The sequence below is a fragment of the Martes martes genome, assembly GCF_963455335.1.
Source record: "Martes martes genome assembly, chromosome: 15".
Classification (NCBI taxonomy): Eukaryota; Metazoa; Chordata; class Mammalia; order Carnivora; family Mustelidae; genus Martes; species Martes martes.
In genome coordinates this window covers 5,884,824-5,956,258 of record NC_137903.1, presented here as the reverse complement: position 1 = coordinate 5,956,258, position 71,435 = coordinate 5,884,824, and the positions used below count along the sequence as shown (strand labels likewise).

General features: G+C 43.4%; 2 protein-coding genes across 4 annotated transcripts; both read right to left on the bottom strand.

The window, feature by feature from the left end:
• Positions 1-1,671: 1,671 nt before the first annotated feature.
• Positions 1,672-8,534, bottom strand: FCRLA (Fc receptor like A). Of its 2 annotated transcripts, XM_080825192.1 has the most exons (6): positions 8,403-8,524; positions 5,270-5,322; positions 4,863-5,018; positions 3,819-4,085; positions 3,064-3,348; positions 1,675-2,024 (listed from the first exon to the last, which is right to left on the bottom strand). In XM_080825192.1, exons 1-6 carry the CDS (start codon positions 8,483-8,485, stop codon positions 1,726-1,728), a joined length of 1,143 nt encoding a protein of 380 aa, XP_080681318.1. In that variant the 5' UTR covers positions 8,486-8,524; the 3' UTR covers positions 1,675-1,725. The 2 variants fall into 2 exon arrangements, with proteins under 2 accessions (XP_080681317.1, XP_080681318.1); XM_080825191.1 differs by lacking the exon at positions 5,270-5,322 and having other exon boundaries at positions 1,672-2,024; positions 8,384-8,534.
• Positions 8,535-36,381: 27,847 nt separating this feature from the next.
• Positions 36,382-49,827, bottom strand: FCGR2B (Fc gamma receptor IIb). Of its 2 annotated transcripts, none has more exons than XM_080825044.1 (7): positions 49,618-49,827; positions 46,041-46,061; positions 44,414-44,671; positions 41,518-41,772; positions 40,843-40,965; positions 36,867-36,904; positions 36,382-36,782 (listed from the first exon to the last, which is right to left on the bottom strand). In XM_080825044.1, exons 1-7 carry the CDS (start codon positions 49,727-49,729, stop codon positions 36,705-36,707), a joined length of 885 nt encoding a protein of 294 aa, XP_080681170.1. In that variant the 5' UTR covers positions 49,730-49,827; the 3' UTR covers positions 36,382-36,704. The 2 variants fall into 2 exon arrangements, with proteins under 2 accessions (XP_080681170.1, XP_080681171.1); XM_080825045.1 differs by having other exon boundaries at positions 36,383-36,782; positions 44,414-44,668; positions 49,618-49,804.
• Positions 49,828-71,435: the final 21,608 nt, after the last annotated feature.

Sequence of the window (71,435 nt, the reverse complement as noted above, 5' to 3'; positions counted from 1 at the left end):
CTGCCTTCGGCTCGGGTCATGATCCCAGGGTCCTGGGATTGAGCCCCGCATCGGGCTCTCTGCTCAGCAGGAGCCTGCTTCCCCCTCTCTCTGTCTGCCTCTCTGATTTCTCTGTCAAATAAATAAAATCTTTAAATCCACCAAAGTCATGAAATACCTCTGGTCATCATTTCTTGCAATTCCCATTCACACAACTGTGAGTTGATCCTCTCAGGCTGCAAAGACGTTTATCAGCCTTTACCAGTTCCCAACTGCCTCCTGATCCTTCTCCCTGAAGGTGTTAGGAACCACCATAAAACTCACATTTTGGAGAGTGCTAGGAACCACCATAAAACTCGTATTTTTTTTTTAAGATTTTATTTATTTATTTGTCAGAGAGAGAGAGAGAGCGAGCGAGCACAGGCAGACAGAGTGGCAGAGAGAGAAGCAGGCTCCTTGCGGAGCAAGGAGCCCGATGTGGGACTCGATCCCAGGACGCTGGGATCATGACCTGAGCAGAAGGCAGCCGCTTAACCAACTGAGCCACCCAGGCGTCCCTCGTATTTTAATATCCAGCATGATTCTATCCCTTTGTTTCCTTGTGGCCTGTCTGGAGTGATCACACGCACATTTTTGTAAATCACAGAATAAATGGCACAAAGAAAGAATAAGGTGGATAACATCGTACCACATGATTTAGGATAACATGGTAGAATGCTCATTGACTGAAGTCATTATAAAATGGTGTGCAAACCCATTGGCCAAAGGTTACTGTAGAGTCTGTCAATCTATCTTTCATTGGCCGTGACTGTACAATAGAGTCCAAATGTAGAAAAAAGCATCATTATGGTACCAAAATAGACTCAAATATGTCTTTAAAAAATATTTCAGAGACAAGTATATTAAAACCAATAATTGCTGTTTTGGCAATGTTATGCTTGATCATGTATTTTTGAGTTTAGTAGGATCCTGTGGGAAATTTTCACACACCCTCCTTTTATTGCTTTATGGAAAAGCGTATTACTGCTCCCCTATCCCAAAGTCTAAACCCTCTGTAGACAGAAACACTATCTAATCAGTATACTTAACATAGCACAAAATTTGATAGGTAGTAGAGGACAACAAAATACCAGCATGTAATTAATATTTGCTGAATGATGCTGGAGCAGGCGGCAAGTAGAAGAAGCAAAGGACCACCCCAGAGTCTAACACCTAGCTTCCACAAGGCTGAAGTTTCTTAATCTCAGCACTACTGACCACTTTGGGCCAGATAATCTTCTGCTGTGGGGGCTGTCCAGTGTGTTATCTGACGGTTAGCAGCACCTTTGGCTTCTACTCACTGGATGCCGATTGCACTACCCCGACAACATGAAGACCAAACATGTCTCTAGGCATTGCCAAATGTCCCCTTTGGTGGGGGTGGGGGATTGCCTCCAATTGAAACTGTTGCATTAAATCCATCTCACTGATTTTCTTTCAGTCACCAGATTCTGGTCTGGGCAAAGGAAGGTAACTCCTGGTCTACAGAGATCAGGACCTATATCATGTTATGAGCGAATATACAATTATGGCTAAATTCTGAGGATCACTCTGTGCACATTTATTTATACTCACCTATCTCTGTTACTCTAACAAAATACTGGGCAATTTGTAAGACTATTTATGTGTGTGTAAAGGACAGAAAGAGGAAAAGTAGAAAAAGTCAAATTTATTGGGAGTAGTTGAGAAACACTGCAAGTGAATTATTTACTCATATTTGGCAGAACCCTTTGTGGTCTCAAGCTTCAGGAGGGCAGATAAGTTCCTCAGTTCTGTGACCAGGTGACCAAGGAGGGCTCTCATATCCTGCATTTGTTTGAGAAGAATGCCCATCTGGTGATACAGATGGGGATCTGGCACCTGTGCAGGAGTGGAGAAGCCTGGATCCTTCAAAGGGGTGGACAGTGAAGGCTGAGGTCCAGGGGAGGCCGCTGGAGTAGGTTCTGGAACAGCTGATTTCTGAGGAGCTGGATTCAAGGTGGGGGGTGCAGCCAAGCTGGAGGGACCTGCATTTTGGGGTAAGAGGCACATATTATCAGAGTGAAGTCTGACTCTGGTCCTAACCTCATATTCGTGGTCAATCTTTCTTGTTTTCTGAAAGTGGCTGCAGCAGAGAGCTGAAGACTCCCTCGTGGTCAAAATTTGAATCTGAAGCTTGGCTACCTCAGTTTGAAAATCTTTAGTGATGAGGCTTCGTCATTACAGGGCTATAGATCTCAGCCAATTCTTACTCTATCAAGGTGGAACCTAATTCTGGACAGTGTGGATGTGGTAATTGGTTCTAGGTCAACATCTTCACTGTATATGACATTACTGTAATTCCTCATCTTTGTGCCAGCCTTCAGGGTTTTGAGGACACCTCCACTGGCCCCTTGGGTCACCTCCTCTTCAAGATGAGTATCTTCTGCTCCCTCCATTATTTTTCTTATGACATGGCTTCAAGCCCCCTCATTGCCCTGGTTACCACCTCCTCTGGATATATTATTTCAGGTCAAGTGCAGCCTTTTTTTTTTTTTAAATTTTATTTATTTATTTGAGAGACAGAGATCACGAGTAAGCAGAGAGGCAGGCAGAGAGAGAGGAGGAAGCAGGCTCCCCACTGAGCAGAGAGCCCGATGCGGGGCTCGATCCCAGGACCCCGGGATCATGACCTGAGCTGAAGGCAGAGGCTTAACCCGCTGAGCCACCTAGGTGCCCCAAGTGCAGCCTTTTTAATTGGGGGTCCCTGAACTGAACATAAACTCCCGACTACCTCATCTTCATTCTAGATACTATATTCCTGTGGATTCCCAGAGTTCATGTAGGGAACAGGAGGTCTATGGAGCAGCAGCTGTGGAGCTGGCTCAGGTCTTGGTTTGGTAAGTTGTGCACCGTGGTCTGAGAAAGAAGTTCCCTATCTACGTCCTCTTCCATCCCCAGGGACTCTGGCTTATTGTTCCTGACTCCTCTGTGTCCTTCTTAACCTACTTTTACCAAACCCAAGCTCATGGGTTCAATCTTTTCCCTCACTTTTCATACACATCTGACAAACACGCACTAACTTACCCTGCACCCGGATCTCCAGCTTGGAGCTCTGTTTCCAAACTTGGTTGTCCTCAGTGGCTGCCTCACACCAGTAGGACCCAGAGTGTGCCTCTGAAGCTATGGGGATCTGTAGTTCTGGGGAGAGGCCTCTGTCACGCACTATCCTGCTGTCCTTATAGAAGGAGTAGAAGAGGCGGGCGGTTGACCTCTGCAGGGGCAGTTTTGTCTGACAGCTCAGGGTCACCGGGTCTCCCTCTTGAGGCTCAGCTGAGGGGGTGGCTCTGAGAAGTGGGACTGGAAATAGTTCTGAGGGAGAGAGAGGTGAGAAAGAAGAGCTCAGCCATCATACATTCTGGTGGACCCATGCCAGGCAAAGAACCCAGCCACAGTTTCTTCCCACTATTTCCATCAGTAATAAACACTCTTAGCAAAGCAGGATCTGAGCCTTTCAAATCTTCTCTCTCTTCAACTAAACAAGATTAGGAAAGACCCAGAGATGGACAAATCTGACAATAGTCCAGATGCCCAATCAGTGAACACTGGGAAGCATGGATCTGTAGGACAGAGCTGTGGGAAGCATACTGGACTTGGAGAGGGCTGAATGACTTGAGAACGTAATACTGAGATGCTGTCCCTCCTGAAACCCAGCTTGGGCATTTGCCAGCAACCTTTTCCTTAGCCTTCAGTGATCTTGCCACCTCCAGTGACAGACAGTCTTGGTCCCTCTGTGTCTCTCCACCTGCTCTTGCCATAATGACATTCCCTTCAACTCTCACCTTGGACCTTGATGGCCACAGGAGATGCTGTTTCTGGGCTCCCAGGACCAGGGCTTCTGAAGATGCCACTGCAGTGATAGTGCCCGCTGTCAGCCTCTCGTACCACGGCAATGGAGAGTTCCCTCTTGGGTCCAGGAGGACCCATTGCTGAGCCATCTCGGTAGAAGGTCACTTGGGTCAATGGCCAGTCTTGCCAGGCCTGGCAGCGTAGAATCAGTGGGTCTCCTTCAAATATAGGGCTGACTGGACCTTGGAGGATCAGCCAGTCTGTGGCCCAAAGCAAGAGTTGAGTGTGACCCATTGCCTTCCTTGGGAGTTCCCCGTGCTACCCACATAGACTCCCCCCTAAGCTTTCTCTGAGAGTCCGGGTAATTCTTGCCCTTAGTTGGGAAAGAAGAACAACTTCTTTAAGGACTAAGACTGAGGCAACCCTGGCTTTCGTGGGCTGAATATGGCGAGGAAGGCACAGTAGTCCCCTTCATCCACAGTTTTGTTTTCCATGGTCAACTGCAGTCCAGAAGCAAATGATCCTCCTTCTGATATATCATCAGAAGATCAATAGTAGCCTAACACAGCATCACAAGGCCTAGTCATTCCCCTCCCTTGCCTTATCAAGTAGGCATTTTATCATCTCACATCATCACAAGATAGGTAGGTATTAGTACAATAAGGTATTTTGAGAGAGGGAGAGACCATTCTTATAACTTTCACCATCGTACATTATTATAACTATTCTATTATTAGGCATTGTTTCTAATCTCTTACTGATCTCTTACTGTGCCTAATTTATATTTTATCATAGGTATGTATGTATAGAAAGAACAGTATATTTAGGCTTTGGTACTCTCTGCAGTTTCAGGCGTCCACCGGGGGTTTCGGAACATATCCTCCATTGATAAGTGGGCGGGGGGGGGGCGGGGGTAGGTACTGTATCTCATCCCATGGCCAGTTTCCTAGGGGCAACTTCCTGAGTGGGTTGGTGGGCTAAACAGGCAGGTTTGGGAAATGGGAGAAAGAGAAGGCCTGTATTTCCCGAGACCTCACCGTAAGACACAATCAGATGGAAGGGTTTACTGAAAGTGTAGCCCTTGACCTGGAAGTCAACTTCCCTTGGGGCTGTGAAGTCCTCCTGGGAATCGCAACTGCTGTCCTCCTGGGTCCTGACCGGTCCTTCACATTGCAGCATCTCAAAGCCGGCAGCTGAGGAGGGCATGGTTTGAGAACCAGAAAACAATGTTTTGACTTGGAGGAAGAAGACAGAAGACTACCCTCCACAAGGGAATCTCCAGGGGAATCATCCTTTTTAGAATGAAAAGGGGAAGATGCCAAAACCCATACGGGTCTCTTGACCCAGTACTTTTAACTTGATTCACTGGCTTTCCAGGGTTTTCGGTGAATGGACTGTGGTATGAGGAAGAGGGCAGGGAGAGAATGGCAGAACGTGAACTCACCAGCATGACATCCAGCTGCTGGCACAGGAAAACAGAGGCCAAAGGCAATGATGACCCCAGAGCAGGCAGGCACAGTACACAAGGGAAAGGCAGATGATCAGATTTTAACACTTACTGGGAGGTGTTTAATGTACACCACACACCATGAGACACTTGTACACATGATTTTACTTAGTCTTGACAAGCTTTCTAGGTATGTGATTTCATGCCCCATTTTATAAAGTTAAGAGAAACAGGCTTAGAATAGTTCAATAACTTACCCCAAATTTCAAAAGGAGTAGGGAATGGAGCAAGAAAGAAAGGTTGTCTGAGTCCAAAATCAGTGTTTTCTTCACTTCACTGTTTAGACTTGATCAGCTGTAGGTCTCAGACCTTCCTTGGGGGTTTCCTTCCAGATTTTCATTCTCTCAAAATGCCCTTGGCTCTTCATCCATGAATATATTATCTACCAATGAGTTTTCAGGACCTAGTGGTGTCTCCTCCTCCCTTGCTCCCTCCTTTCAGGTCTTCATTTTTCAGCTATCTCTACCTTGATGCCCACTGTCCCTTAAACTTTCCATGGCAGCTGTAGAGCCCTTCCAATGTCCTTCTCTCTGCTCCAAACCTCTGTTCCCAGTCGTACTGGTAACTGTGGAACAATTCTTTCTTTCCTTCCAGGTTGAAACTTCTCACTGCTTCTCCTCCATCTATCTCTTTGCTCCATGGTTGACTCAAGCAAGGTAATTTCCATTCTTCCCATTTTCATTCCTGCTTCTTGTCCCTTAATCCCTCTCCCCTTCTTCTGGCCCCATAACCATTCCCATACACTCAATCCTTCACTCCATTCTTTCCTGACCGACTTGCCTTTATTCCACTCCTGAAAGCCCAAAACTCTTCTTCGACCCTGTAACTTCCCCTAGCAAGGTCCTTTTCCACTTCCTAATTCTCACTGCATCAGTACCAGGTGTTTTCTTTAGATCCTGCTTCAGCTCCCCTCGCCACCCCGCTGCTACCTTTTTCAGTTCCTCTGCTATCATTCAACTAGACTCAGCCTCCACTCCGTTTTGAAAATGAACTTGTGGGTTGCCAGGCACTTTCACTCAGTAAATTATGTGGTAGGTATTAGGCTCATTTTATGAATAAGAAAATGGAATTAGAGGGGCACCTGGGTGGCTCAGTTGGTGAAGCATCTGCCTTCAGCTCAGGTCATGATCCCAGGGCTCTGGGACTGAGACCTGCATCAGGCTCTCTGCTCAGTGGGGAGTCTGCTTCTCCCTCTCCTGCTATACCTCCCCGACCCCAGCTTGCGCTCACTCACTCTCTCTCTCAAATAGATAAAATCTTTTTCAAAAAAGAAAATGGAATTAGAGATATAAAAAGTGAATTTTCCAAGGTGACATAGAGCTAGTTAATAGAAGAAGAACAGCATGAAACCAGAGCGTCTGGAGTTCTTGCCACAATAGCAGTGCTGTGTCTTCATACAGTCACCCAGTCCTTTTTCTACTTCAATAAAAGGATTCACCAATTTTTTTTGGTCAGGGACAAAGCAGATGCTAAAAATTCAAACATAAATTTGATAAGGTTAAAAAACAAAAGCAAAAACAAAAAGCACTGTCCCTGTCTACAAATAACTCAGTTTAGTGGACAGCAAGGTCATACGAGGAGATGATTTCATGAGGAGGAAGGTAATAACAAAGACATGCAACAGGCAGCCACTGGGGCAGAAAGAAGGGTTCAAGGAGCTTCCCTGGAAGATGGCACCGATGCAGAATCTTCAGGGGATGCCTTCAAGTTTGTGAGTGAGAGGGAATGGGGCCATGGAAAGAGTTCATTTCAAGTTGAGGTAGGAGTTTGAGTGCAGCTTGGAGGTAGGGAAGAACGTGGTGTGTGAGTGGATAAATACGAGCCGGTTGGGGTTTATTACAGCGTAATATACAGGCCTCCAGGATAACATCAGAGGCTGAAGGGTTAAATAGGAACCAGGCGATGGTGGGCCTTGTGTGCATTGGCTGCAGAGCGCAGAATCCATTTCAAGGGCACAAGGCTGAGACATGGATGGAGGTTAGTCAGGAAGTTACTGGACTATCCAAAGTCCGCAATGATGAGGGCTTTTCCTAGCATCCTATTAGTTCTGTCTCTGAGAACAGTTTAGAAGATACACTTTGCCAAACTTGCTGATTGATCATATGCAGAGGATGAAGAGGGAGGAGTCTAGGTGTTCTCCCAAGTTTTTAGCCTCCATGCCTGGGTGGGTGTTATGAACTGAGACAGACACAGTGAAAGATGAAATTAGGGAGAGGTAGGGGCCAAGAGGACAGCTCTAGTAATATTGGACTGAGAAACCTGTGAAACATGCAGCTACATATGTCTTGTGCAAAGTTGGATCTTTGTGAAACTCAAAAGCATGATTAGGATTGGTGATATGACTTTGGACTCTCAAGTAGATAGCTGAAGCGGTAAAAATGATACAGGTAAATGAACTCACTAAGGAGATTGTGTAAAGAGTGTAGGGTAAGGAGGCAGAAATGCAACAGTAGAAAACACCAGCCTATAAGGGGAAGAGAATAGAAGCCACCAAAGAGACAAAGACAGGTACACGGAGGGCAAGGAGAAAATGGCATGTGGACAAAGACTCATACATGGAATGCAAAGAGAAAATGGCATGTGGAAGTCAGGCAAGCAGAGAATGCCGAGAAAGAATAAATGACCAACACTGCCCAATGCAGCAGAGAAGTCCAGCAGCAGAAGAACTAAAGGGTGGGCAATGGCGCAGTCACTATGGAAGTCATTGCACCCTAGGCAAAACTGTGTCCAGTGGAAGCCAGACTGGGAGCACTGAGGTATGAGTGAGAAGTGAGGAAGTGCAGAAAGCAAGTGCAAACTACTCTTTCAAGAAATTTGAGAAAAGGAAGGAAAAGGGTTGAGATGGTAGCTCAATAGGGTATCACAGTCAAGGACACTTTAAGAATGGAAAAGGCTTGAAGATTTTTATATTCAAAAAGAACCATTCAATCCAGCACACCAGTCTTTCTAATACCTATCCTTCATTTCCCACCTGCACATTGCTTCTTTGGGCCAAAGTCAGTCCACATATCTTTCCACTGATCAAAGTCAGGCATATCTCCAGTCCCACACCAACGTTCAAACATATCACTTACCCAGTAGCATCTGTACTGCCCAGAGCATGGTAGGAGAAAAGTTGAGGACCCCAGCTGTGAGGACACAGCCCAGCTTCATGGTGACTCTGTTTAGGTCTTCTGCAGCCTCTAACACACTGATTTTCATCAACACGAAACCTCTCAAATTAGAAAAGAGGAAGTAATCTAACTGTCTCATCTCCTTGCATCTGGGGCCTATTTTCAACTTTGTGATTGGCTTTCACCAGTCAGATTTGGCTAGGTTGGCCCCAGCATCATCTACACCCTTAGGGCTGTGGATGAAGTATCAGCACTCTCAGTTGTTCAAGAACTCCCCCACAGAGCTCAGAGAACTTCCCAAGCACACAACTGTCTGATATCCTTCTGGACTTCATGACACCCTGGGAAGAGCCAGTGCAACAGCCCTTCATTTCACTTGTGAACCAGCTGGGGACAAGAGGGAGGAAACTGCTTGAAGGCAACACGGAAATTCACTGGGAGAGCAACGATGAGAATTCACGTCCCGCCCTATCTTGCTCCAAGGCTTCCGTGTTTCTAGTGACCAGACTGTCAGAGGGGGAAGTAGGTTGGTAATGGCACCCGATCAGATATCAGATTAGTCCCTTGGGCGCTCCAACCATCCAAAGCCCACACAAATTTGTACGCAAATTTCTCTATTCTCATGTCTTAGCTCTCCATTTCTGCAGCAAGATTAAGGCTATTCAGCCTCAGAGGAAATCTGAGTATGAGGCAGGGAGAATCCCCTGGGAAAGAGGAGAGGAAAGAAGAAAATTGACTTCCAGTGGACACAGCAGTAAGCCCAGGGCTCAGGCTCAGGGCCAAAGCTTGAGCCACTGATCCTGGGGAAATTAGAGACAGGAGGCATCTGATAGCTGGAGAAACCTAAGGAGACTCAGGAATAAGGGTGATATGGAGGCTATAGCATCTCTCTGTGGCTCCAGGTGGCCTTATGGGGACTGTTGTCCTGCCTTGAATGTTTGCTGTTGGATCGAGTCCTCCTTAATGGCAAGGCTCATACCTCTTGTCCCAGGGACGACACTCCTTAACCCTCCCCATTCACAATACTCACCCTGAGATGAAACAAGTCATCAGAAATGGGAGAAATGCAGTCCTGCTTGAAGCCAGAGGGAGGGCCAGCATGACCCTTCAACTGTGCAAAAACCACAGATCAGAGCAGACATATTAGCAACATGAGCATGAGAGAACGGATATTTCTCTATCTAAAATAAGTGCTTAGAATAAATTTTCCATTATCAGAGAGGCATATATTTTTGTGCAGGTGGCCCCAGGGAATCCATTGGGGGTTGAATATGGGCGTGGGGAGAGTCAGTGAGGCAGTAAGCCTTGCAGCTGACGTGATGTGAAAGACCCAGCAGCCTCAGAAGAGGAAGAAAATTCTTGGCCAGACCTGACCAAAATTAAGAAAATGAAATGTGTTTATATGGACCTCCACTCCCAATACTCCCTAGAACAGAGTCTCAAGGTTAGATAGGTCTTCAAGGGGCTTCTAAACCAACCACAAAAATCTTTCCCTTCTCACGCCACCCACACTATCATACCTGCATCGAAACCCTCTTCCATACCACCTGCATCAACTCACAAGATCTCAATATGAGAAGCAAAAGGGCCTCTGAAGACATGGGGTGAAGCTATCATATTCTTCACACTTAAATTCCTACTAAGGCTCTGGGAAATTTTACTCACTTGAAGCCTGATCAATGAACTATTTAGAGTAGGAGAAAAAGGCAACCTTGGGTCTTGCTATGTGCTTATGAAGACAGAAATCCAGTTCACTGAGTCAGCTCTGCCTTCAAGATCATCCCAGAATTCTCATGGGGAGATGGGACAAGTCCTTGATTTCACCCCATCCCAACACCATGGGTTAATGGCTGTTACCATTCCTAGTTGCACCTGGCTTGTCACTAGTGGGCTGATGCTTATTTTTCCTTTGTTTTTAATTGAGTAAAGATACTCATAAAAGATGTGAAGGTTTAAAGAATAATGGTGCAATATGCAGTTTTGTACTCACCTAGTTGAAGAAATAGAGTGATACCATTATCTTGGATATACAGTGTGGGTCCCTTCTGATGACATTCTCCTTCCCTGTGATAATCATTCACAACTCTGGTCTTGTGTTTATTGCGCCCATTATTTTATAGTTGCAAAATTTAGTACTTTTGAACTTTTAATAAATAGAATCATATTATATTTAATGTTCTGAGACTTGCTTTCTTCTTTTTTCTTGTGAATTTATTTTATTAGCCTTTTGCTTGGTCCTTAATTCCTTATCTGCCATCCTTCAGGTTAAGGGTGTGTGTGTGTGTGTGTGTGTGTGTGTGTGTTTAGGACATTTAAACACAATTTTTAAAGCGTAGATTTCTCTTTTAAGAATAGTTTTAGATTCACGGTTTTAGATTTTAGATTCACAGTTAAGAGTAGTTTTAGAGGGGCACCTGGGTGGCTCAGTGGGTTAAAGCCTCTGCCTTTGGCTCGGGTTGTGATCCCAAGGTCCTGGGATCGAGCCCCACATCGGGCTCTCTGCTCAGCAGGGAGCCTGCTTCCCCCTCTCTCTCTGTCTGCCTCTCTGCCTACTTGTGATCTCTGTCTGTCAAATAAATAAATTTAAAAAAAAAAGTCTGTTTCTTGGCTTGCCTCTCTCTTTAAAAAAAAAAAGAGTAGTTTTAGATTCAATTTAAATTGAGGGGAAGGTGTAGACAGTGCCCATGTACCCCTTGCCCCTACACACCCACAACCTCTGTCATTGCCAACATTCTCCCAAGAGTGGTACATTTGTTACAGTTGGTGAACCTACATGGACACATTATCATCACTCAAAATCCAGAGCTTACATTTGGGTTTATTCTTGGTGTTTACACTCTAGGGTTTGGACAAATGCATAGTGACAAATACCCATTATCATAGTATCATGTATGGTATTTTCACTGCCTTAACCACTCTGTGCTCTGATATTCATCCTAAACCCTGGTAACCACCAGTCTTTTCACCATCTCTATAATTTTGCCTTTTCCAGAATGTCACAGAGTTGGAATTATACAGTGCGTAACTTTTTCAGATTCACTAGTTTCGCTTGGCAATGTGTTTGGGTTTCCTCCATGTCCTTTTCTGGCTTGATGGCATATATATATATATATATATATATATATATATATATATATATTTTAGCCCTAAATAAAATAAATAAAGCTACCATGGATATTATATACCAGCTGTTGCATACACAACGGCTTATTTATTTATTTATTTATAGGGAGATATAATTGACATATAACATTATATTAGTTTCAGGTGTACAACATCATTATTCAGTATTTATATGTCGCAGAATGACTACCACAACTTTAATTAACATCCCTCACCACACATAGTTACACATTTTTTTCTTGTGTTGAGGACTTTTAAGATCTACTCTCTTATCAGCTTTCAAATATACAATCCAGCAATATTAACTTGAGTCACCACGCTGTAGTTATCACCCCAGGACTTACCAGCTTTCATTTTTACTGAGCAAACAACAGTAAACTGGCTGCCTCTAGAAGTGAAGGTGTACGCTTCACTTTTTTATTTTTATTTTTAAGTTATTTCTGTAAGTATGTATTATGTGTGGATTGCTATAATTTTTATTGTCATAAAATATACATAACAATTGACATATTAACCATTTTTAAGTGTCCAGCTCAGAGGTATTAAATACATTCGTAATATTGTGCCACCATGGCCACCACCCATCCCCATCACTCCTTCATCTGTGAAACTGAAGCTCTGTCCCTGTTGAACAATAACTCCTCATCTTTCCCAGCAGAAGGTCATCCACTGTTCTACCTTCTATCTCTATAATTTTGACTAAGTACCTAAGATAACTGAATCATAAACTATTTGTTTTTTTTGTGACTGGCTTAGTTCACTTATTATAACATCTTTAAGATGCATCCATGTTAAAGCCTATGTCAGAATTTCCTTTCTTTTGGGGGGTGCCTGGGTATGTCAGTCAGTTAAGCATCTGCCTTCAGCTCAGGTCATAAACCTGGTGACCTGGGACTGAGCCCCACATCAAGCCCTGCAGCGAGCTCCTTGCTCAGCAGGGAGCTCCTTGCTCAGCAGGGAGCCTGCTTCTACCTCTGCCTGCCTCTCTGCCTGCTTGTGCTCTCTCTCTCTCTCTCTGCCTCTCTGACAAATAAATAAATAAACTCTTTTTAAAATTTTTAAAGAGAATTTTCTTCCTTTTTAAGTGCAAATAACAAATATTCTACTATATATATGTGTGTATATATATATGTGTATGTGTATATATATATATATACATACGCACACACATACCACCTTTTGCTTATCCATTGATGGACAATTGGGCGGCTTCCACAATTCAGCTATTGTGACTAATGTTGCTAATAAGTACATAGGTGCACAATATCTCATTGAGACCCCGCTTCCAATTCTTTGGGATATATCCTTACAAGTGGAATTTCTGGATCATATAATACTGTTTTTAATTTTCTGAGGAACCACCATTCACCTTCTACAGCAGCTATACATTCCCACCAGCAGTGCACAAGTGTTCCGATCAAGTGCTCAGAAATACTTGGCATTTTCTGTTTTTTTGTGGGTTTTTTTTTCTGCTAGTAGCCATCCTAATGGGTATAAGGCAGTATCTCCTTATAGTTCTGATTTGCATTTCCCTAATGATTAGTGATCTTGTGCATCTTTTTATGTGCTTATTGGCCATTTGTTTATCTTCTTTAGAAAAATGTCTATTCAAATTCTTTGCCCATTTTAAAACTTTATTTTGTTGTTGTTGTTGAGTTTTAGGAGTTCTCTATATGTTCCGGACATGAACTCCTTAGCAGATTTATGATCTGCAAATGTTCTCACTCATTCTGTGGATTGTCTTTTTGTGATGTGGACATTGTCTTTTTTTTTTTTTTTAAGATTTTTATGTACTTATTTAACAGACAGAGATCACAAGTAGGCAGAGAGAGGTAGGGGGAAGCAGGCTCCCCGCTGAGCAGAGAGCCCGATGCAGGGCTCCATCCCAGGACCCTGAGATCATGACCTGAGCTTAGGGCAGAGGTCTCAACCCACTGAACCACCCAGGCACCCTGGACATTGTCTGTTGATGCACAAAATTTTTAAGTTTTTATAAAGTCCAATTTGTCTATTTTTCTTTTGTTGCCTGTACCTTTGATGCCGTATCCAAGAAATCAATGCTAAATTCAATGCCATGAAACTTCTGCCATATGTTTTTTTCCTAAGGGTTTTTTAGTTTTAAGTCTAGTGTGTTTAACTCTTTAAGAAACTGTCATGCTGTTTTTTTAAAGTTGTTGAACCATTTTACAAGCCCACTCACAGTGTAGGAGAGTTTCAGTTGCTTATTCATTTCTTGCAAAAGAAAGACAAAAGGAATGAAGGGAGGGAGCGAGGAAGGGAGAGAGGGAGAGAAGGATGGAAAAAGGGAAGGAAGGAGGGGAAAAATGCAGGAAGGGAAGAAAGGAGAGAGGCAAGGGGAGGAAAAAATAAAAGAATACACTCAGGGTTAGCTTCAGGTTGCTCAAGTAGAAGCTGAAAGTGTCCAGATAAGTCAGACATGAATTGACATACCCTAGACGCATGCTTTCTGTGCGCAGATTTTAGAACATACATTCAGAAAGCATGCACAAGGATGCCCTGAGTCTCCCAGGTACCAAACCTCTCTCACTCAACTATTTCTCTTTCAGGAAGTGGCTCCAATTCCTTGAGAAAACTAATCCCTTACCCCCAGGACACTTAGAAGTATGAGAAACTCACTCTGCTGCCAGGTGGGTCTCATTTCATAAGGAAAATGAACATATTCCGGGAAGATAGTGCCCTGAGCTTTTCCTTTAACTTGACACCTGGCAGCAAATAAAAGAATTAAGGATATTTCACAGAGGATAGTGCCCTGAGCTTTTTCTCCTGGAGAAATTAATACTGGTTGAGGCTCTTGGGCCACAAAGAATTAAAAAAATACATGTGCGTGTATTTTTTTCTTATGCTTTCTGTGATGGGTCTGCAGATTCTTCCAGTAAAACAGAGTAATTCTGAGCTGGCAAGAAGTACAGTACAGAAGGGGCCAGGTTCCTGCTGGAGCCCAAGGTGATGGTCTCTCTCCCTTCTGTTTGCTGCTTTATTTGGTCCCGTCAACACAGAGCACAGCCTTCAGTTCTCAGCTGCCCCGTGTATTGCTTCATGGCATTTGTTAATTAACCGAAATACATCTCTCAGTGTCTTTGTCGAAGTAGACTATCTAGCAGAACTAAAGGCTTTCCCATACCTCCAACATACATGAATGAAAAATGAGTGTGTCAAGTAACTACTTCCTATTTGACAAGCAATCTTACGACTATGTATTCTGTGCAGAAATACAGAGATGTCAATTATAACGTTACTGCTCAGACAACACATTCTAAAATAAGATAACCAAAAAGAATCATGGGTTTCCTTCTGAAGGTGATTTTCATTGAACATGGCAATTTTCTAAAGAAGTTCTTCTATGAGGCCCCCTTAGTCAAGTGTTACTTCCAAAAACAGATTGATATTAACACAGAAAGTTGGTAATTATGAATATTCACACAAGTCTCTAACTGCTCAAGAAAACAAGACTGACGTTCTCGTGAGAGTAGTTAGTTTAACACCTTATCAAACTGGATTCTTTAGGCCAGCTTTTATGATGTAGAAGGATAATGTTCCCTCTGTTGATTCAGAAGAGAAGGCACGCTTCTTTCATATCTTTCTAGACTCCTTTTATTAGTTACAAAGACTTTCATTTTTAAGTTTAGGGCCTGCAATTTTATTGTTTTATCACTGGAAGCAAAAAGAAGTCTATAAAACTCTATTTTACTGTTAGAAATAAGTAAGATTTTAGTTAATATAACAACATAAGGCACACAGTTTTGTGCCTATTAAGTTTCCGAATATTTTTTAGAACAATATTTGCTCATTGGAGAAAGTGTAGAGAATACAGAAAAAGGAAATAAAGAAATAAAAATCATCTGTAATTCTTCTACCTTGAGAATTTTCTTATTGATATTTTGGTTTATTTTCTTCTTGGGTGTTCCCCTCACCCAACAAGCTCAGGGGAAACATAGACTGTGATTAATTTTATGTACTGATAGAAAATAAACATTTAAATATGTATATTAATTACATAAAGCTCTTGGGGCACCCGGGCGGCTCACTTGGTTGGGTGTCTGACTTTTTTTTTTTTTTTAAAGATTTTATTTATATCTTTGGCAGAGAGAAAGATCACAAGTAGGCAGAGAGACAGGGGGAAGCAGGTGCCCTGCTGAGCAGAGAGCCTGATGTGGGGCTCGATCCCAGGACCCTGAGACCATGACCTGAGCTGAAGGCAGAGGCTTAACCCAGTGAGCTACCAAGGTATCCCCAGGTGTCTGACTCTTGATCTAAGCTTGGGTCTTGATCTCATGGTCATGAGTTCAGGCCCCGTGTTGGGCTTCACACCAAGAATGGAACCTACTTAAAAATAAACAAAACAAAACGAAACAAACCCCCACAAACAAACAAACAAAAACACAAACTCTAAAAAAATATTTCTAAAACTCTAGAAATCTGGAATAGGAAATGTGGAGTAGAGGTACTCTTCCTTATTTCCCTACTAAATGAAACTAAAAATTCTGGACATTACATATAAAAATAAAACCTTTAAAAATGTAAAGAAGAAAGCAAACCAGTTAAGGCTCTTGGAACCCAGGGAACAAATGATGGTAAATTCCCTGGGTTTTCCTTTTGCTTTTTATATCTCAGACTTGGAGTTGAAAGAGCCAGCAACCCATACATGCAGTGGCACGGAAAAAAAAAAAAAATCCCCAGCAAAAGTCTGCTCTCTTTAGTCAAAGGACTGGGAAAGAGACAGTTTGGCATGACTGAAAACATTTAGACAGTAAATATTCTACTTCAGCAACATCAGAGGAAAAGGACATCCAAAAGACATCCCATATATCTATATACTAAACAACAGAGCTGCAAAACATGTGAAGCAAAAATGATAGAAAAGTGGACAAATTTACAATTATAGTTGGAAGCTTCAACACTCCTCTCAACAACTGTTGAAACAACTAGATAGAAAATCAACGAGGATATAGAAGAACCTACAACACCATCAACCAACAAGATCTAATAAATATTTATAGAACACTGCACCTAATAAGAGGAGAATGGACATTCTTTTTATGTGTCCGTATACTAAAATAGACCATATCCTGGGCCAAAAAAACTGCTCAACAAATTTTCACAAATTAAAATCAGGCAGAGTGTGTTTTCCAGCTACAATGGAATCAAACTAGAAATCAATAACAGAAAAAGAGCAGAAAAATCTCTAAACAGTTGGAGACTAAGCAACATACTCCCAAATAATCCATGAGTCAAGGGAAATTAGGGGCACCTGCATGGCCCAGTCAGTTAAGCATCTGCCTTCAGCTCAGGTCATGATCCCAGCATCCTGGGATGGAGCCCGACATTGGGCTCTCTGCTTAGTGGGGAGTCTGCTTCTCCTTCTGCCACTCTGCCTACTTGTGTGTGTTCTCTTTCTGTCAAATAAATAAATAAAATCTTTTTTAAAAGGGGGGATTAAAAAAAGATACGCTGGACTGAATGAAAATGAAGATACAACATATCAAAATTTGTAGGACATGGTTAAAGCAGTGTTGAGAGGGAAATGTATAGCACCAACTGCATACACTAGAAAAGAGAAAAATCTTAAATCAATTATCTAAGCTCTCTAGAAAAAGAAGGGCAAAATAAATCCAAACAAGAAAAAAGAAGGAGATAATATAGAGCATAAAAACAATAAAATTAAAAATAGAAAAACAATAGAAAAAAATCAGTGAAGTTAAAAAAGAGAAAATTAATTTTTCCTGGAAGGACTATTAAGACTGACAAACCTCTAGCAAGGCCGACAAAGTAAAAAGAGAGGAAGAAGACATAAATCAGCAATATCTGGACAAAACAGAGGGTATCACTACAGAAACTGCAGATATCAAAAGGAGAGTAAGGAAATACCACAAATAATTTTATACACGTAAATCTGACTTAGATCAAATGGGTCAATTCCTTGAAAGCCCAAACTACCACATTTTATCCAAAATTAAATATATAAGTGAATAAACCTATAATTTTTTTATGATTTTATTTTCTTGACAGAAAGTGAGAGAGACCGAGAGAGAGAGCACAGAAGGAGAGAGAGAAGCATACTCCCTGCTGAGCAGAGAGCCTGACATGGGGCTCAATCCTAGGACCCTGAGATCATGATCTGAACCGAAGGCAGACACTTAACTGACTGAGACCCCCAGGCACCCCAAATAACCCTATAATTATAAAGGAAATTGAATTCGTAATTTTAAAACTCCCCAAAAAGAAATCTCAAAGCCCAGATGGTTTTTCTGGAGAATTCTGCCAAAAATTTAAAGAATTAACTTCAATTCTACACAGTTTTTTAGAATATAGAAGAAGGGACACATCCCAGGTCATTTTAGGAAGTTAATATTACCCTGATACTGAAGTCAAACAAAGAATACATGTTATTTTCAAGTGCCCATGGAACATATTTGAGATAGACCATATACTGGGGCAAAACAAATACAAGCTTAACACACACACACATCACAGACTCGTATCTCTCATGAATATAAATGCAACAATCCTTAACAAAATATTAGCAAATAGAGTTCGGTAACATATAAAAGGAATTATACACCATGCCAATGTAGGGTTTATTCCTGGAATACAAGGGTGGTTCAATATTTTTGAAGTATTCCATTTAAGCCACTGTATTAACAGCCTAACTAAGAAAAGTCACATGATAATGGTATTCAACTCAAAAAAGCACTTGATAAAATCGACACCCATTCATGATTTTAAAAACTCTAAAAAAGGGGGGTGGAATAGAAAGGAATTTCCTCAACTTGATAAAGAGCAGCTACAAGAGCTACAGCTAACATCATACTTAACAATGAGAGACTGCATGCTCTCCCCGGAGATGGGAAGCCAGGCAAAGATGACTGCTTTCAAAATAACTCTCTGCCTTGGGCCAACTGTCTAGCCCTAGCGTTGTTGTTAGGGACACCACTGGGTGACCCAACAGTCAATTTTTTTTTTTTTCTCGCCTTCTGGGATGCCCCTGGAGAGATCTAATTTTCTCTCACTCTTTCCTAATGCCTGAGAGCCCCACACCTCTTTTCAGTAGAGGTATTAACACTCATACTGATAGCCCCTGGGCAGACAAGCAATTGGCTCCCCTTAATAGAGGTTGATATCCATTCCCAGGTCTAGGCAACTCAGGCTCAAGTGGGTTGGTCCTTAACACCAGGGCCTGTTCCGTACACCTTAAGGACCCCGCAGCTTTCCCTCATAGGAAAGGTTTTTTGGGCATAACAGGACACTGTTGCTCGTGGATACCGGGATATGCAGAAATAGCACGCCCCCTGTATCGATTGATCAAGGATACCCAGACATCTGGTACCCATCTATTATTGTGGGATCCAAAGTCAGAAAAAGTTTTTAAAAATCTCAAAAGGGCCTGCCTCAGCACTCCAGCTTTAAAGGGAATGGCCTTGGGTGCCCTAACCCAGGGCCGGGGGCCAGGTCACCAGAAAGTGGGACGTTTACCAACTAGACCAGAAGAGAAAAGGTGGCTCCAGTATCATGAAGGAAACTGACTGGTTTTCCTTCTATTTCCAAAACTGCCCGAGGTACTGGGTCCCCTATGGTGAGCTGTTTTGGAGGAGCCACCACGGAGACACCTGGGGCCCATCAGTCCCTATCAGGGGCGCTGGCCACCTGAGTCCTCATCGACTGAGGTCCCTGAGGGCATTCAGATTTCCAGTGTCCTCCTCCACAAGTGGGACAATGGTTACAGGGCCTTGGGTTTTGCCGTTGGGGACATTCTCACTTCCTGTGTCCTGGGCGGCCACAGTGGCCAGAGCTTAGGGAGGCTAAGCGACCCACTGGCAGCTTGTTAGAACTCTTCTAGGATCCCCTCAGGGCCAACAGTCAACTTCTGCATTTTTTCCATATATCTGGGGGCAACTGGGTCTTTAAGAATGATCTCGGCCTCAGATCGAACTGGGGGAGGTAGCTATGTATTTAATGAGAACCTCTCATAAGAATACAATAAGAGGGACACGTGGGTGGCTCAGTTGGTTAAGCATCTGCCTTCAGCTCAGGTCATGCATAAGCCCTGGGTCCTGGGATCCAGTCCCATGTCTGGCTCCTTCCTCAGCAGGAAGCCTGTCTCTCCCCCTGCCTCTGCCTGCCATTCCCCCTGCTTGTGCTCTTGTGGTCTTTCGCTCGCTCTCTCTGACAAATAAATTTTGTCAGATTTTATTTATTTGTTAACAAATAAAGCTCAACATTAAAAAAAGATTACAATAAGAAAATTGTTGGTGTTTTCTTCCTGAGTTTGGATTGACAGCATCATGTTTACCAAGAGACCCAAATATCCAAATACCAGAGACTCTGAAGGCTATCTTAACAACTACACATGAAAACTTTGAGACATACGAGATTAAACACCATTTTTTACCAACAGACCCAAATATCCTTTAAAAGCACAAACCTATGTCTGATAATCAATGCTTTAGCACTTTATCATATTTGGAAAAGACCTAGATGTAATCCCGTTTATCATCCAAGAAAACTTACTTGCCAATTACCCAGGAAGATTTTGAAACAAACAAGATTAGCTGCCATTTTAATGGGAATTTATTTGACCTTCAGCAAACCTAGATAGAATCATCCCCGGTTCTAAACCACATCAGCTCAGACAGAGGAGGAGATGCCGTGTTTTTTTCCACCAAAGTGGAAATACGCAGTTCATGGAAGCCCAGAGGAGACAGGGAATTTCCAGAAACAGAGTTTCAGCAGCTGCTTAGGAATATTCCTTAAAGTCTCTGACCCGAGGCAGAACTAAGCATAGTTGGCTCCAATTATAGCCATTGACCTGGGAAATGAATGAGGGAGAAGACCCCATGTACCGCTCAATCCCTGTATGATGCAGGCTTGGAAGTGATGGTGATACCAGTTTCCAAAGAGATCATTAGGGTCCCGACTGGGGTCTTGAGGTAGTACAGCATGGTCTCTAGTCGGAAACTGAAGCCACCCATGGACTTATCTATCCCTTGATCCTGGTATCTTTCAGCAGTGGCCAGAACCCCACATTTTTCTGCTTTGGAGAGGGTCTGATTTAACAGACACAACTTTGGAAAACTTTGAGGTACCTCTTCATCTCAGGTCTTGTAGTGGCACCTCCACTTGGTCCCTCTTGGAGCACTACCTGTTCGTGCAGAGGGTAAAGCCCTTGAGCACCGGCAGAGGTTCCAACATCAGGTGGGACATGTACGGGGATTTGATCTTACCCGGGGAAAGTTGGAGCCAGTGGTGGAAATTCCACTGCGGGCTCCATTTGCCTATCTACTTTTGATGTGGAGGTGGTGTTTCTTTGTTTTTTTGCCCCACCCAGGAGGCGCGGGACCCAGAAGACAGCGGCCCAAGTCTGGAATCCATCCTACCTTGTTGAGATCAAAACAAAAGAAAATGAGCTGCATTTTTCCCTGTTGAAACCTGGAAGGCAAAGTCCCTCAGGTGGCCATGCCCCTCCTCCCACTTGTTGTACTATGGCCATGCCCCAGAACAAAAGAAAATGAGTTGCCTTAGTCCAATTAAAACCAGGAAGGCATCTAAGTAAATGATACATTGAGTGATTTACTGGTCTGATTCTCTTCCTGTAGCCTACAATGCCAGGAAGGGATTGTAAAGGAGTAAAGATCCTGGTCAGGTCTACAAGGAAAGAGGAAAAGTTGTCCCTTACCTCAGTTTCTTATAGTTGATCAGTGAGACTTGGGAAGAAAGGAAAAGATGTCCCCCACCTTGGTTTCTCATCTTTTTCCTGGTGTGTGGCCCTAGCAACTCATGTGACTGACAGCCAGAGCCCCTGTGCCCTCTCTGAGACTTACTGGGAGTAGTAGCACTTACCCGGGCTTGGCCCTACTTCCAGAGAGTGACTGGTTTCCCCACCCTTAAGTCTCCCTTAGAAGTTGAAAGATACACTAGACTTCTTATAGTAGAATTGTTCTGTCCAGCACAGCCACGTAAAGGGACAAGATGGGGCACCCAAGGAGGGGAAATGCACCTGGGATAAGCCCTGATTGAACTGAAAAGTTGGGAAATCCCTTAAATCTTAATTATTTTGCCCTGCTTGGCCATTTCTTCACATGGGTGTTATAGCCAGTCTGAGCGTTGTTCTAGTAATCAGATAGTGGACCTGAGAGGGTTGTCCTAGGACAAGCAGTCTTTTCAACAAATAGTTACTGAAGCAATTGGTTTTCCATAGACAACAAAACAAAACAAGACAAAAACCCAACCCAAGTCTCACATCTCATTAGGGGAAAAAAAAAAAAAAAAAGAAAGAAAGAAAGGAAGGAAGAACTCCAAATGGATTGTGGACTTAAACACAAAATGTTAAAACTTCAAATCTTTTTAAAAAAATACAGGAGAAAAAAAAAAGAAAAAAATACAGGAGAAATTTCTTTGAGATCTAGTCCTAAGAGTTCTTAGACATGATAGCAGAAGCATGATCTATAAAAAGACAGAGGGTTTCACTGGATATGTAGAAATCATAAATTGATGGATTTAATTTATCTGACTAAGAGTAGTTATAGAAATCTATGTTACAAGGTGTTTGATGAAAACTCTTCAGTAATCTTGTTGATAGAAACTGTATAATTTAAACACTCTGATGAAATTGTGGTTTTCATTAAAATAAAAGGAGAGAAATAAGGAGTATTTAATTTCAGTGAACACAGGAATACAGTAAACAAAGAGACTACACTAGTGAGGGAAATATCTTAGATGCTTTTAAATATGCACATATTCCTTGGTATTTAAAAATATAAAAGTATTAGAATTAAGGAAGTGGATATTATTTCAGACTAAAAGTTATTGCAGGGTGCCTGGGTGGCTCAGTCGTTAAGCATCTGCCTTCAGCTCAGGTCATGATCCCAGGGTCCTCAGATCCCAGGGTCCTCAGATCAAGCCCCACATGCTGCTTGGTGGGGAGCCTGCTTCTTCCTCTCCCACTCCCCCTGCTGGTGTTACCTCTCTCACTGTGTCTCTCTGTCAAATAAATACACAAAATCATTTTAGAAATTAAAAAATAAAAGTTATTGCAAATAGAAAAGATTATAATGTACAAGATAGAAGACAAACAAGAGAGAAAACTTGATCAAAATATCAAAAGTTAATTCTGTGAAAAGCCTAATAATATAGGCCTTTGACAGGTCTGTTAAGATAAACAGAGGTGTAACGATGTCTCTAGTATTCAACTGTTAAACAACAATATTTTGTTTAATATCTATGAAGTCCTGTGATGACCACAAATCTTGGTCCTGTTGTTATAGAAAATTGAGTTATAGGGAGTTGAGTTTATTTCCCTGAAGAGGAAAATGGTAATAAGAAAGAAAATCCTTTTCCTGAAAGATCCCAAGAAATGTTCAGGAATGGGAGGAATTAAGTACAACACAAGATATAGATCAGGAATGATTTTGAAAATAAAAGCCTATCTGGAAAGCCTATATAAGCCCCGCCCCACCCCACCACCATAGTTAGATTCTCAAGAGAAATTGAACAAGCTAGCAAGTGTAGGTGAATTAAGGTGAGTTGAGTAGGTATGAGGTGGGGTATCAGCGGCATCCGATATACCGTCCAGGCACCCTTTTTCAGGATGCCTTGGCAAAGGTGTTTCAGCCAAGCAAGGAAGTAAACCAAGAAATAGGAAGACTTAAGATTCAGGAAAAAGGTTTAATATGAAAGACAGATCCAGGAAAGTCTCAGGACAACAGCAATTCGGGGGGGAGGCTAGACCTCAAAGGATCCAAATTAGTGCCAAAGAACAGAGAATTCCAAAGGAGACTTTTTGCTGATGAAAAAAGGGGGGAGAGAGAAGAAAGAAGGAAAAAGAAAGGAAGGAAGGAGAGAGAATGAGAAAGAAAGAAAAAAAGAAAGAAAGAAAGAAAGTAAGTTAGTTAGTTATTTGGGTGATTAAGTTGGTCAAGTGACTGCCTTTGACTAAGGTCACGATCCTGGGGTCCCTGGATGGAGTCCCACATCGGGCTCCCTGCTTGGCGGGGAGGCTGCTTCTCCCGCTGACCTCTCTCCTCTCATGTTCTCTCTCCTCTCATGTTCTCTCTCTCTCTCAAATAATTAAATAAAATCTTAAAAAAGAAAGAAATGAAAGGGAATGGAATGGAAGGGGAAAAGAAAAGGAAAGAAAAGAAAAGGTGAAAAACTTCCTGGTATATTCAACCACGTGGGAAATAGTATTAAGTTGTTTCAGAATGTTTTTGAAAAATTTGGGCGAAGCTAATAATAGACGCATAGACAACTAACCAAATGACAAAAATGAAGCAGTTATTATCTCTAGAGAGGAAAAGACTGTTCAGAAAAGGAAATGTAATCAGAGAACACTGTGTGTCTCAGTAATGAACAGTAGTCATAAAACTGTGATAAAGCTGCATTGGAGCAGTGGGTAAGGAAAGTGGGAGGTGAGTAACTATGGTATAATAAGACTAGTCTTCATATTCTATGGTAGGAAATCAGATGGATAATATCTAATATTGATAAATCAAGAAATAGCAACAGAGGGGCGCCTGGGTGGCTCAGTGGGTAAAGCCGCTGCCTTTGGCTCGGGTCATGATCTCAGGGTCCTGGGATCGAGTCCCGCATCGGGCTCTCTGCTCGGCAGGGAACCTGCTTCCCTCTCTCTCTCTCTGCCTGCCTCTGTCTACTGTGATCTCTCTCTGTCAAATAAATACATAAATAAATCTTTAAAAAAAAAAAAAGAAATAGCAACAGATTATATCATTGGGAATAAGGAGGTAAATTAACAGAGGACGTAGTTAAAATTGTTGAAAAGCATTGCTTCCGGGGAACAGGACAGAGGAGAGGCAAGGAAAAGGTCAAAAAAACAGCGATTTCTTACTATATGCCTTATGTTCTATTACATAATTCAGATTGCGTGTGTGTTACTCTAACAGAAAATTTTAAAAATTATCTTAAGATGAAAGAAAGCACTACCTTCACATATACATTTAAAAACATTTATTGCAGAAAAATCATAGACCACATCACCATGCAATGAAAGCAGAAAATAAAAACAAAGACGATAATGCTTATTCCTCCTGGAGATAAAGCAAACCAAGAAAATACAACAGCCTTCTATATTAAACTTAAGAAGAAAGTAGAACTAGGGGCACCTGGGTGGCTCAGTCAGTTGAGCATCTGCTTTTAGGTAGGGTCATGATCTCAGGGTCCTGGGATTGGCTCCTGGCTCAATAGGGAGTCTGCTCTCCCTTCCCCTGCCCCTCCCCCAACTTGTGCTCTCACACTCATGCTTGCTCACTCTCTCTCTCTCTCTCTCTCTCAAATAAATAAATAAATAAAATATATGAAAGAAGAAGAAAGTAAAACTAAAGTTATAGATCATCTGTAAACAAGTAATGGCAGGAAGACATAATGAAAATCCAATGGATGTAGCCAAAATAACAAAAAGAGGAAAAGTTATAACCTTGTGAATTTGTTTATAAACAGTTTAGAAATAAATGAGTGATGCAGTAAATCTAAGCCCAATAAAATAGGCCTTTGACCCATCTGATTAAGATAAGCAGTGGCCTTTATTAAATCTAAATACTTGAAGAAACAATGCATTAGGAAACAAAATGCAAAGATGTGATTGATAAGACAAAATCTGTGACAGGACTAATAAAACAGACAAGCCTTTGGCAAGTCTGATTAAGACAAACAGAAAAAGTGGTCAAGGTGGTTGTCTCTTAGAATGATTAAGCTAAGTAGGTTATGGTGGGTGATTCCCTGTTCTAGTGATGGATTTAAGAACCCATGTTACTAAGCATGTTACTTAGTCCTGACCAATATGATATGGCAAGATTTCTGGAGAAAGTTTCAACACTCCTTTTTTTTTTTTTTAAAGATTTTCTTTTATTTATTTGAGAGAGAATGAGAGAGGGAGAGAGAGAGCATGAGAGGGGGAAGGTCAGAGGGAGAAGCAGACTTCCCCATGAGCAGGGATCCCAATGTGGGACTCAATGCTGGGACTCCAGGATCATGACCTGAGCTGAAAGCAGTCACTTAACCAACTGAACCACCCAGGTACCCCAAGGTTCAACACTCTTAAGAAAGAGACACATAGAATGGATAGTTAGTCCCTTTCTTTCTCTAGATTTTTGGGTATGATGCTCAGAGCTGCTATAATCATCTTGCTGCTAGCCCAAGGGCAGTGCCTAGGGAGTTGCAGAAAACTGAACCCAGAGTCTTGATGTACTGGGACATCCTGTCTCTTGACTTTTTTTATGTGAGATAATATATTTCCTTATTGTTTAAGCCAATTTGAATCATGCTTTCCTGTTATTTCCAGCTGAAATCATCTAACTGATAGAAGAAAGAAAGCCCAAAAGCTAGGTATGAGAGGGGGGAATGTATATACAGAAACATAAATTATTATCAAAAAGTAGAAAAAATAGACTGTACATTTACATACCAGTAAAATGGATTTTTCAAACTTGACTCCAAAAGAGATAGAAAAGCCTGATGAGGCTGATAATGACAGGACACAAAAGTTTGTCAAAGATCTATCCCAAAAAAGGCATCAATCCCATAGGATATTATAGGAGGAGTCTATCAACTTAAATTATCTACTATAAGGGGAAGTTGACAGACCTTAGAAACTACAAGAAACAGTGCAGATTTAAGGATGTAGGCAGCATTCATCCCAGGCAGTGCCATTGGGATGAATGAACTTCACTTGCCTCCAGTCTAATCTGTTCCAGATTTAAATTCTAGGGAAACAGCACGTACTTGACCAGTTTGGGCACACGCTACCCTCCGGAATCAGGTTTGAAGTCCACCCACCTACCCACATGGACTGAGAGGGGCAGTAGATCTCTTCTGCCAAAGCAAAAGCAGTCTTTGTTACTAAAATCAGGGGAAATTCATGCTGGGTAGGGAACAGTAACGGAGTCTATTCTAGTCAGGCAAAAATTAAACATTTAAAGTGCCCAACCATTGATAAGGGTCCCAGGAAATGGGCACTCTAACATACTTTAGGAGGATAAGTAAGCTGCTTTTTTAGAGACAACAGGAGAGTATCCTTTAAGCCAATGATTTTACTTTAGGAATTTATCCTTCAGAAATAGTCACATGTGCTGTCAAGGATATCATCCACAGAAGTTATTTACTGCAGCATTGTGTACGACACTGACCAACTGGAGATATCTGAAGTGTTGGTTAAGTAAAATATGGGGGCGCCTGGGTGGCTCAGTGAGTTAAAGCCTCTGCCTTCGGCTCAGGTCATGATCTTAAGGTCCTGGGATTGAACCCTACATCGGGCTCTTTGCTCAGTGGGGAGCCTGCTTCCTCCTCTCTCTCTCTCTCTGCCTGCCTCTCTGCCTACTTGTGATCTCTCTCTCTATCTCTGTCAAATAAATAAATAGAATCTTAAAAACAAACAAACAAACAAACAAATAAAATATGGTCTAGCATTTGTACTATGGGATACTATATAACCCTTAAAAAGAAAAAAAAGTTCCACGGAAAGAGCTCCATAATATATTGCTAATCAAAAGAAACCAACTGCAAAAGCATATGTAAAGTATGGTCCCACTTATGGTCTTCAAAAAACCATAAAAAAACATAAATATGTGTTTGATGTGTACAGAAAAGTCCAGAATCAAATCCACACCAAATGTTCAATAGGAGTTACTCATAGAACAAGGAACAAGATCAGGTATGGTGAAAGGGAGCATTCACTTTTACTTCTTCATATGTCTGTAGTGTTTGAGTTACATGTTTATAGTGAGCATTTGTTTCTGCCTACGTGTGTTTATGAACATGTAAAAATATGATATGATACAATTTTTTAAAGATTTTATTTATTTATTTGACAGAGAGAGAGAGATCACAAGTAGGCAGAGAGGCAGGCAGAGGGGGAGGGGGAAGCAGGCTCCCTGCTGAGCAGAGAGCCCCACGTGGGGCTCAATCCCAGGACCCTGGGCTTAGCCCACTGAGCCACCCAGGTGCCCCGATGTGATCCAATTTTTAAAATACATGCACCTATTGCTACTGAGAGGAACACAGATTAGCACCCTTTAAATGTTAACATTGGTTGTGGTTTATAGGCTTATAGGTATTCTTAATTATCTCTTTTGCTTATCTGTATTTTAATTTTATAAAAAGAATATTAGTGTAGTAAAATATCTTACCTAGAAATCTTTATTTCCTTTTGGAAATAAGTTGCTACCATGTAATTTATAAATAGATATACATTATTACTACAAAAATGGGCAAGAATATGTGAATAGGAAAATCACAAGAAGAAATATGAATGGTTCATACTCTGAAAGTCTCTAATTCTATAGTTTGGCATAAAGTAAACCCTCAATAACCTAGTAATCATATTACTACTATTCCTTATTATAATGATAGGTGAGTGTGAAATCTGATTGTGGAACTATAAAATGTGAGTATCATAGGGGTGGCTGAGCCACCCGGATAACTCAGTCTGTTGAGCATCTGAAACCATTTTGGTTCAGGTGATGATCTCAGGGTTGTGAGAGCAATCCTTGCATCAGGCTCCGCACTGGGGATGGAGCCTGCCTAAGATTCCCTCTCCCTCTCCCCCTGTCCCTCCCCTACTCTGCTCACATGCACATAAGTTCTTGCTCTCTCTCTATATATATAAAATAAAATAAAATAAAATAAAATAAAATAAAATAAAATAAAGTAAAATAAAATGTGAGTATCATGGAAAGCCATGGGAACTATACAGGAAAGGAAGCTGCTAAATCTTGAATGCAAAAATGCTGCACAATGAAATCAGAGGCCCAGGAAAACAAGGCCTCTGCAAGGGCGCCAGCCAGACCCCCAGAGAAGCTGTCAGTCATGTTTTTAACCTGCCAGGATGGCTTCCCTGAGAAGGTCACATCCTTCTGGTAAATACAGGAGAACAGCAGGGTCAGGGAGAGTCAGCAATCTCCACGAGAACTCATCTGAAGCTTTGTTTCCGAGAACTGGTGTTGCAAACAAAATGATTGTTTTCTTTGCCGTGGGAGGAAGAGGAAGAAGACATGGAAACTGTTGGGTCCATGGTCAAAGGAGCGGGACTGATACAAAGCGAAGGTCAAGCAAAGCTTTATTTCGCGCCATGCATCGAGAATCAAACTGACCGGCCAGGGCCGTCTCTTGCAAAGAGGTGACCCCTCCCAGCCTCACAGACTAACTTTTATAGAGCAAAGTTCACGTGGTTGAGCCTGGCCACACACAGGTGGCCAATTGAATTACAATTCACCCTATAGTAGCTATTTGAACTAGCCTATCACTCTGGTCAGAATTGGCGCCCAAAAGGCAGGGCCCGCATTCTTGGGTGGTTAGGGAGGTGCTTTCCTGATTGGATGTCTCCACCTGGCTTGACTCATCCTTGAATTCTAGGCTCTGTTACCTCCCCCTGACCTGACACGTCCTGGTATATGGGCTTTATTATCAGGGTCTGGTCAGTCATATTTTACTGGTTTCCCAGACTTGTTTCTAAGTAAGTTCCTGGGGGGTGGGGGGGCAGGGTCAATCTAAGTTTACTGCATAAACAACAAAATGGCTCGCTCTGGCTAAGTAGGCCCTTACAGAAACCAGGAGACAATTTTTAAAGAAGAGTATTCAGTTTTAAGAAGAGGACACTTGGGAGTCAAGATGGCGGAGAAGAAGCAGGATGGGACTACATCAGGAGGCAGGAGATCAGCTAGATAGCTTATCAAACCACTGCAAACATCTACAAATCCAACAGGAGATTGAAGAGAAGAAGAACAGCAATTCTAGAAACAGAAAATTGACCACTTTCTGAAAGGTAGAACTGGTGGAGAAGTGAATCCAAAGTGATGGGTAGATAGACCGTGGGGGGAGGGGCCGGCTCCCGGCAAGCGGCAGAACAACAGAGCACAAAATCAGGACTTTAAAAAGTCTGTTCCATGGAGGGACATCGCTCCAGAGGCTAAACCGGGGTGAAGCCCATGTGGGGGCAGTGTGGCCCCAGGTCCTGCAGGGTCACAGAAGGATCGGGGGTGTCTGAGTGTCACAGAACTCGCAGGTATTAGAGCAGGGAAGCCGGCTACAGAGACAGAGCTGAGGAGTGAGCTCTCAGCTTGGGGTTACCTTGAACCGGTCACAGGCTGGGTGGGCTCAGAGCACAGATGGAGGCCAGGGAGACTGGAGTGACTGAGCGCTTTTCTCTGAGAGCGCACTGAGGAATGGGGCCCCGAACTCTCAGCTCCTCTGGGCCGGAGATTGGGAGGCCACCATTTTCATTCCCGTCCTCCAAAACTCTACGGAAAGCATTCAGGGAACAAAAGCTCCCAAAAGTGAACCCGAGCGGATGACTTAGCCTGGCCCCTGCTAAAAGTGGTGCAATTCTGCCTCGGGCAAAGACACTTGAGAATCTCTACAACAGGCCCCTCCCCAGAAGATCAGCAAGAAATCCAGCCAAGACCAAGTTCACTTATGAAGGAGAACAGCGGAATTCCAGAGGAAGACAAAGCAAAGCATGGAATTCATGGCTTTCTCCCCATGATTCTTTAGTCTTGCAGTTAATTTAAATTTTTTTTTAATTTTATTTTTTTCTTCTGCTGAATTTTTTTAACTTTTACCCTTTCCTTTTTTAACTTTTTTAACTAGTTTATCTTAACAATACCTTTTATTAAAAAAATAATAATCTTTTTTGAAACTTCATTATTATAGTCATATTTTATCTTTCATTGTATCTAACTTTATTTTTTGTATACACATGGGGTTTTTTCTTCTAAAAAATTTGGGGTACAACTTCTTCTAATAGGACAAAATATACCCTAAATCTAGCTCCGGGCTTGTTCTAGTCTCCAGCCTGAGCAAATTTCTTTCTACTTTCTTTTTCTTTATTCTCCCAACCAACTTACTTTATCAACTCCTTTTTTAAAAATTAAAAAAAATTTTTTTTCATCTTTATAGGCATATTCCACTTCGTTGTGTTTACCCTTATATATGTTTTTCATTCTTTAATATTTTGGGAGGTGGGGCGCCTGGGTGGCTCAGTGGGTTAAAGCCTCAGCCTTCAGCTCAGGTCATGATCCCTGGATCCTGGGATCGAGTCCCATATCGGGCTCTCTGCTCAGCGGGGAACCTGCTTCCTCTTCTCTCTGCCTGCCTATCTGCCTACTTGTGATGTCTGTCAAATAAATAAAAGATAAATAAATCTTTTAAATTTTGGGAGGTAGTTTCTTCTAAGAGACCAAAATACTCCCAAAATTAAGTGGGTGACCCTGTTCTTGTCACCAGTCTAATATATAGATATTTTTTCTGTTTAATATTTTTTCATTCTTTGTTTTCTTTTTTTATTTTTTTTTTCTAAACTTCTTTTTATTCCCTTCCTCCCCCCCACGATTTAGGGTCTCTTCTGATTTGGTTAAAGTGCATTTTCCTGGGATCTTTGCCACCCCTTTAGTATTTTATTTGCTCCTTCATATATTCTTATCTGGACAAAATGACAAGGCAGAAAAACTCACCACAAAAAAAAAGAACAAGAGGCAGTACCGAAAGCTAGGGACCTAATCAATACAGACATTGGTAATATGTCAGATCTAGAGTTCAGAATGATGATTCTCATGGTTCTAGCCGGGCTCGAAAAAGGCATGGAAGATATTAGAGAAACCTCTCTGGAGATATAAAAGCCCTTTCTGGATAAATAAAAGAACTAAAATCTAACCAAGTTGAAATTTAAAAAGCTATTAATGAGGTGCAATAAAAAATGGAGGCTCTGGGGCACCTGGGTGGCTCGGTGGGTTAAAGCCTCTGCCTTCAGCTCAGGTCGTGATCTCAGGGTCCTGGGATCGAGCCCCGCATCGGGCTCTCTGGTCAGCAGGGAGCCGGCTTCCCCCTCTCTCTGCCTGCTTCTGATCTCTCTCTCTGTCAAATAAATAAGTAAAATATTTTTTTAAATGGAGGCTCTTACTGCTAGGATAAATGAGGCAGAAGAAAGAATTAGTGATATAGAAGACCAAATGACAGAGAATAAAGAAGCTGAGCAAAAGAGAGACAAACAGCTACTGGACCACGAGGGGAGAATTTGAGAGATAAGTGACACCATAAGACGAAACAACATTAGAATAATTGGGATTCCAGAAGAAGAAGAAAGAGAGAGGAGAGCAGAAGGTGTATATTGGAAAGGATTATGTAGAGAATTTCCCTAATATGGCAATGGGAACAAGAATCAAAATCCAGGAGGTGCAGAGAACCCCCCTCAAAATCAACAAAAATAGGTTCACACCCCATCACCTAATAGTAAAATTTACAAGTTTTAGCGACAAAAAGAAAATCCTGAAAGCAGCCCAGGAAAAGAAGTCTGTAATGTACAGTGGTAAAAATATTAGATTGGCAGCAGACTTATCCACAGAGACCTGGCCAAGAATACTATATCCAGCTAGGCTATCACTGAAAATAGAAGGAGAGATAAAAAGCTTCCAGGACAAACAAAAACTGAAAGAATTTGAAAACACCAAACCAGCTCTACAGGAAATATTGAAAGGGGTCCTCTAAGCAAAGAGAGACCCTAAAAGGAGTAGATCAGAAAGAAACAGAGACAATATACAGTAACAGTCACCTTACAGGCAATACAATGGCACTAAATTCCTATCTCTCAATAGTTACCCTGAATGTTAATGGGCTAAATGCCCCAATCAAAAGACACAGGGTATCACAATGGATAAAAAAACAAAACCCATCAATATGCTGCCTACAAGAAACTCATTTTAGACCCGAAGACACCTCCAGATTTAAAGTGAGGAGGTGGAAAACAATTTACCATGCTAATGGACATCAGAAGAAAGCTGGAGTGGCAATCCTTATATCAGATCAATTAGATTTTAAGCCAAAGACTATAATAAGAGATGGGGAAGGACACTATATCATACTCAAAGGGTCTGTCCAACAAGAAGATCTAACAATTTTAAATATCTATGCCCCTAACGTGGGAGCAGCCAACTATATAAACCAATTAATAACAAAATCAAAGATATGCATCAACAATAATACAATAATAGTAGGGGACTTTAACACTATCCTCACTGAAAGGGACAGATCATCCAAGCAAAAGATCAACAAGGAAATAAAGGCCTTAAATGACACACTGGACCTGATGGACATCACAGATATATTCAGAACATTTCATCCCAAAGCAACAGAATACACATTCTTCTCTAGTGCACATGGAATATTCTCCAGAATAGATCACATCCTGGGTCATAAATCAGGTCTCAACCGGTATCAAAGGATTGGGATCATTCCCTGCATATTTTCAGACCACAATGCTCTGAAGCTAGAACTCAATCACAAGAGGAAATTTGGAAAGAACCCAAATACATGGAGACTAAACAACATCCTTCTAAAGAATGAATGTGTCAACCAGGAAATTAAAGAAGAATTGAAAAAATTCATGGATACAAATGATAGTGAAAACACAACGGTTCAAAATCTGTGGGACACAGCAAAGGCAGTCCTGAGAGGAAAATATATAGCGGTACAAGCCTTCCTCAAGAAACAAGAAATGTCTCAAATAACAACCTAACCCTCCACCTAAAGGAGCTGGAGAAAGAACAACAAAGAAAGCCTAAACCCAGCAGGAGAAGAGAAATAATAAAGATCAGAGCAGAAATCAATGAAATAGAAACAACAACAACAAAAAAACCAATAGAACAAATCAACAAAACTAGGAGCTGGTTCTTTGAAAGAATTAATAAGATTGATAAACCTCTGGCCAGACTTATCAAAAAGAAAAGAGAAAGGACCCAAATAAATAAAATCATGAATGAAAGAGGAGAGATCACAACCAACACCAAAGAAATACAAACAATTATAAGAACATACTATAAGCAACTCTACGCCAACAAATTTGACAATCTGGAAGAAATGGATGCATTACTAGAGACATATAAACTACCACAACTGAACCAGGAAGAAATAGAAAACCTGAACAGACCCATAACCAGTAAGGAGATTGAAACAGTCATCCAAAATCTCCAAACAAACAAAAGCCCAGGGCCAGACAGCTTCCCAGGGGAATTTTACCAAACATTTAAAGAAGAATTAATTCCTATTCTCCTGAAACTGTTCCAAAAAAATAGAAATGGAAGGAAAACTTCCAAACTCATTTTATGAGGCCAGCATCACCTTGATCCCCAAACCAGACAAGGATCCCACCAAAAAAGAGAATTACAGACCAATATCCTTGATGAACACAGATGCGAAAATTCTCACCAAAACACTAGCCAATAGGATCCAACAGTACATTAAAAGGATTATTCACCATGACCAAGTGATTTATTCCAGGGCTGCAAGGTTGGTTCAACATCCACAAATCAATCAATATGATACAATACATTAATAAAAGAAAGAACAAGAACCATATGGTACTCTCAATAGATGCTGAAAAAGCATTTGACAAAGTACAGCATCCCTTCCTGATCAAAACTCTTCAAAGCGTAGGGATAGAAGGCACATACCTCAATATTATCAAAGCCATCTATTAAAAACCCACCACAAATATCATTCTCAAAGGAGAAAAACTGAAAGCTTTTCCACTAAGGTCAGAAACACGGCAGGGATGTCCATTATCACCACTGCTATTCAACATAGTACTAGAAGTCCTAGCCTCAGCAATCAGACAACAAAAAGAAATTAAAGACATCCAAATCAGCAAAGAAGAAGTCAAACTATCACTCTTTGCAGATGATATGATACTATATGTGGAAAACCCAAAAGACTCCACTCCAAAACTGCTAGAACTTGTACAGGAATTCAGTAAAGTGTCAGGATACAAAATCATTGCACAGAAATCAGTTGCTTTTCTCTACACCAACAACAAGACAGAAGAAAGAGAAATTAAGGAGTCAATCCCATTTACAATTGCACCCAAAACCATAAGATACCTAGGAATAAACCTAACCAAAGAGGCAAAGAATCTATACTCAGAAAACTATAAAGTACTCACGAAAGAAATTGAGGAAGACACAAAGAAATGGAAATATGTTCCATGCTCCTGGATTGGAAGAACAAATATTGTGAAAATGTCTATGCTACCTAAAGCAATCTACACATTTAATGCAATCCCTATCAAAATCCCACCCATTTTTTTTCAAAGAAATGGAACAAATAATTCTAAAATTTATATGGAACAGAAAAGACCCTGAATAGTCAGAGGAATGTTGAAAAAGAAAACCAAAGTTGGTGGCATCACAATTCCAGACTTCAAGCTCTATTACAAAGCTGTCATCATCAAGGCAGTATGGTACTGGCACAAAAACAGACACATAGATCAATGGAACAGAATAGAGAGCCCATAAATAGACCCTCAACTCTATGGTCAACTAATCTTCGACAAAGCAGGAAAGAATGTCCAATGGAAAAAAGACAGCCTCTTCAAAAAATGATATTGGGAAAATTGGACAGCCACATGCAGAAAAATGAAATTGGACCATTTCCTTACACCACACAGGAAAATAGACTCAAAATGGATGAAGGACCTCAATGTGAGAAAGGAATCCATCAAAATCCTTGAGGAGAATACAGACAGCAACCTCTTCTACCTCAGCTGCAGCAAACTTCTTCCTAGGAACATCGCCAAGTCAAGGGAAGCAAGGGCAAAAATGAACTATTAGGATTTCATCAAGATCAAAAGCTTTTGCACAGCAAAGGAAACAGTTAACAAAACCAAAAGACAACTGACAGAATGGGAGAAGATATTTGCAAACGACATATCAGATAAAGGGCTAGTGTCCAAAATCTATAAAGAACTTAGCAAACTCAACACCCAAAGAACAAAGAATCCAATCAAGAAATGGGCAGAGGACATGTACAGACATTTCTGCAAAGAAGACATCCAGGTGGCCAACAGACACATGAAAAAATGCTCCACATCTCTCAGCATCAGGGAAATACAAATCAAAACCACAACGAGATCCTACCTCACACCAGTCAGAATGGCTAAAATTAACAAGTCAGGAAACGGCAGATGCTGGCGAGGTTGCAGAGAAAGGGCAACCCTCCTACACTGTTGGTGGGAATGCAAGCTGGTGCAACCACTCTGGAAAACAGCATGGAGGTTCCTCAAAAAGTTGAAAATAGAACTACCCTATGACCCAGCAATTGCATTACTGGGTATTTACCCTAAAGATACAAACGTAGTGATCCGAAGGGGCATGTGCACCTGAATGTTTATAGCAGCAATGTCTACAATAGCCAAACTATGGAAAGAACCTAGATGTCCATCAACAGATGAATGGATAAAGATGTGGTGTATATATATATACAATGGAATACTATGCAGCCATCAAAAGAAATGAAATCTTGCCATTTGTGATGATGTGGGTGGAACTAGAGGGTATCATGCTTATCAAAATAAGTCAATTGGAGAAAGACAACTATCATATGATCTCCCTGATATGAGGAAGTGGAGATGCAACATGGGAGGTTTGGGGGGTAGGAAAAGAATGAATGAAACAAGATGGGATCGGGAGGGAGACAAACCATAAGTGACTCTTAATCTCACAAAACAAACTGAGGGTTGCTGGGGGGACAGGGGGAGGGAGAGGGGGGTGGGGTTATGGACACTGGGGATGGTATGTGCTATGGTGAGTGCTGTGAAGTGTGTAAACCTGGCAATTCACAGACCTGTACCCCTGGGGATAAAGATACATTCATTATATGTTTATAAAAAATAAAATAATTAATTAATTAATTAAAAAGAAGACGAGGACACTCACCGTACACTCCAAAGCTTCCCTCTCCTCCACCTTACCCCCTACGACTGTCCCAAGATTTTTATCCTCGAAAAGAAACAGATCAGTCCACACTCCAACCAGTACAGCCTTTGAAAGGTAAAGGCCATGTTGTTTTCTATATTTTATTATAAAAGTAATACATGGTCTGTACAGAAAGAGAGTCTCGATGGCAAGAAGTGCTGAGACTCAAAAGGAACCAGGACAGTCAGTCATCTGGGACCACACTGTCTGCAACTTTTAGGACAGCAAGCTTCAGGATTCACACAGATGTCCCTGGAACGGTCCTTCTCTTCCTTTGGAACTGTGACATCCTCTTGTCCTCCCTAAGGGGAACTGGGCCAGGCATCCTGGTGTCTCTGATTCTCTTTCCCCGGGGCCGAGGCAAGATAATGGAGGCTAAATTTGGTTCTGGTAATCTGCCTCTGCCTCTTCCTCCGGGTGCAAGAGAAGTGAGTAGGTGATGGTATTCTCAGCCTAGGGAACACAGACGGGAGCAAGTCACAGGAATGAAGGCAGCAGAGGAGGCGGCGGAAGGAGGAGATGGCTGGGGTGGCTCACCTCAATTTTGGCAGCCTCTTCAGTATCAGTGACATTGGCTGTGGGCAGAAAGAACAGAGGTCAGGGGCGCGTGGGGGCTCGGTCAGTCAAGGGTTAACCTTCTGCTCAGGTCACGATCTCAAGGTCCTGGGATGGAGCCCTGAATCTGCTTCTCCCTCTTCCTCTGCCCCCCACCCCCACTCATGCTCACACTCTTTCTCTCTCAAATAAATAAATACAATCTTTAAAAAAAACAATTAGAACAGAGATCAGCCCCCTGCACGGTGGCGGCCGCTGCAGAACGAAGGCCCCAACCAGACACGAAGAAACAAGGACCTGCAGACCGGGTTCTCTGCCCAGACTCAGCCTCTGCTCCTGGCCACACGGCAGAGGGAGGCCCTCATCTGCATGCTTTTCAGAGAATCGCTGACTTTTTCTAGAAACCAACCAGCCCCCTTTAGGAACCGGAGATCCTGGGAAGAGATGGGGGGCGGGGAGGGGATGTTCAGTATCACCGGGAGGTCAAGTTCAGTTTCTTGCTGGCCACCCTCTTCAGGGAGAGAAGACTGGGGGGCGGTTCAGCACTGGCCCCATGCAGGGGGTTGGGGGGGCGGGGCCTTTGAAGAACGTGAGGCTCCGCCACATTAAAACGGAAGAAAGCGCAACAGTGAAAGCGAGGGGAGGAGGGAAGGAAGCAAGCCAACAAGCCAGGACTTTCCCTGGTAAATAGCTAAAACACACCAAATTCCCACATGTTTTTTGCCAGTGAACTCACTCACTCACTCACTCACAGTGTGAAAAGTAGTCTCAGTATCTGCGAAGCAGCATTCCTTAGGCAGGGGTGGGGGTGGGAGGGTGAGACAGTGCCTCCAGTGTCTCCACTCACCCCCACCCCCACCCCGCACACAGACAGTCTGTGTTTGCCATGCTCCAGATTCTGGAACAAAGCACCCCCTGAATTCTCCTTCTAATGCATTCTCAACGATCCTAGTGACCTAGCTCGCTGATGGGAAACCGTCAGACCCCCTGCCTCGCCGAGACGGGAGTGCCGGTGAAATGGATTGTGCTGGTGCAGACAGAGCCAAACCTCCAAGGGGCTGTTCCCAGTTGTGTTTGGGCTTTTCTCTGGATCTGGCTTGGCGTGGTGCGGGCTCAGGCCCGCATCCCATTGGACACGGCCAAGAACACAAGGGCCTTGCTCAAAGCACAGCGGGACAAGTGCCATTGCGCTCAAGCTCTCGAATCTGTTGGTTCCGCTCTGAGTCACACTCGGGCCCCCTGACGCAGAGCCCCTGAGGGCCTCTTTTTCCTCTGCTTCTGCTACCCAGGAGCCCCTCGAGAAATTTCCAGGTTCCCTGGCGCTCTCGTTTAGCTACAGGCAGGAGGTCACCTGGGATACTCCTGCTCCCACCTGGGCCAGGGGTTGGAGAGTCACGGACTCTGAGAATGTCAGACCCAGAAGGGCTTTCAGGTCATCAGGCCAATCCGCCCGTTTGCTCAGGGAGGTGACTGCATGCTGTGGTGGGGAACGTGCAAGTTTCCACCTGCTGCTGGTGACAGAGCAATGACCAGGCCCATGTCTAATAAACTTACACACATGGGCACCAGAGCCAAACTCTGCCTAGCAGCGAAGCCTAGGAATGCACTCAGTCCCCTAGAACTTTCTCCAGCCTACATGTCCTCGTAATGCCTCGTTCTTCCCCCATCACTCCCTGAGACAGACTCCTCAACCTGTCCAGCGATCATTCCCTGAAGCTCCCTCTCTTTTCCTCTTATTCCCGTGTGTCTCAGTCTCACCACTCCTAACCTCTGGCCTCTGCCAAACCCCACAGAAGGACCCAAATGTCTCTGATGTCCTGTTCTGGAAACATTCCCAGCATTCCTGGTTCCAAAATTTGGACACAACCCTCCCCTCTCTATCTGCGGCAGGTGGTCCTCTCCCTCTCATCCCCAGTGAGGTCCTCTTTAGGCCCAGGAGTTAGTCTCAGAACGGACCAAGCGATTTGAGCCCCTGCCCTCCTCCCACCGCCCCCTCCCTCTCCTGTGCTCCCAGCTGAACTCACACAAGCCACTTCCTGTGGGCTCCAATCCACTTGGCAGCCCCAGGCAGGGCACCTTGAGCCTCCAAGCAGGGAACTGCACTCACCTGGTTCCTCAGGGAGGGGCTCTCCCATTTCCCTGTGATTGGGGTTTCCTAGGGGAGCTATGAGGGGCACAGAGGAGGTTAGTAGAGGTACAGGGTGAGGCCTGAGTCCTCAGGCAAGGACCAGGGGCAGGAATGGGTTAGAACCAACAGAGACCCTCCCCTCCCCCACCCCCGTGGAGATGCTTCTCTTCCTCTTCCTCCTCCTCCTCTCCTGCCCCAGACCTGCCCACCCTATAGAAGGGCCATTGAGTTAACCATGGGGACCCCTGGGACTGTCAGAAAGGCCACTCGGCCGTATCTTTATCAGGCTTGCCCTGCCCTGTAATAAGCTCTTTTTCCTTCCTCTCAGAGTCTCTGTGCATCTCGGTGGGGAGCCCGACTGTGCACCGACCCAAAGGGCCTTGTGAGGTGCGAGGAGCATCTTTTCTCCTCCCCTGTGGCTCGGAGTCTTTTTTCCTCTTCCTCCTCTTCTATCTCCGGGTGTCTTTAGACTTCCTCTCCCGCCAAGCTAGCTTTCCAGGGAGATGAACCATGACAACTTGCTTATTCGATTTCTAGGGCTCCTCGCCTCCTCTCTCAGCTCCTTCAGGGTGGTGCGAAGGGGGAAGGAGCCGCTTTCCGAGAGTCGGAATTCTTCAGGGCACCTGTCTGTGAACAGACGCTCAGTGACCCGGTCTCCCTGCCGGCAAACGGTGCTAGGCGCAGGGGCCAGGAGGGGATGTGAACGAGGACTCACTGGGACTTCCTTCCCGTCGTCTTACCACCCACTCTGGAACACACGGTTTCTGTTCTCTAATGTGGCCTCTGTGGTCTGCATGACCCGGCCCTTGCCCACGTGTCTGCCCAGCCTCATCTGCCTGCCCTGCGCCTTGCAGGTTTTGGTTTCCACGCCACACAGCCCTTGCCGCCCCCTTCTCGCTCCTCCCCCCACCCCTGTCTCAGCCACAGTGCTCCTCCTTTCTGTGCCTTGGCCCCCAGCCAAGCAATGCTCTTCCAGGCCTCTCTGTCCGGCTGACGGCTACCAGCTACCCTCCTCCGTCACGAGAGCGGCTCTCTCTCGTGTGCTGTTATGTACCCCCCACTCGGCTGAGCGCTCAGCCCTGCTCAACCCCATACCATCCTGTAAGGTAGGTCCTACTAGTGCCCCCATTTTCCAGATGAAGCAATACAGGCACAGAGATAGCGAAGAACTCACCCAAGGTCACACAGCTGGTGAGCTGTGGAGCTGAGATTTAATCGGGGATGGGGGGGCGGTCCAGCTCCCCCACGTGTGTTTCGGTCACTACATATACCACTGCCTCTTGCAAGCTTCTCTAACCACTCGCCTGGGCTGCGTCCCGTGGGCTCTTGTGGCCCCCCTCCCCCCATCACAGCCTTGGTGACACGACTACAGCTTTCATCCCACCTAACTCTAATGATTTACTTGTCCTGTCTTCCCCACCGCACTGGGAGCCCCTGGAGAGCAGGGACTGGACTTCTTATCACCCAGGGTGCCTAACACAGTGCTGGACCCATAAGCAAGTTTTTTCAAGCCTTGTTGAATAAATGCATGAATTTATATAGCTCAGTCTGCTACGTCTGTGTCTGCCTTCCTGCCTTCGGCTCAGGTCGTGATCCCAGGCTCCCTGCTCCACAGGGAGCCTGCCTCTGCCTCTCTCTCTGTCTCTTATGAATAAATACATAAAATCTTTTAAAAGTAAATAAGTGAATGAATGAACAAATAAAATATGGGGCTATGTCTGAACTGTAAGGATTCTCTGAGCCCAAAGAGGAGGGTCCCGGCTATGGTTGGGGTTAGAGCCTGGGCCAAGTAGGACCTGACAGCAAGAGGAACCCAGAGAAGCCACGAACCTGAAGTTTGCTTTTGCCTGAGGCGGAACCAGGCCACAGCAGCCACGAGGATGGCCACTGCAGCAGAGCCAGCGACTGTGGCCACGACCGTCGTCATCACCGAGGAGTCGCTCCAGTCGGACTCTGGGGGAGACAGAACTCAGGACACGCAGCAGTCTCCCACGTCCCACCCTGTACTGCAGGGCTTCTCTCCAGGAGCCGCTTTGTGTCTGGGTCCCTTGTCTCTTGTCCCTTGTCTGGGTCCTCCCCAAACCTCACCTGTGGGGACGACACTGCGGCTGGACTTGTGCCTCCCCGCCGACAGGTGTCTCCGCTCATCCAATAAAGGCAGACTACTGAGTGTGTGCAGGCCAAGGTCAGAGAAAGAAGGGAGGGGGACCCAAAGCCTCCCCTAGTTGGAGGCACCGAGACTCAATCCCACAAGGGCCAGAACTTTGGGGGACAAGTCATGTCTTGGGGAGTGAACGGGCACAACATGTGACCCGACTCGGAACTCTAGCCCCTCCTGCTGCCCAGGGCCAATATTCATCACGCCCCGTTCCTCCCTGCTCTGCCTCCGTGCCCACATGCGTGTGCTCTGGCATTTCTCAGATCTCCCAGGAGGCCCCTACGACCTTAGCCACAATTGCCCATCCCCTCGCTGTCCTCCTCCCTCTGTCCTGACAGAGTTCCCACCTTGGACGGTGATGGCCACAGGCTGCGAGAGGCGCAGCATCTGGCCTATCATTCCCGTGCAGTGGTAGTCACCGCTGTGACTGAGGTTGGCTTCTGGAATGAAGAATGTGGAATTCAGAGAGGAGAACTGCTTGGATTTTCCGTCCTGGAAGAAGGTGATCTTGTACAGATGCCGGTTCTGCCAGCTGTGGCACCTCAGCATGATGGGGTCCCCTATCTGGAACACCAGGCGCTGGGTCTGGAGCAGCAGCCAGTCTGAAAGACACAAAGGGACCCTAGGACCGGGGAGGTCTTGACCTAACTCTGAGGCCATCCTCACCGGCGGGACACGCTGTGGGTGGAGGGAAGAGCCTGACACCTGGTGTCTCAGGGTAGCTCCATTTTGGGGGAGCTGTGACTTCATGGGCCTCTTCTGGGCCTTGGGTTCCTCCTCTGTGAAGATGGACATAACAATTCCACGCAGCTACCGCAGTTCCTGGCACATAGTAGGTGTTCAGGATAAGCTTGTTTTCTCTTTCCTGTCCTGGGAGAAGGCAGCTGCCGCCCTGTCTTGCCCAACAGGCTCTTTCAGGAAGAGAGCCCGGGGTGCAGTCTGACCTGGGAGATGACACGTGAGGGGACACAGCAGAGACAAGTCTTTCGGAGGAGTGAGAGGTCATGGACCTCCAAGAAGTATTAGCTTATTTGATGTAATTTGGTAAATGTGGAGTTATACTTCAGCAGCGTCTTTGAGGTCATTGGCCTGCTGTCTTTTTTCCCTCCCGATGTGGATCCTTTGACTGAGGAAGACGAAATATTTAGTATGTTTGTTGTGTAGGAAATAAAGCCTAAGGTGTAAATTTGTTCTCCTGACCTCAGCTCACGTGCTCCTTTTCCCTAAACCTGGAGGACGGAGCAGAGCTGGAATCGGAAAGAGGGTTAGAGGAGAAGACAACAGCAGAATCCGAAGGGGGGGTGCCTGGGTGGCTCACTGGGTGAAGCCAGTGAAGGTGAATTGGAAGGGAGTGGGGGCAGGGGGCGGGGTGCAGGAAGAACGACAAGGCCGACCAAGTCTCAGCACTGGCTGGGGACACAGCCACGGAGGCAGGAGGAGATGGTCAGTACCAAGGGAGTGAGTGACAACACAGAGAAGCCAGCCACAGCTACAGGAGGAATTCAAGGGGTGGAGGGTGGCACCAGACCTTGTTCCTTGGGTGCCACCAGCTGGAAAAGCCCAGCCCTCCTGTCAGGGAGGCACGTCTGCCTTCCGCCCAATTCCCTGCCTTACCACACTGCACATTCCTCCTCTTGGAGGACCAAGACCCTGGCTGGGCACTACGCACCGGGATGAGGCTGAGCCGTCCTTGTTCCCTAGACTGTCTCTCTTGCGAGATTGGATTAGGGCAGGTGGGGATGCCAAGATGTGTAAAGCATTGAAAAAAATAAAGTAGAACCCAGAGAAAATACCAATGTCGCCATGTAGCGCCAGCAACCAATTCCGGCCCCTCTCTTCCCTGCCGAGGGAATCCCCAACACAGAAGACCTACGCGGCTGGGAATGGTTTTTCTTCTGCGGAGTCTCTGCTGCCACCAGGTTATAACCTGGATGACAGGGAGTATCTGCCTTCGGCTGGTCTGTGCAAAGGGGGGCAACTTAGCCCTCCTTGAGAACATTTGTCTTGGTGCAGATCTTAAAGGCAGGGTCAGGTTCCTGTCCGTGGCACTCATGAGAGGTTCTTCAAGTAATCGAAGGGCTTTCCCACCCATCTGGGACCAAAACTCCTCTGCATTCTTCCTGAAGCCGTGCGGAGAAGCAATAATGCCCACACCTTCTTCACATGCCAGTGGCTACGTGGGGACACACTCAGTCTCGGGGGGTGGGATGCCCTCACCTCCTTGCCTTCCTGCAGGGGCAGGGACACAGCTGTGGGGCCTCAGGAGCCTCCCTCTGGGCCTGTCACTTCCTGCTGCCTGGAAAGGGTGGGGGTGACAGGCCCGCTGTGTGCTTTTGAGGAAAATGTAGGTGTCCGGGGAGAGAAAGGGCCTCCATGAAGAGTGACGGTGACGATATTCATCGCCATCGCATGGTGGCTCTTTAGGGAGAAGCTACTTTTTTGCCAGAAGCTTTGTAAAATCATTCTTTTGTTTAACAAATATTTATTAAGCCGTGCCCTTGTCAGGGGCTAGAAATGCAAACATAGTTAAAACACAGCTTCCAGGGGACATCTGGGTGGCTCAGTCGGCTAAGTGTCCAACTCTTGGTTTTGGCTCAGGTCATGAGCTCAGGGTTGTGAGATGGAACCCTGTTTCAGGCTCTGTGCTGGGTGTGGAGCCTGCTTGGGATTCTCTCGCTCCCTCTCCCTCTGCCCTTCCCTCCCTCTCTCTCTCTAATGAGGAAAAAAAAAGATCAACACAATTTTCAGGTCAAATTGCATGGGAACAGAGAGATGCTGATTCCCACAAGGACCTGGGGAGGAAGGCATTAATACCCCCATGAGTAGACAAGGATCAAATCCAAGGGCAGATGAATCACCATGGCTAGTGATGTCCAGGCTGAAGACCCAGTTGTGGTCTGTCTATGCTCTGTGATGGCTACAAAAATGGGTTTTTAGGCAGTCAGAATTTCCTTCTGCTTCTCTCATACCCTACGTGCTTGTCTGTAGCTTTGTAACCTTGCTCCATCGGGATTGAGGCAAACTGAGGACTGAGGAATCTCTTAGGACCGTCCACTGCCACCACACGTACTAAGCAAAGGGGGTGCATGAAAAGGGAAGTGAGTGGACAAAAACATCTTCCAACAACTCACAGCCCTACTTCCCAGGAAAGAGGCTACCCCCTTCCTAAAAACCTCTGCCATGTTAGCAGATTTCATCTTTCCTTATTCACCCAGTCCCTCCCTGGGCCCTTCCTCCACTGACCGGAAGTCACGTCCAGATGCACAGGGTCACTGAGGCTGGTCTGGTCCGTCTGGCACCTGTACTCCCCACTGTCCTGTTTTTTGGCCTTAAAGCTGTAGTTGGACTTGACCAGGGTTGGGATGGAGCTCCCGTTATGGAACCACTGGGTGACGTGGTCTGCAGCGGTGTGGGCCCCTTGGCACTTCAGGGTCACGCGATCCTCCTGGAGCACATTGACCCATGGGGGCTCGAGGTCCAGCACAGCCTTCGGGAGACCTGCTGAAGGGCAGAGAGAGGAGGAAGCAGGAGGAAAGGGGGCCCCAAGAGCCGAAGCGGCCCCTGAATTTCAGTGAAGCGTCCCTGGTCCTTCTGAGGACATCAAGAGTGGAACCCGGCCCCGTACTGTTGTGTGACTGTAGATAATTCCTCTTACTCATGCGTCCCACCACAGGGGCCTACAGGAAGCCAGGTCCACTCAGGGAGCTTGACCTTTCCTCGGGAAGAGAGGGCAAAGTAAGAGAAAGGAAGAAGGGGAAAAGGAAACACGAGAAATATATGTATACCTCGACAGAGGTCACCTGAGGGAGTTCTTTCTTTCCTTTTTTCTTCCTTCCTTCCCTCCCTCCCTTCCTTTCTTCTTCCCTCCTTCCCTCCCCCCTCCCTCTCCCCTTCCCTCCCTCCCTATCCGTTCCTTCATTTCTTCCTTCTTTCTTTCCTTCCTTCCTGTTTCTTCTTTCCTTCCTCCCTCCCTCCCTCCCTTCCTTCCTTCCTCTGTTTCTCTCTCATACACACACACACACAGACACACACACATGCACGCACGTGCATACTACATACTACGCACGTACATACTACACATACATACCTTTCTGGAACTCACCTTCTTCCCCTCTAAACAGAGGCATTTTGGATATTAGATAAACTCTCTCCAGAGCCTGATGAAAGCATCTGGTGGAGGTATCCAGCATAAGTCAGACATCAGGTTTCTCTTCTGACCTGATGTCAACCTTTGCCCCTTAGAATAGACCTATCCTCACACCCAAGGACAGAGGAGTGTCTGTGTCCTCAGAAGGATAAAGAAAGAGAAAGGCTGGAGGGCCAGTCTAGGGAGCCCTGGGTTCAGTGCCCCAGGGAGAACCGCACCCCACCCTCCCTGGGATTCCTGGGAGGCAGGGAGTTAATTGGCACAGAGAAAGAAGAACCCAGCAGAGTTTACAACACCGAGCTGCAATCTGGGGTATCTCCTCCTACTTCCTTCCAGGCCTTGAAGCCCACAGATACATGCAAAGTGGAGGATTTATCAGCACGGGAGATAACCTTGGCAGATGATGGGATTTTGTTGCAGCTGAGACTAAAAATGTCTGGGGTTTGATTTTACTGACAGAGAGGATGAGCTATTTTCTGTGACAGTATCTGTGACGTCTCACCCTAACAGAACCAGAAGGATTCAAGCACCTGCTGCCTATCCTGAGCTCCCTGGGAGGAGGGGAAAGAGAAAGGGGAGAGGGAGAGGGAGGGGCAGGGCATCTGCTTCCTGGCCCCACCCAAGTACTAGGTTACTGGTGCATTCAGGGCACCTCCAAGTGGGTGCTGGGAGCAGAGGAAGAGTGTGGCTGGGGGAGGAAGAGGATGTGGGTGGAGCACTTACCAGGTGTTCCAGCAACTGGAGCTGTAAGAAAGTGAAGATCAGTCCAGAGTTTAGATCTGATGATTCATCATTACAAGAATCACTTAAAAAAAAAAAAAAAATCCCTCCATGCAAATCCCCTTAACACCCTTGCCCTCCCTGGTCTCTTGTTAAATTCAGCTATACTGTCCTTGCCTTTACTTGTTCATCTGTGGGTCACTAAAATGAGCACACAAGCAGACGGATCAGTAGCTCTATAAATTTGTGGTCACCGTTTTCAAAAGGACATTGAACTGCCATTCTGACACGTTTTCCTAATAAATTTACTCTGCCGTTCTCAGTAGCCACACTCATCTTTTCCTCACTCCCAAAACTTTCCTGTCTTCGGGCCTCCAATCCCTTCTTGCTTAAAGTGGATGCCTTCCTTCGTTCTTCACAGAAAACAAAAGCAGTTGGGCAGGAAATCTCACACCTTCCCTCAACTCAAATGTCTAACCTCTCTGCCCCTCTGCCCAACTTCCTTTCTTGCTATTCCCTAGGAAAGTCTCCCTCCTCCTCTCCAAGATCAGTCTCCACCCTGGTTCGCAATCCCTGTCACCCTCACAAGGATTTCCCTCTTTCTGTTATCCGCATGCTCTTCTGCATCACCAATTTCTCCTCAGCTAGTTCTTTCCCATTAACATAAGCATAGTCCAGATCTTTCATTAAAAAAAAAAAAAAAGCTTCTCACTTGATCCCACATATAATTCCAAAACTATTTCTCGGCTCCCTTTCATAGCCAGATTTCTCAGGGTTGTTTTTTTTTTTCTACATGGACTGTGCTCCTTTCTACTCATTGAGCTCCCATAACACCAGCCCTCTTTAAATTCTTCACACTTGCAGCTCTTGTGTATGCAGATCCCTCCTCTAGACCAGTTTTCTTAATCTCTTCAAATGGCTAGATCCTTGCCTTGCTCAAAGTCCCAGCTCAAGTGTCACCTCCTCAGAAAAAGCTTCCCTTATCATCCTGTTTATTATCCTCTCTTCTTCCCCACAAAGACTGTTCTTATCACAGTATCCTGTTTACATCTTCGTGGCCCTTTCCAATTTATATTTATGCCTATTTATCCATTTATTTGTTGTTTATATCTCCCAGAAGAATGGAAGTTCAAAGAGGGCAGCAGCCATATCAATTTTATTGCCAGTGCTCTGGGAAATCACTTACTGAATGAGTCTAGGTGGGAGATAAAAGGGGCCACAGTTGTATTGACAATAGGACGTGAAGACTATATGCACATGAAGGAAAAATTTTCTTAAGATTTTATTTATTTGTTTGAGAGAGAAAGAGTGAGAGAACTTGAGCAGGGTGGGGGGCAGAGGGAGAGGCAGAAGCAGACTCTCTGCTGAGAAGAGAGTCTGACTTGATCCTGGAACTCCAGGATCATGACCTGAGTCAAAGGCAGATGCTTCACCCACTGAGCCATGAGCCAACTTCTCATGTGGGGGTACATGAGAAATTTAAGAAGCAATATTGGGGGAAGCTGGCCCTTGATGAGAGTGAGGGTAATATGAGTGGATGGCTAGGGAAAAGGTTACTCATGCTCACACAAATAGAAATGTTAGGAAGAGGAGTACATCTGTAAGGGGAAGATAAGTTGAGTTTGAATATAGTTTGTGTCTGACCCAGTATATCAGTGTGAGGGTATCCAACCAGCAGGTGGAAACACAAAACTGTAGTTGACACAAGCAAGAAAGACAGGTTTGGAAGTTGTTGACACAGCAGTGATAGCTGAAAACCAGAGTGTGTCAGAGTGGCAAGACGGACGGTGTAGAAAGAAGTAGAACCTAAGAGGAGGGGAAGAGGAGCAACAAGAAAGAGATGAGAAGAGTGGAGAGAAGTTGTCAGCCATTTATTCATTCCACACTCAACCAACAGTCATGAAAACACGCTCAATAGAGTCATTGTAAGGCAGACAAGGACCTTGTGCTTTAAGGTCAGGAAGGCTGTCTGTCTTGTTCATTGGTAAATCTCCAAGTCCTAGAACAGGGCGTGTTCATGCATTTATTTAAAGTTTAAACAAGGCAGTTTGTGGAATCTGTAGAAAGCAGGAAATGCAGGGTCCACATTGCCTGGCTGTAGAGGAAGAGCCACTTGGGGCAATGGGAATGTAGTGAAGAGGGGGCGATGGGGCCCTTAGTACACGTCGGAGCAGCCCTGGAGGCATTTAAGTGCGGTGACTCAGCTGCACTTGAAGACGTCATGGCCTCGGTGTGCGGCACAGATTCAGAGGAGAGGGGACAGGAGCAGTCCAGATGGGGTCAGAGGTGTTGTCAAAGCTGGGTTATTGAGGGATGCAGTCAAATGCTCTACCCCTGAGCTATACCCCCTGGTTACTGAGGGATGAAGACCTAAAGATAGTGCTCCAAATAAGGATGGGAAAAATGGAGCCAATCCTGGGTGACTTAACGAAAGGGCAAGTGGAAGAAAAGATCAAGTTTTGCCCAGGAGGCCTGCCCAGGCGACTGGCCCATTGGTGGCTGAGATGGGCAAGCATATCTATCACCTCTCAAGGTCTGAGCTTCCTTTCCTTCACGTGAAAAATGACATAGTCTAATGCTCCTTTCACATGTTATTCAACTTCAGTCCATTTCATCCTGCTCATGAAGGAATACTCTCTCCTCTTCACCTCCACTTCTTATCTCAGTATCATTTAGCAGTGAGGGTTGAAGGCTCCCAGAGATGACCAGATTTTACCATCAGTCATAGCACCTAACTCGAGAGTGGCTCCATGTCTTCCTCTGGGGCCATTGTATTTGAGGGTGGAAACTCTAGGAATTGAGCTTGGAGAGATAATCCTGGCAATAAGGCTCCCCTAGCTGGCCTCCTTAGACTTCCTCCCACCTGGCACCAACAGTCCCTGGCCTCCATCTTGACCTAGGACCCTGACTTTCTCCCTGATCACAGCCAGGACCTATCCCCATGTGTGTGTACAAGGAAGTATGCATGATTTCTCCAGTCCTACAACTGACAATTCCAGAACTTCCCAGGTTGTGTGTTCTCTCAACCCCTGCTCCCTGGATAACCCGGACCCTCTTTGCTTCTTCCCAGGGAAATCCAACACATAAACAGAATAAGCTTCTGCTGCTTAATAGAGAATGGTTACTTCCACCTCCACCCCAAGTGTCCTATTGCTTCCTCCCCACCCTTTATCTAAGACAGCATTCATCCTTCCACCTAAGATTTGGTCCCTGTGAAACACAAATTTCTAAGGAAGGAAAGCACCCTGGCCACTCATTAGTGACTCAAGTCTGCGTCACTAGACTTTCCCCAGAGCAGGTTCAGGTGTAGGTGGTGGCAAAACATCAGGGACCTGGCTGCCCAGTGATGCTGGGCAAAGGACACTAAAAACTACAACAAACACTCTGCCAGTTTTATCATTTGCCAAGGCCAGTAGGTCTATCAGAGTTAGTCTTCATCAGCCTGCTTCACCCTCCTCATTTTCCTGAACAGTTCCCGTGCTACCCCTCATCCTCGCCAAAGCTCAGCCCAACCTAGGGAAGTAGCAGCTGAGTCAGGAAAGTGCAACTGCCTCTGTCCCTCATGAGGACACGGACTCACCCAGAAAGAGCAGAGCTGTCCACAGCAGCATGTCACCCAAAGGATGGCAGGGCATGCAATCGGCCCAGTCACTAGCAGCAGCAGGGATGGGGAGGAACGAGGGAATCTGCATCAACTGTGGCTCACGTTGGCTCCAGCAGCACCAGGGTGGCAGGCAGAGGCTTCTCTTAAGACTTGACAGATTGTACCCGAGAGGACGGACAAATTCTGAAGTCCAAAAGAGGAAGTGAAAAGAAATGTTGTTTTATCATAGGCTCCTCCCCTTCCACCCTTTTTCCTCTTCACTGTTCCCTCCCAGAAGATTCAGAGCTTCCCAGAACAGGTCTGGCTCAGCCCAATTCCAAATTCACAGAAATTTTAGAAACTGGGAAACAGCTTCCTCTTCTTTTGGGACACAGCTAGGCTCAGCCTCTGGGAGTAGGAGGGGAAGAGTCAACCAATTCAGCTCACAACTTCCTACCTGTTCCTATCTCTTTAGAAAAGGCAACAGAGCAGAAGGTGCAGCCAGTTTTCTCTGACTTCTAGCTCCATTTGGAGGCCCGGATGCTCCTAAAACTGGTGATGGTGGGCGTAAGGCCACCCACCATCATTTGATTTTCTTTGCTATCATAATCTCTGACTTACTCCTAGATTGTGGAGCAAGAACAAGGATGTGTGTCAGGGTGGCACTAGGATGGTTAGGCTCATCCTCTTATTCCAGCATTCATTCTTTTTTTAAGATTTATTGATTTATTTGAGAGAGAGCACACTCATGCCTGTGAGTGTGCAAGGGGAGGGGGAAGGGCAGAGGGAGGGGGATGAAGAAGACTCCCCACTGAGCACAAAGCCAGACACGAGGCTTCATGTCAAGACCCTGAGATCATGACATGAACCAAAATCAAGAGTTGGACATCCAACTGACTGAGCCACCCAAGCGCCTCTCACATCCATTCTTTTGCTTGTTCCTTCAACAGACAATCTTCCGAACACCAGCTTGTGCCCTGGTTCTTTATCTTTACCATCTTCAATCCCATCACTGTTCCTATCACTATGGTGTGTTGAAGGAGCATGGGCCTTGGGGCTATATCGGTCTAGTTTTGAATGCCAGCTCAGATGGCTTGTCTAGGAAAGTAATCATGCCCACCCTTCAAGCAGGATTTCTCAGCCTCAGTACTTTTGACATTTTGGGTCAAATAGTTCTCATTGTGAGGAACTATCCTGTACATTGTAGAATGATTAGGAACATCTCTGGCCCCACCCACTAGATGCCAGTTGTATCCCTAGTTGTGAAAATAAAAATGTCTCTAGACATGGACGAATGTCCTCTCAAAGGCAAAAGTGCCCCAGGTTGAGAAACATTGCACTCAAGGCATTTGGAAAAGAAAAGAAAATTCAAGTACTAGCAAAATGCCTGGTGCATCATGCGTATCCAATGAAGGCTAGTTTCTTTTTCCTGCTTTCTGTCTTCATCTTCATCACTGTTTGTTCACCCTCAACATCTCCAGAACACAAATTGCTCTTCTTGGAGCCCCTTCCTGGGGCCTCTTTCCCAAATGCCCTCACAGGAAGCAAGCTGCAAGACTCAAGTAACTAACACTGTAAAATCTCTTCTCAGATCCATAATCTTCAGAAATCCTCAGCTACAGGCTTTTACTACTGGCCCCATTCAGTGTTCCTACCCCAATCTACTTCCAGCTCTTATCTGATTTTTTTAATTAATTAATTTATTTGAGAGAGAGAGAGAGAGAGCACGAGAAGGGGGAGGGTCAGAGGGAGAAGCGGACTCCCTGCTGAGCAGGGAGCCCTATGTGGGACTCGATCCCAGGACTCCAGGGTTGTGACCTGAGCCGAAGGTAGTCGCTCAACCAACTGAGCCACCCAGGTGTCCTCTTATCTGATTTTTAAGTGAATTTCTTTTTTTTTTTTTTAAGATTTTATTTATTTATTTGACACAGAGAGAGAGAGCACAAGTAGGCAGAGAAGCAGACAGAGAGAGAGAGGAAGGGAAGCAGGCTCCCCGCTGAGCAGAGAGCCCGACGCGGGGCTTGATCCCAGGACCCTGAGATCATGACCCGAGCCAAAGGCAAAGGCTTAACCCACTGAGCCATCCAGGCGCCCCTTAAGTGAATTTCTCGACCAGTGGCAAGACTCCAATGATCTGACATCAATACTTCAAAAATATCATTAGAAACTGATAAAATTAACTTGTATATTAAGACCCACAAAATGGAAGCCCCACTGCCAGTGGCCCGGCCCATCTAGTTGCCTCTTCTATTGCTCTATAAAACTCACTTTTCCTGGGACACCTGGGTAGCTCAGCTGCTACAGGGATGTACACTGTAAAGCACCACACAGTCCTCACCCCAGTGGTACATCCCTTGTAGTTACTAATTTGGTTCTGTGAGACATAAGGCTTAACTAAGGAAATGGGATCCTCAGTTTTCAAAGAATCAAGCGTGTCACTTTCCAGCATACCTGCTTAGTTGATGTCTAAGAACCACAGTCCTGGAAGCTGTAGGCATCTATAAAAATGGCAAAATCTTACTAAGACAAGCTAGAATTACAATGGCTTTTATGGGAAACATTCTAGTCTGACAAGATCATTCATTTAAGAAGTGCACTTGAAAGTAAGATTTCCAACTCAAACAAACATAATGGGCTATTTTAATTGGTATGCAGAAGCTTCCAAAAGTCTTCAAGTTTCCAAAATTTATTCATTTATTTGAGAGAGAGAACATGAGAAGGGGGGGATCAGAGGGAGAAGCAGACTCCCTGCTGAGCAGGGAGCCTGATGTGGACTGGATCCTGGAACTCCAGGATCATGACCCGAGCTGAAGGGAGTCGTTTAACCCACTGAGCCACCTGGGCACCCTTGAAGGTTTTTTTAAATAGCTCTATGGTCAGAAGTTGACCAAATTGGAAGCTGATATTCAGAGCACAATAGAAACTTTTTTTAAGGCCTTCTCTCCTGAGCTAAATAAAACTATATACTCAGAAGAGAAGAAAAACATTCCAAAGACAAATAGCCATAAATTTAGAACATGGATTCTTTTGATTTCTAAATTAGTGGAAGATATTTTCTCTGATATAAAGAAACCAACAGAAGAAAATGTAGTTGGCTAAGTGGGTCAAACTTTCAAAAGTCATTCAGGCTGCAACCCAGTTCTTTGAGGAATTAAAAACAGCTGTTTTTGTCTTATGAGTTGACTCTTTACAAGAACAGAAATGCAACTCTACGAGCAATTCAAAGCCCACCTATCCTTTTTACCACTTCCAAAACCACCTGTATTCTTTTCAGGAGGCTTGTGGTATTGTCAAATGCTGGATTTAGGAAGTGGAAGTCCTTCTTGGAGGAACTTGCACTCTTCCCCTGTGCTTTTGAAAAAAAAAAAAAAAAAAAACATACTACCCACTCTTCTCTAGGAACTCCTATCCAGTCTATCTCTTTGAAATGCAAACTTTAGATGGGTAATTCTTTTTTTGTTTGGTTTTGTTTTGTTTTTGTTTTTGTTTTTAGTTTCAGAGGTAGAATTTAGTGATTCATCAGTTGCATATAACACCCAGTGACCATTACATTATATCAAGTACCCTCCTTAATGCCCATCACCCAATTATCCCTTCCCTACCCCCACCTCCCCTCCAGCAACCCTCAGTTTGTTTCCTAGAGTTCATCATCTCTTGTGGTTTCCCTTCTTCTCAATGTTCATCTTATTTTATCTTTCCTTCCCTTTCCCTATGTTCATCTGTTTTATTTCTTAAATTCCACATATGAGTGAAATCATGTGATAATTGTCTTTCTCTGATTGACTTATAACTCTTAGCATAATACCTTCTGGTTCCATCCACGTCATTGCAACTGGTGTGATTTCATTCTTGTTGATGGCTGAGTAGTATTTCATTGTGTATAGCCCACATCTTCCTTATCCATTCATCTGTCGATGGACATCTGGGTTCTTTCTGTAGTTTGGCTATTATGGACATTGCTGCTGTAAACACTGGTGTTCAGGTGCCCCTTCTGATCACTATGTTTGAATCCTTTGAATAAATACCTAGTAGTGCTTTTGCTGAGTCATAGGGTAGCTCTATTTTTAAGTTTTTGAGCAACCTCCATACTTTTTTCCAGCATGGTCGCACCAGTTTGCATTTAGGACATAATTCTTACCAGGAAAAAAAAAAAAAGGAAAGGCTATTTGGAAATTAAGCAAATGAAAAATCTTTAAAGTTTTCACAAATATTAATGAAAAGTTTAAACTATCTGAGCAGTTAACTTTAACTTATTCAATCTACCAGAAAAAGAATATGGATCCAAGTGTTTCTTAAATTCCACATATGAGTGAAATCATATGATAATTTTTTCTTTATCATAGCTGTCACATGGTTTTACCAAAGCTTTATCATAGCAGCCTCATAACTAAAATTTTATTTTTTTAAAAGATTTTATTTATTTATTTGACAGACAGAGATCACAAGTAGGCAGAGAGGCAGGCAGAGAGAGCGGGGGAAGCAGGCTCCCTGCTGAGCAGGGAATCTGATGTGGGGCTCAATCCCAAGATCTTGGGATCATGACCTGAGCCGAAGGCAGAGGCTTTAACCCACTGAGCCACCCAGGCGCCCCTCATAACTAAAATTTTAAAACAAAGGTTATGAAACCTCTGGTTGCATCTATCTGTAGGTCTATATTTGTATGCATGTTATAAATGTGTGATTTTTTTCCCTATCTCCAGATGGTATTGCCAAAATTAATCTATAAAGAGAGCTCTATCTGATTGATTTAAAGAAAATTAAGCATTTGTATAAGTCAAGTACACTCTCAGAAATTTAGAAAATAATGTTTTTCAAAACATTTCAAAAACATTTCAAAAATGTTTTACAAATTCACATGATTTAGGATACTCTCCAGTAAACAAATGCTAGTTTAAATTTATTGCTTTAATAAAATGAGCATGTCTTTAGAGTTAGCATCATGAAGTATAATACTTCTATTCTACTGAGGTTTACTAAAAGTCACATAAGCTCATTTTATCTCATCTATCATCTTATAGAATTTGTCAACAGGAAAGCTAAGTGCAAAAGATGGTTAGCTGTTTAATGTCCCTTGACATTAAATTTTTCATGAGTAATCTGAACATAAGTATTAAGAACAAGCATATTAAATAGATGTAAGTAAGATAAAAGTTTGTAAATTTCTTTTCAACAATAATTACATTTTATGGTACATCTGCTTAAAAATAGTTTCCAGGGTGCCTGGGTGGCTCAGTCAGTTAAATTTTGACCTTTGATTTTAGCTCAGGTCATGATCTCAGGGTCATGATCTTAGGGCTGTGAGACTGAGGCCATCATCAAGCCCCTGATCAGGCTCTGTTCTCAGTGTAGAGTCTGCTTGTCCCTCTCCCTCCCCCCACTTGCACTCTCCCTCTCTCTCTCTCAAATAAATAAATAAAATCTTAAAAAAAAAAAGAGCTTCCAAAATCTTTTTGGTAACTTGCAATTTTAATGTTATGCTAAGATATGTTAAATAATGGGCATTTGTTGACTGTCTAGATCATTTCCAAATAAAACAAAATACTGAAATATTAATTATGGAACATAGGTTTATCCACTTTTAGCTTCCTTTTACAGAATAAGTAAAGGTGTCTGGGTGCCACATTGAAAACATTTACTATGAGGAAGAATACACTGCTAGAAACTATAAAATGTATTTATAAATTTGCTAATTCACAGAATGCTAATCTAACAGTCCCCAATTATTTACTTCTTAGTTCACTAAAAATTAATGATTTTGAGGGTTATGCATACTAATATATGTAATAATACTACTAGAAATAATAAAGGAAACATCTCTATGCAAAGAACATAGGACATGTTTTTGATAAGAAGTATGAGATAGGGAGATGTGTTTTTGTTAAGGGGAAAAGAGAGTAATTTTGTCCCAAAGTAAAATAATTGTTTCAGAATGAGAAGGAAGAAAAAAATCAGACAAAATTTAAATGGGTACAAAAAGTTATAGAATGCTTGTGGAAAAGGAATCTTGGGAAAGTAATTTTAGATATCAAGCTGGCTAAGACTGGAATGGACCTATTTAAATTTTTTTTTGTAATTTTAAAGAATTTTAATTGAAAAAATATACTGATGCAAAATTAGAATTTGGTTTTCTCTTTGTAGCTGGCTCTGGAGGTTCCAAACAGACCAGGTCTGGCCACTCACCACTGAAAAAATCCAGACAGAGAGATAAGTGGTGGTTAAACAAGAAAGGAATGTATTTCACAGAGGCTGCCACTGGGAAGACAGTAGAGGAATGTCTCAAAGACTGTCTCCGAAGTGCTGAAAATACTTCCAGGTTTATATAAGAAAAATGTGAGACAAAGGTCAGTGGGTACATGTAAGTGGACAGTAAAGGTCATGTCAATCATTATTTTTTGGCGGGGGGGAGGGGCGCCTGGGTGGCTCAGTGGGTTAAAGCCTCTGCCTTTGGCTCAGGTCATGATCCCAAGATCTTGGGATTGAGCCCCACATCAGATTCCCTGCTCAGCGGGGAGCCTGCTTCCACCTCTCTACCACTCTGCCTACTTGTGATCTCTGTCTGTCAAATAGATAAATAAAATCTTTTTTAAAAATCATTATTTTGGGGTCAGTCATGGCTAGGGTCTTGCTGGCTCAAAGCAGTCCTTATTGCTTGAAGGGTAGTTTGGGTTCCCATTAAGGGACGCTTTGCCCACAGGGTCTTTTGCCTGAGTTGAGCTATGCTGAAAGATGAATTTAATCAGTTAGAAAGCTTGAGGTCCAATATCCTTGATGAACATGGATACAAAAATTCTTACCAGGATACTTGCCAATAGGATCCAACAGCACACTAAAAGGATTATTCAGGGGTGCCTGGGTGACTCAGTGGATTAAGCCTCTGCCTTTGGCTCAGGTCTTGGTCTCAGGGTCCTGGGATGGAGCCCCACACATCAGGCTCTCTGCTCAGGAGGGAGCCTTCTTCTCTCTCTCCGCCTGCCTCTCTGCTTACTTGTGATCTCTGTCTGTCAAATAAATAAATAAAATCTTAAAAAAAAAAAAAGGATTATTCACCATTACCAAGTGGGATTTATTCCTGGGATGCAAGGGTGGCTCAACATTCACAAATCAATCAACATGATACATACACTAATAAAAGAAAGGATGAGAACCATACGATCAAAAAAAAAAAAAAAGAACCATATGATCCTCTCAATTGACGCTGAAAAAGAATTTGACAAAGTATGGCATCCTTTCTTGATTAAAATTCCTCACAGTTGGGGCGCCTGGGTGGCTCAGTGGGTTAAAGCCTCTGCCTTTGGCTCAGGTCATGATCCCAGGGTCCTGGGATTGAGCCCCACATTGGGCTCTCTGCTCAGCAGGGAGCCTGCTTCTCTTCCTCTCTCTCTGGCTGCCTCTCTGCCTACCTGTGATCTCTGTCTGTCAAAAAAAATAAATAAAATCTTTAAAAAAAAATTCTATAGGGATAGAGGGAACATGCCTCAATATCATAAAAGCCATATACAAAAAACCCACAGCGAATATCATTCTCAATGGGGAAAAACTGAGAGATTTTCCCCTAAGGCTAGGAACATAGCAGGGATGTCCACTATCACCACTGTTGTTCAACATAGTATTAGAAGTCCTAGCCTTAGCAATCAGACAACAAAAAGAAATAAAAGGCATCTGAATTGGTGAAAAAAGAAAAAAGTAGTCAAACTCTCACTCTATGCAGATGACATGATACTCTACGTGGAAAACCCAAAAGGGTCTACCCCAAAATTGCTATAACTCTACAGGAATTCAGCAAAGTGGCAGGATATAAAATCAATGCACAGAAATCAGTTGTATTTCTGTACACCAACAGCAAGACAGAAGAAAAAGAAATTAAGGAGTCAATCCCATTTACAATTGCACCCAAAACCATGAGATACTTAGGGATAAACCTACCAAAGAAGCAAAGGATCTGTACTATGAAAACTATAGAACACTCATGAAGAAATAAAGGAAGACACAAAGAAATGGAAAAATATTCCATGCTCATGGGTTGGACAAACACACATTGTTAAAATATCTATGCTACTTATTGCAATCTACACATTCAATGCAATCCTTATCAAAATACCATCAATCTTTTTCACAGAGCTGGAAGAAATAATCCTAAAATTTGTATGGAACCAGAAAGACCCCAAATAGCCAAAGGAATGTTGAAAAAGAAAACCAAACCTGGTGACATCACAATTCCAAACGTCAAGCTGTATTACAAAACTGTAATCATCAAGACAGTATGGTACCAGCACAAAAACAGATACATAGATCAATGGAACAGAATAGAGCCCAGAAATAGACCCTCAACCCCATGGTCAACTAATCTTCGACAAAGCAGAAAAGAATGTACAATGGAAAAAAGACAGTCTCTTCAACCAATGGTGTAGGGAAAATTGGACAGCCAAATACAGAAGATAGAAATTGGACCATTTCCTTATACCACACACAAAAATAGACTGAAAATGGATGAAAGACCTCAATGTGAGACAGGAATCCATCACTATCCTTAAGGAGAACACAGGCAGCAACCTCTTCGACCTCAGCAACTTTTTGCTAGATGCATTTCCAAAAGCAAGAGAAACAAAGGCAAAAATGAGCTACTGAGATTTCATCAAGATAAAACACTTTGGCACAACAAAGGAAACAGTGGATAAAACCAAAAGACTACTGACAGAATGGGAGAAGATATTTGCAAATGTCTTATCAGATAAAGGGCTAGTATCCAAAATCTATAAAGAACATCTCAAACTCAACACCCAAAGAACAAATAATCCAATGAAGAAATGGGCAGAAGACATGAACAGACATTTCTCCCAAGAAGACATACAAATGGCCAACAGACCCATGAGAAAATGTTCAACATAACTCAGCATCAGGGAAATTCAAATCAAAGCCACAGTGAGATACCACCTCACACCAGTAAGATGGCTAAAATTAACAAGTCAGGAAATGACATGTTGGCGAGGATGCAGAGAAAGGGGAACCCTCTTATATTGTTTGTCGGAATGCAAACTGGTGCAGCCACTCTGGAAAACAGTATGGAGGTTCCTCACAAAGTTGATAGTAGAGTTACCCTATTACCCAGCAATTGCACTACCAGGTATCTACCCCAAAGATACAAATGTAGTGATCTGAAGTGGCACATGCACCCCAATGCTTACAGCAACAATGTCCACAATACCCAAACTATGGAAAGAGCCCAGATGTCCATCGACAGATGAATGGATAAAGAAGATGTGGTATATGTATGTACAACAGAAAATTACTCTGCCATCAGAAAGGATGAATACTTACTATTTATACTGACATGGATGGAACTGGGAGGATATTATGTTGAGTGAAATAAGTCAGTCAAAGACAATTATCATACAATTTCATTTAAAATATGTGGAATTTAAGAAACAAAACAGAGGATCACAGGGGAAAGGAGGGAAAAATAAAACAAGACAAAATCAGAGAGGGAGACAAACCTTAAGACTCCTAATCATGGGAGACAAACTGAAAGTTGCTGGAGGGGAGGAGGGAATAGGGTAACTGGGTGATGGACATTAAGGAAGGCACATGATTCAATGAGTACTGAGTATTATATAAGACTGACGAATCACTGAACTCTACTTCTGAAACCGATCATACACTATATGTTAATTAATTGAATTTAAATTTTAAAAAAAAGAAGTTTGAGGTCAAAATGGCAGTGGTTGAAGACCTCTTTCAGAAGGACAAAGTTTTGTTGGACTATTGGTCTTCTTTTTTAATTGAAATATAGTTGACACACAATGTTGTATTAGTTTCAGGTATACAACAGAGTGATCTGTACAATTCTATACTATGCTATGCTCACCACAACTAAATACCATCAGTCACTATACAACACTATCACAACACCATTGACTATATTCCCTATGCTGTACCTTTCATCTCCATAATTTATTCATTCCATAGCTGAAAGCCTGTACCTGTCACTTCCTTTCCCCCATTTTGCCCAACCCTACCACCCCCACCCCTATGGCAACCACCAGTTTGTTCTCTGTATTTATGGATCTGTTTTTGTTGTTTGTTTGTTCATTTTTGTTCATTTTGTTCATTTGTGTTTGTTCATTTTGTTTTTTAGATTCTACTTATAATTGAAATCATATAATATTTTTGTTTGACTAACTTCATTTAGCATATCCTCTAGGTCCATCCATATTGGTCTGTTCTTGATAAGAGATTGTGAAAGTTTCTCCTTTTTTAACCCTCTGGGTAATGTACCTGGAAAACAAAGATTTGATGTCTTACCAAATAATTTCCTGTGCTTCATGTTGTCTTCATCAGGTCTTTGATTACTTAAGAAAACCCAGTCTTCTCAAATTTAAAAGAGCTTAATTTTTGCTCATAACTATGTAACTTTCCATATTTGATTTCAGATCTTCTATTGTCACTTTAAATAATTATGTATTATTTCATTATGATCTGTGGTTTTATTTAGTCAACTGTTCCAATCTTTGCCATTTGGACAACTTTCTTAAATCAAATCCTTTTTATTTCCTAAAGGGTCTCTGGAAACCTCAAAGGATTTATCACCTGGGGAAGGAAAGAGATTAAACTGATTAGGTGTATTTGGTATGTTAAATTATATAGGAAGCACTGTAAAATAAAAAGTGATGGGGGCACCTGGGTGGTTCAGTCATTAAGTGGTTACCTTGGCTCAGGTCATGATCCCAGGGGCCTAGGATTGAGCCCCACATGGGGCTTCCTGCTCGACAGGAAGCCTGCTTCTCCCTCTCCCACTCCCCCTGCTTGTATTCCCTCTCTTGCTGTCTCTCTCTGTGTCAAAAAAAAAAAAAAAAAAGAAGTGTTGATAAGCCTTCATAGGTTTTATGTGTGTGGATATATGTTACTGATTTAGGATTCCAGAAATTGCTTAAAGGTTCTAGAAACTTGTCAATACTCTCATTGTCTAACTATTATCCTAAATTATTTTTTGCAACAGAAATAACTACATTTCCTTATTGAATGGGAAATTCTGACACCACTAGACAGATCAAAATTATAGCTCCTGGCTTGTTTGGCCAAAACTATTGTCAAACAAAGTCGAATAAACGCAACACAAGTGAAGTCAATAACTCAAAAGATGAGATTTTGGAAAAAAGAAAGGGAGACATTTGTTTTGGGGGCTGGCAGCCAGGAGAGGTGGCCGGCTCAAGCCTTCACAACTGACCACTTAGCCCACAAGATGGACACCTAGAGTTTTCTAAGGAGAGGTTGGAATGGGGGTGGTATGTGCAAGAGAGCAGGCTGAGGGCACATGATCATGGGGGGTTGGTATGTGTTCAGCCCATGATCATGGGGAGGGAAGTGTAGGGGCCTATTTAGCCAGAGCGATTCCATCTTGGATTAAACAGTCATTTTGTTGATTATGCAGTAAAACTTAAACAGTAAAATTTAAACTGACACCCCCCCACCCCCCTACCCACACCCCCACCCCCCGCCAGGGCACTTACTTAAAAGCAAGCCCAGGAAACCAGTCCCAGGTAACAAAGCCCAAATACAAGGGTGGGTCAGGCCAGGTGGAGGTATCCAATCAGTGGGGGCGCACACTGTCTCCCTAGCTACCCAGGAGTGTGGGTCCTGCCTTTTGGGTGCCAATTCTGACCAAGGTGATAGGCTAGTTCAAATATGTACTATAGGGTAAATTGTAATTCAATTGGTCACTTATGTGTGACCTAGCAGGACTGTGCAGCTTTCTCTGTGTGTTACAATCTCATTGGCCACCTGTGCGTGGCCAGGCCCAACCACATGGCCTTTGCCCTTAAAAGCTAGTCTGTGAAACAGAGAAAGGTCACCCTCTCTGTAAGAGGCACGGCCCTGGCCGGTTGGTTTGATTCTCGATGCACGGCGCCAAATAAAGCTTTGCTTGACCTTCGCTTTGTATCAGTCTTGCTCCTTTAATCACGGACCCATTATTGGGGGACCTTTCAGGAAGGAGATGTGTGGGGGCAAGGGGTGTGGTCTCCCACAGGGCTTTTCTGGCCTGGCAGTTGGGATGTTCTCAGTCACTGCAAAACATCTTAAATCTTCATCATTGCCTCAAGAAAGTGAAATGCGGAATAAGCACAATGGGTTTTAGTTAGAGCATGAGTTAAGTGGTTTCTTTATTTGGCTCCCTAACACTTTAGCAAAGGTGAGATTCATAGAAAGAACCCTACTAAGAATTCTTGACCACTGACACTCTGCCAAATTACATAGTGTAGAACTGTGAGTGTATATATCGCAACTGAGGAAAGCTCCACCTGGTATCCGGTCCTGCGTGAATGCCAGAGACTTCAAAATCAAGCCCATTAGAATGAGAAGATGCTGACCTTGGTCCCTTCCCCTCTTGTCATGACCTCCATTCACCACTTTGTACCTGTTTTACTATTCTTCTTCCTCGTTCTGCCGCTTAGAACCATAATGCTGTCACGTGTATTTCTGGAGCTCTTGCAAAGTGGGAAACCTGTTTGATCATTGGGTTTGCCTCCAAAGACTACACTTGGTCCATGATACTTGTGATCCTGTAGTTCTGCCTGTTACAAACTTCTCCCTGATTTCCAATGCTTCGGTTTAATGGATCAAATGAAGCTCCTTTTCTACAAGTCAGACTCCCTAAAATAAAGGACATCAAACGTGTTCCTTCATTGTCATTCAAAACAAAAACACAAAGCGATATACAATTAACACATTAAGAGACCAAAATCAATATGTTACTATGTAAGCATATGAATGCTTACAATAGAGGAGACATTTTATATATAATATCTCTAACACAACAATTTCAGAAGGTAAACTATACCCATCCTCATTTGTCCATGAAGAAACAGTTAAAAGATAAACTGAGGCATACTAAAATTTTTTTAGGAGTTTATTTCAGCAAAAATCAATTTCCTTTGGGAATCCGGAAGTGGTTATGAGCGGTCCACCAACAGAACCTTAGGGAAGGACTTGTATAGGGAAAAAGTGGAAGCAAAGCAAGGTAATCATTTTGTCGGGTATACTTTAAGCATTTGCATTATTTGCAAAAGCCTAGTTGGCTGTCCATGATTTGTTGTGAAGGGGAACAGAATATGTCATCCCAAAATATGCCTCTTTGGCATAAGGATTATGTTGAGGTGGTTATTTTTAAGTAACAGCAGACACATGAGAAGTTCTGAAAACCAAGTAGCAGCGACCCTTCTATAAGGGACATTTACATTTATAAGGAAATCTCCATTTGTAAGGGAGTCTCCTCCCTTCAGGTGCCAGGGTGAGAAGGATGACTCTGAATCACAGGAAACTCTTTATCAATGGAGAAGGCATAGATTTAAATCTGTATAAGAACGTTACCTTTCGCTGTGCTTTTCCTAATAACCTCCTATAAATGGCTCCTCCCTTCCCCTTGTAAACTTTTTTTTCTTTTGTGTTTAGCTGAAGATCTTATTTAATTGATGGCTGGGGCCATTTTGGGGACTCCCTCAGTTTTCCTGGATATTTCCCAGTATACAGGACGTATTCATATTATTCAAATTCTGTTTGTTTTTCTGCTGTTAATCTGTCTTTTGTTACTGAGGAGGGGGAAGTTGTCTCAGCCCAGATCCTAGAAGGGTAGGGGGAAAATTATTTCTCATTTCCTACAAAACCAAATATGAGTCTCTCTATAGAAGTAGGAGTCTCTCTTTCCCATCACAGCTGGGAAAAGGCTAAATAACAAAACACAAAGAGGTATTTCTAAAAGAAAATGGATACAAGTATACAGGAACATAATTTTTTTTTTTTGAAGATTTAATTTCTTCATTGAGAGAGAGGGAGAGAACACAAACAGGGAGGTGCAGAGGGGAGGGAGAAGCACACTCCTTGCTGAGCAAGGAGCCCAATGTGGGGCTCATCCCAGGACCCCCGGGATCATGATCTGAGCTGAAGGCAGACACTTCACCAACTGAGCCACGGTACCCCTATTTATTGAAACTGAAATATGGTAATGAGAAAGACTTGTTAGAAAGAAACAGTTTGATATTGATGTATTTGTCTGGAAATAGGAAAGGTATGAATGGTTTAAAATCAGGAAAGCCCAGTGATTACGTGCATGGACTTGGAGATAGCAAACCCAGATCAAAAGCCTTACCACCCTTACCAGATGTGTAATCCTAGATATATTACCCATCTTTTTAGATGTTGTTTCATCTTTAAAATGGAGATTGCATTAGCACTTACTTTATAATGTTGCAAAGATTAAATCAGAAAATCAGAAAACCCATGAATGATGTTGTTTAAAAAAACAAAAGTCAACCGAGTAGATTTTGAAGATCTTATTGATTCTATTCAATGATTCATTAATTGGGCAGCATCCAATCTAGCAGATAGGAAAGAGGTCTGAGGAGGTGCACAAAACGAAAGATTTTTATAGGCAGAAGGGAGCAGAGAGAAGGAAGTTGTATAAGGCCAAAAAGATTGGTTATGGCAAGACTGTTTTCCTTTGCTGGGGCAGGGGGTGGGGGTTGCGATCATCAGGTAGATGACCTAACTTACGCAGATCAGGCAATTAGTGATTGGGATAAGATTCTATTTCTGTTAGAGCCAAAACTGTAATTCGGTCTCAGTTTGATGACACGGAGTGTGGCATGTTGGGTCTGTCGTCTTGTTCTCAACAATGCTTAACACAGAAACGGGGGGCACCTGGGTGGCTCAGTCGGTTAAGCGTCTGTCTCGGGCTCCTTTCATGAGCCCAGGGCCCTGGGATCGAGCCCCACATCGGGCTCCTTGCTTAGCAGGGAGCCTGTTTCTCCCTCTCCCTCGGCCCTCCCCCTGCTTGTGTGTGTGCTCACTTGCTCTCTCTGACAAATAAATACGTTAAAAAAAAAAACCCCGCCTGACATACAAATTTAGTCTTCATCATTACTGTCATCAAAGGACCAGGAGAGTCTCTTCTACTCCAATGAGGAACACTGTTTATGGACCCAAGTTGGAGAGGGCCAATCAGTGCTGTAAACTCCGGCGACTCCAGGTCCAGACACTCCCAGATTCTAGTCACCTGATTCAGGAGGTGCTCTTTTCTCTCTTCTCTGCTTGGCTGGGTTCTGTTTCTCTTCCCCTTAACACCCTGACCACCCTTTGAGTGGATTCCCGTGATTGTTTCATCAGTTCTCTCTAGGGTTTCCTCATTACACCCACTTCCTCCAGAGCCCAGCCACCCACACAGCACTACAATAAGCTGCTGATCCCCAAAGAAGAGGAAGTCGGGGAGGAAAGGCAACCACAGAAGGGAAGAAAGGAGAAAGAACGATTGAGGTGTGGAGGCTCTGGCTTGGGGCATCACATCCAGGTCCTACAGCAGCATCACCAGACCAGCCTGGAAATTTCCTCGAGGAGTCCATGTCTTTATAGTAAAGTGTTTTCATCTTTAACAGCATTTTAGAAACACAAATGTCCTAAGCTCTGTGGGTCATTAACTTCAGAGGATGCATTTGTGTACCAGTCACCCTTTCTCAGAACAGCAGAGTACCCAAGAATTCTGATGCAGAGGAGGGAGAAATAACATGACGGAAGGGCTCTTTCCCAGGAGGCCAAGACCTATGACAAAGTGAGGGGTTTAGACAACAGGAGGCTCTTTATCTCTAAGGACCTAAGTTAGGAAGGGAGGGGTGAGACCTGATTTTAGACCCACCTTTGCCACTCTTGTGGTCTTGGACAAGGCATTTTGTTTCTCTGGACCTCAGCAAGATGAGGGCGACAGACAGGATGCTCTTTACCAGATATGACTTGCAAATATTTTCTCCCAGTCTGTGACTTGACTTCTGATTCTCTTGACATCCTCTACGGAGCAGAAGTTACTATTTTAACAAAACCCAGCTTATCAATTATTTCTTTAATGGATTAAACTTCTCATGTTGTATGTAAAAAGCCATTACCATATCCAAGGTCATCTAGATTTTTCTCCTCTGTTATCTTCAGGGAGTTTTATAGTTTTGCATTTTACTTTTAGGTCTGTGATTCATTTTGAGTTAATTTTAGTGAAGGGTTTAAGGTTGGTGGCTAGATTCACATTTTGTGGATGTCCAGTTGTCCCAGCACCGTTTGTTAAAAACACTGTCTTTTCTCCATTATATGGCTTTTGCTTCTTTGTCAAAAATCCATTGAGTGTATTTATGTGGGTTTATTTCTGGGCTCTCTATTCTGTTCCACTGATCTATGTGTTCATTCTTTTGCCAATAACCAGATGCTCTTTAAGAGTTCTTCTTGGTTTTGGTTCCTTTATTAAGGAAGACTGCTGAGTGTATCTTCAGTGAACGTGCAACGAGGGAGAGCAGCCCCAGAGTCACCCGCCAGACGCCCAGGTTTGCAGAGCACAGCAAACCCTGCTCCTGCTGGGGACCAAGGTGTCACCAGCAGCGACTCTCGAAGTGATGATGGAGGGGGGCCCACTCCAGGGCTGATGACCACCAGATCTGTGTTTGCGAGGAGAAAAGGGAAACTGAGAGGTACAAGAGGAAGGAAGAGAAAAGGCTAATTAATTTAAACCCATGTGTTCTCCATCATTGGGTACAACTTAGCATTTCATAATGAATTTGTTGTGAGGAAATAATACAATTAAAAGTATTTGTGCAATTTTTTTTTTAATTTTATTTATTTATTTATTTGACAGACAGAGACCACAAGTAGGCAGAGAGGCAGGCAGAGAGAGGAAGGGAAGCAAGCTCCCTGCTGAACAGAGAGCCCGATGCGGGGCTCGATCCCAGGACCCTGGGATCATGACCTGAGCCGAAGGCAGAGGCTTTAACCCACTGAGCCACCCAGGTGCCCCAGTATTTGTGCAATTAAAAAAAAAAAGAGTTCTTCTTGTTTGGGGGCACCTGAGTGGCTCAGTTGGTTAGGTGTCCAACTCTTGATTTTGGCTCAGGTCATGATCTTGGAGCTATGAGATGAAGCCCTGTGTTGGGTTCCACACTGGATGTGGAGCCTGTTTAGGATTCTTTCTCTCTTGGGGCGCCTGGGTGGCTCAGTGAGTTAAAGCCTATGCCTTCAGCACAGGTCAGGATCCTGGGGTCCTGGGATCGAGCCCTGCATCGGGCTCTCTGCTCCGAGGGGGGCCTGCTACCTCCTCTCTCTCTCTGCCTGCCTCTCTGCCTACTTGTGATCTCTGTCAAGTAAATAAATAGAATTAAAAAAAAAAAAGTATTCTCTTTCCCCAAATCCTCACAAGTGAAATGTGTTCTCTCAAAAAAACAAACAAACAAAAAAACCCAAAAAGGTGGGGCACCTGCCTGGCTTAACTGGAAGAGCATGTGATGCCTGATTTTGGGGTCATGAGTTCGAACCCCATGTTGGATGCAGAGATTACTTAAAAATAAATAAATAAACTTTGGGAAAAAATATATCAAAAAGATTTTTTTTTAAGATTTTTATTTATTTATTTGACAGAGAGAGATCACAAGTAGGCAGAGAGGTAGGCAGAGAGAGAGAGAGGGAGAAGCAGGCTCCCTGCTGAGCAGAAAGCCAGATGCGGGGCTCGATCCCAGGACCCTGAGATCATAACCTGAGCTGAAGGCAGAGGCCCAACCCACCGAGCCACCCAGGTGCCCCTCAAAAAGATTTTAAAACACTCCGTCAAATAGGATCATAGGTCACTACATAATAACTAATGATACTTAGTTATCCATTTAACCATGGTGACAATTAAAGATTCTGCAGACAGGGGGTCCTGGGTGGCTCGGTTATTGGGCGTCTGTCTTCAGCTCAGGTCATGATCACAGGGTTCTGGGATGGAGACCCACATCAGGCTTCTTGCTTGGCGGGAAACCTGCTTCTCCCTTCCCACTCCCCCTGCTTGCATTCTCTCTCTTGCTGTGTCTCTCTCTGTCAAATAAATGAATAAAATGTTAAAAAAAAAAAAGATTTTGCAGACAAACACACAATGTTAAATGGCTGTAAAAAGGGAAAACTTCGTTTTTATAATATTGAGAAGATTCCGTTTTCTTAATCAGTCAAAGACCTGATTAAGACAATGCGAAGGGGCACCTGGGTGGCTCAGTGGGTTAAAGCCTCTGCCTTTGGCTCAGGTCATGATCCCAGGGTCCTGGGATCGAGCCCCGCATCGGGCTCTCTGCACGGCGGGGAGCCTGCTTCTGCCTGCCTCTCTGCCTACTTGTGATCTCTGTCAAATAAATAAATAAATAATCTTTAAAAAAAAAAAAAAAAGACAACGCGAAGCACCAAACATTATTTTGATAAACACAACATTTTTGTTTTCTAGGCATGTCACTTCAAATGCAAAGAAAAGCCCCTCATAAGCTCTTGTTATTAAGAGCAGAACAACAGTCCAAGAAAATTTTGTCCTCTTAACAGATAGACCAAATTTTGGGGTGCCTGGCTGGCTCAGTCTGTTGAGTATGGGACTCTTGATCTCAAGGTTATGCGTTGTTAGTTCAAGCCCCACATTGGGTATAGGTGATGACTTAAAAAATAAAATGTCAGGGGTGCCTGGGTGGCTGTCAGTTGAACGTCCAACTCTTGATTGTGGCTCAGGTCATGATCTCAGGGTCATGCGATCAAGACGCAGGTCAGGCTCCAACTCAGCTTGGAATCTGCTTGAGCTTCTAGCTCTCCCTCTGCCCCTCCCCTGCTCACAAGCACGCCACATGCTCTCTCTCTCAAACAAATAAACAAATCTTTAAAAATATGCCTTAAAAACAATAAAATCCTTAAAAAACAAATTTTAATTTTGCTTCTTTTGGATATTAAAACCCATTTTCTTAATTAAATTCATTCCAATCTTAGCTAGTCTTAAGCATATATAAAATTCACTTCCAAAGATTTCTTTTCCATAAACCTTCTATGACTTCCATTTTTTTATGTTCAGATTTTGTCCTTTCCTCTTTCCCATAACCAGTTTTACTTTAGTACAAATTTTCTTTCTTTTCCCTTAACCAAAACATCTCAATATCTCATACCTTTTCTTATCCAAAACATGTCCTATTTTTACTTAATACAGAGCTGTTTCCTTATTAGTTCTAGTAGTTTTAACCACATATATTATTTAAAACTAACTCTTAGACACTTCAATTTCTAGTGAAAACTAAGAAGCCAGCGATTGTGACCTGTTATGCTAGCATTCTTCGATTGGCAAACATATGAATACATGTCATAATTTCTAGAAACATACAATTCTTTATAGTACAGTCTTTCAATAAAGCACATGTTTATTCAATAAACTCATTTTTATTAACAGACCCAAATTTATCTTTACTTTCTCTGTAATAAGGAGTCCAAAGTAGAGAACAAAGTAGAGAAACCTATGCTCAGTAACTAATGTTTCTTTTTTTATCTGATGTAGAAATGATCTAGATATTTGATAAATTTCCATTATTTGACTTAACTTGGCAAAAGTTTAAGGTTTTAAGTACCAAGGATATTTGGAAAACTATTTTAAAACACTTAATTATTCCTAACAAAAGTTCACCTAAAACCCTGCTATTCTACTTACATCTATTTAATTTACTGGTTATTAATAATTATGTTTAAATTACCCATGAAAACTTAATGAAACACTAGACAAAATCAGCCATTACTTTTGCTCTATTTTTTGCTGACAAATTTTGCAACAGAGATGATGTAAACTTGTAAGCAAACCAAACTGAGTTCCTTCCTTAGTGGGTTAGAAACTGGACCAGGATGATTCGTCCCACAAAGAACACTTTTGTATGCAGCAAATAAGGAGATCAGAGGGAATGGCTTCCAAAGCCTTAACTCCCTGGGGCGCCTGGGTGGCTCAGTTGTGATTCCAGGGTCCTGGGACTGAGCCCCAGATCGGGCTCCCTGCTCAGCAGGAAGCCTGCTTCTCCCTCTCCCGCTCCTTCTGCCTGTGTTCCCTTTCTCACTGGGTCTCTGTCAAATAAATAATTTAAAAAAAAAAAAAAGAGAGAGAACCAAAACCTTGACTCCCCAAGAAAGGGTGAATGGGTTCCTTTTGCTTGGAGTTGGGATGAAAATTTAGATAAGGAAGCCTTGTCATGTGTATAGAGGGGGCAAATGGTCATGCATGTGCCTTAAGGAACCATGCCCACCTGTACATTGTATGTTATGTAAATGAGGCTTGTGCTCCTCCTTGGATGGAGATTTTCGTGTGATAATGAGGTAAAGGTAATGGTAGGTCATTCCAGAGGTTACTATAGGATCCATCTGAGCAGGCAGATGGGGGAGAGAGGGGGGAGCGGTGTTTAGGGGAGCGGGGGAGGGGTGTCTGGTGGAGATTTTATCAGGGCAGTTCACTATCACCTGGAGGGGTCTGGGTATTATTCTGGGTTTCATTTCCCTGAGTTAAGAAGAAGGCAAGAAAGAAGGACTTAAGGAAGAATCTAAGACAAAGGTTAGTGAGTAGAAGCAAGTGGGCAGGAAATGGCAAGTCTTGGGGTCTACGTGATGACAAACTTAGTTGGCTAATAAACCCAAGTAGAATAAAAGGTGGGATATCTGGGTGCCTGGGTGGCTCAGTCAGTTAAACGTGTGCCTTCGGCTCAGGTCATGATCTCAGGGTCCTGGGATCGAGCCCCGCATCGGGCTCTCTGCTCAGCCCGGAGACTGCTTCCCCCTCTGTCTCTGCCTGCCTCTCTGCCTACTTGTGATCTCTGTCTGTCAAATGAATGAATAAAAATCTTAAAAAAAAAATAAAAGAAGAGTTGAATATCTGCATTATATTCAATGTTAGTAACTCTAATACCTGTCTGTATTATTTAAACCAACAAATTCAGGGGCACCTGGCTGGTTCAGTTGGTAGAGCATGCATCTCTTGATTTTAATTTAAGGTCATGAGTTTGAGCCCTATGTTGGGCATAGAGATTGCTTAAAGAAAAGCTAACAAACTTAAACTAGCTTTTATTTTCTGAAAATTATCCTAGAGCCTAGAACTTGAAAAAAATCTGGGTTAGTTTCTATTGTATATTTGAGATTTAGAAATGGTTTATCTGTAAGTGCTTAATTTTAAGCCAATTAAATAGAACTCTTTTACAAATTAATTTTAGCAACACCATCCAGAAGTTAAAAAAAAACCCACCTTATCTAAAACGTACATACATATAAACACAGAGATCTCATAGCTTCTGTTTCAAAACAATATAAAACACACTAGCTCATAAATAATAGTTGGAATAAATTTAATTTTACTCACCCCAATGGCTGGCCTATTACTATCTGTAGAGAAAACTTTTAAAATGTGTATCTGTCCGTGAAAGTAATCTTAAGGCGGGGCGCCTGGGTGGCTCAGTGGGTTAAGGCCTCTGCCTTTGGCTCAGGTCATGATCCCAGAGTCCTGGGAGCCTGCTTCCTCCTCTCTCTCTGCCTGCCTCTCCGCCTACTTGTGATCTCTGTCTGTCAAATAAATAAATGGAATCTTTAAAAAAGAAAGAAAGAAAGTAATCTTAAGGAGGCTATGGTATCAGGTTTGGGCACTCGATCCCTTTACATATAGTCTGTATTTTTTTAAGACTGTTTTTTCATTCTTTTTCTTTTTTTCTTTAGTCTTTGGTGAGTAGGGGCATTGTTTCAGATACTTCTGCTGTTGAAAACTGACCTCTGTGCTTCGGAGCCAAAACATAATGCAAAACCAGGGACTGGGTATAAAGAAGGAAGATAGTTGATTGCTTTGCTGGGCAGAGGAGGCTGCAGAACACTAAGGCCTTCAAAAACTGGAGGCCCCCGGAAGGAGGGACGGGTAGATTGTGGGGTGGGTTAATAGGAAAATACAGCATCTACAGGGTCTAGCTGGGTTCCACAGGAATTCTGTCTGTGAAGCTTCAAAGACATGGTAACAT

Bases quoted from the DNA above. Each gene is read 5' to 3' on its own strand.
- FCRLA (XM_080825192.1), bottom strand. From the start codon at position 8,485: ATGAAGCTGGGCTGTGTCCTCACAGCTGGGGTCCTCAACTTTTCTCCT. The intron at 5,019-5,269 runs GTGAGTTCACGT...TGCCCTCCTCAG, and splicing joins AGCAGCTGGATGTCATGCTG to CTGCCGGCTTTGAGATGCTG. The intron at 2,025-3,063 runs GTAAGTTAGTGC...CCCAAAATGCAG, and splicing joins GCTGGAGATCCGGGTGCAGG to GTCCCTCCAGCTTGGCTGCA.
- FCGR2B (XM_080825044.1), bottom strand. From the start codon at position 49,729: ATGCAGATTCCCTCGTTCCTCCCCATCCCTGCTGCTGCTAGTGACTGG. The intron at 41,773-44,413 runs GTCAGTGGAGGA...TGTGTCTTTCAG, and splicing joins GCATCTGGACGTGACTTCCG to ACTGGCTGCTGCTCCAGACC. The intron at 36,905-40,842 runs GTTCGTGGCTTC...TTCTGCCCACAG, and splicing joins CAGGCAAAAGCAAACTTCAG to CCAATGTCACTGATACTGAA.